General features: G+C 37.8%; 3 protein-coding genes across 6 annotated transcripts in view; 2 read left to right on the forward strand and 1 right to left on the reverse strand.

Annotated features, from left to right (window-relative positions):
- The first annotated feature begins 8715 nt into the window (after positions 1-8715).
- LOC134854634 (uncharacterized) lies at positions 8716-41106 on the forward strand. 4 transcript variants are annotated; one of them, XM_063870983.1, is made up of 4 exons: positions 8716-9282; positions 38228-38362; positions 38454-38533; positions 40407-41106. In XM_063870983.1, exons 2-4 carry the CDS (start codon positions 38242-38244, stop codon positions 41013-41015), a joined length of 810 nt encoding a protein of 269 aa, XP_063727053.1. In that variant the 5' UTR covers positions 8716-9282; positions 38228-38241; the 3' UTR covers positions 41016-41106. The 4 variants fall into 4 exon arrangements, with proteins under 4 accessions (XP_063727053.1, XP_063727051.1, XP_063727054.1 ...); XM_063870981.1 differs by lacking the exon at positions 8716-9282 and adding an exon at positions 9824-9837 and having other exon boundaries at positions 38226-38362; XM_063870984.1 differs by lacking the exon at positions 8716-9282 and adding an exon at positions 19944-20422.
- Positions 10109-14625, forward strand: LOC134854633 (uncharacterized). Its single transcript, XM_063870980.1, has 2 exons — positions 10109-14264; positions 14368-14625. Exon 1 carries the CDS (start codon positions 10427-10429, stop codon positions 11345-11347), a length of 921 nt encoding a protein of 306 aa, XP_063727050.1. The 5' UTR covers positions 10109-10426; the 3' UTR covers positions 11348-14264; positions 14368-14625.
- Positions 41107-53068: 11962 nt separating the features above from the next.
- LOC134854233 (uncharacterized) overlaps positions 53069-72089 on the reverse strand; it is a 22345-nt gene continuing 3324 nt past the window's right edge. The window contains exons 2-6 of the mRNA XM_063870409.1: positions 71837-72025; positions 70052-70217; positions 59560-59694; positions 53728-55271; positions 53069-53562 (exon numbers count right to left, since the gene is read on the reverse strand). Coding sequence (XP_063726479.1) covers positions 53252-53562; positions 53728-55271; positions 59560-59694; positions 70052-70217; positions 71837-72025 — 2345 coding nt within the window. The 3' untranslated portion in view covers positions 53069-53251. The remainder of the gene's footprint in view (positions 53563-53727; positions 55272-59559; positions 59695-70051; positions 70218-71836; positions 72026-72089) is intronic.

Raw genomic sequence — 72089 nt, forward strand, 5'->3', positions numbered from 1 at the left:
GCTTATCGTCACGTCTGACGGATGGGTCGATCCCGAGTAACGAGGTTATAGGGGAGGCGATAATGACACTGCTCTCGGCGATGGCCGAGGTAGAGGCAGCAGCAAGACAACGCTTCACCATGAATGTGGTGAAGGTGATCTTTGTATTGTCACCAGGCTACGCTGCGTTGCCAGAACCCCTTCAATTTGTGTACACAATGGTCACAACGATAGCAGAGGGGATATTCAACGTGATAATTCCTGCCCCGAACAGAGTAGTAGACCCAGATAATTACTACCCATCCCGATCTGAGCTTCCCGCCGTTTGGGCTGACATTTCGAATGCCATACAGGGGCTCAGAGATTGTAGCACAACTCGGTTGGTGCTAGATGAAATTCTGGGGTTGGAGCTGTCCAACTTCGCCAGATTACTGAAGTTAAGACCAGGGGTAGATGACGATCATCTGTTAGTACAACAGGTGGCTGATGATCTCTGGTTCAGACAGATGGATCAGGCAGAGAATGAGCAGGGAAGGATGATCAGAAAGAACATGACGTCAGCGGAGGAGGACCTCATGGCAATGGCTCTGCGTACGAAGCCGCACATCAACGTATGGTTGTATTTGTCACCGAGGCTGTGCACCTTGGGCGAGGACGCGTTTGAGCATGCGCCGGCAATAATTAAAGAGATACACGCGTATCTAAAAAATCTATTTGATGCCCGGGAGTTAGCTGGAGGCAAGATGTTGAAACTGATGCAAGACGTAAACACGATGTCGCTGGACAAGTTCCAAGCTGACGTGCTGGCCACGAAGGCACAGTATGAACGATCAGATGCTATCTTGGGTGGAATGGGAGTGGGATGGACGCCATCTTTCCTATCGACGTGCTATCCGAAGGCATCTAGGAACTTGATCGCGAGTTTCGTCAAGGACATCAGGAAGTTGTCGATTGGCCTAGTGCTAGCCTTATACGTGACATTTGGTCACGAAAACTTTGTGAAAGGACCGGCAAACCTCTTTACCCAAGCGTTGGCAGATTTGAGATTGGACGGACTCCTGACTCTGATTGCCATGACCTACGGTCGACTGGGTGACTTGCTTGTGCTGTTGCGTTACCCTGAACAACTACAGGGACCCAGTCGTGAGTTCAATGCACAGTTGAAAACCGCCTCACTCAAGAAGATGAAAGACTGGAGGACTCTCCTGCTTCAATACCTCTTGCAACAGAACAGAAGCGTCACGGGAAGCGTCACAAGGTGGCGACGAACGCAGGCGAATGTAAGCAGTATTGTGGCTTGCCCTTACTGACGGACTTGGCTGTCATGATGCGGATTGATCCGTTGGCTCTGGTCCACGGGCTGAGGGAATTCGTCACAGTGGTGTATAAACCGGTGATGTCTTTTGCGTTCCCGGATGTGCAAGTTAAAGCGTACAGGAATTCGGTGTTGTACGTCAACCTGGTCTCAGTCGTGGATTGTTCCGTGCTGAATTGGGTAGAGCAGAGTGAACTGAGAAGGCTGGCTAGCGACGATAGGCTGTTCGGAAGAATAGCAGAGCCAGGCTGGGTGTTGATGGACTTCAACAACCACTTCAAGTGCCGAATGGGCCGTGAGGAACTTTCTCATATCCAGTTCAACCCAAAACTTTAGAATTTGAGACCAGTGGTGAAAGATACAGGAGAGGCTGTGGGAGTACCTCAATTACCAGGAGCCTACACCCACGCGAAAGAGAATCAGCAAACATGGCTTCCTGGGTCCAGGCCGCTGCCGGACCAATGCCCTCGATATCCACCGATAAGGAGGATGTTGTTGGGAGTCACATCTCCCATCATTGCCCCTCGCATCGGAGCAGCTCGTGACGCAGAGAAGAGAATGCTGAAGTGGAGTGGAGGGATGGAGCCGCGCTTCATCAGCTGGAACGCTGCCGCCGCGCACTCGTTTGACTTCTCATTCCCTGATGCTTGGAGCAGGAAAAAGATCAAGGCATACCCTCCAGGAGACCAGAGGTCTCGGCTGAAACGTGGAACGAAGTGTATTCTCCCACGGATGACTTATCGAGACTGAAGTGGTCAGGAGAAGCGAAGGTAGTGATGCTGGAGGTGGCAAGGGAGAGCAGAGGAGGCTCATATATAACGATAGAAGACCTGGCTCCACATGGCGAGGAGTTAGTAGAATTCCTGGTGGATGGTGAATTGTTTTATCACGCAGGAGACATGACCGTCCCAGCTCGGCCGGACTCGGACATAGACTCACGACAAGGACCTTCAGGACCCAGGCCGAAACTTGATGCAGGTGATGATGAATTGATGGATCAGGACGATAATGATGACGAGACCGGAAGTAAGACTGAAAAACCGGGAGATACCGATCTAGGAGCGTTGGAGAGGGACTTGCTAGAATACCGGTTCAGTGAAGACGACGATGGGGAAGTCGATGGGAGTTTATTGCTGATGGCACCATCGTCCTTCATGTCTCCTACAAAGGAGGCGTCGGCCGATCTATCTCCGATGGACCCAATAAGCCAGGCTAGAGAGTGCCGAAGCAGGGATCCGCAGAGACTGCTTCATGAATCACCGAGGAGGAGGAAAATAGAAGAGTCAATGAAGATATCATTCCTCAGTACGTTACCAGAAGAGGAATGCGAAAGATATCAAATGGAACTGGAAGGCAAGACAGGAGCAACCTGGAGCCGAGTGAACTTCATGGAAAAATCATGGGACGTGATACGACGATATGGGACACAATCCATAATGAAGGTGGGATTGAATCAACCCATCATGCGTGAGGTCCTGGAGAAAATAGTGAACTCCATGGAGTCGGATGTTCTGACCGAGTCAGTTACAGAAGACAGTGCCGATGATCAGCAGGGCACAAAGAAGTTACTTGTTAGACGAGCCAAAAAAAGGCTGAAGAGACTGAAAGGAAAGTCAGGGAGTCGAGTCGTGAACCAGAGGGTGGTGAAGTCAAAAGCTAAGGCAGTGGTGACCTCTCTGATTAGTGCGGGTCGTTCAGGCGAGAGCGGGCAAGGAGATGGTGCGACACCAGCCGGGGGAGAAAAAGAAAACCTGATACCCCCTATGCTCTTGGCAGCTCTGACCATAACCGCCACAAGGTCGAAGAAGACGGCGCGAACCCTGGCAGACACTAAGTTAGAAATGGAAATCCTCAGTCAATGTGGATCTGGAGGACTTGAAGATTATAGACCCTCGCGAATCAACATGGCCAAGTTGAAACTGGAAGGACAACTCGACGTGGTCGAGTACAGTCGAATAACTGTGCCAGAATCGGTCCACATGGGAGATCCGGCAGGGGGTTATGTGGAGATGTTGAAAGCGAGGAACTCCGCGAGAGGGCACCTGATGGCTTGGAGCGAGAAGCTAGTCATGCAGGAATATCTGAAAGAGCTCACGGAGAAATCGAACTTAAATCGAAAAGAATACGGAACGGTAATGTCCTCTGAAGCGAACGAAGTCGGATTGGAAAAATTGCTAGAAATCTCCTGGAGGACGGCCCTCCAGAGATACTTCGACGAGGCGATGCATGCACCTGCTACGGTGGCGGCATACCTGGCTCATCCTTGCGTGAGAACTGATCTGCAAGTACGGTTGGCTTGGTGCTTGATGGGCATCAAGAGAGCGGAGTATGAAGCCAGTAATGATTCGAAATCACGGGAACAGGAACTGGAGTTGATGGAGGCTCTGCGAGCGTTGATCTCGAAAGACGATTCTGCGATAGCATAGGCTAAGCGTAAGGATGCCCTTTGCTTTGTCAGGTTCGTGGTGGATCGTAACCCCACTCCTGTTTTGGGAGAATGCATAAAGATCATTCGGCAGGAGGGAGTTGATTGTGAAAGGAACTTCCTTAGGGCACTCCTGGAACTATATCAGGACATGCCATTGACTGTGCCAAGCAAGGAGTCGAGTGATATGGAAAGCTATCGCAAGTTGGAAGAGGTGAGAAGATATTCCAACAAAGAATTGAAAGTGAGCCGAGAGTTGATTGAAGCGGTCAGAGGACAAAAAGAGTTTGCAACACTAGGGAAACTGAAGACGTTCCAATATGTGTCTGGCATACCGGGGATGGCGTATAATCCCTTCGTGAATGAAGAAGCCAGGGAAGCGTACTTCGACTATGAGCAAGTCATGGTACTCAATTTCTGGGTCGAACGTATTAAAGAAACTGGGATGCTGATGGTGGAACAACCCAAGCTGGGAATTATTTTGGAAGAACGAGTGGTCGAACCTTCGGTTCCCGAGCTAAAGGGGCAAGTGAGTTTTGATTGTGGTTCTTGGGACGGTCCCTTGAAAACCAGTCTAGTGACGATGTGGGAACTCATGAAGCCTTCTTGGTGCCCTCATCCTAATACCGGTTTAATCTGGGACATGACGGCGGATATTACGTTAGACCTAGATGATGATGCGAGTTTACATGATCTGGCCATGATACACCATCTGCTGGCCATGAAGTCGACGAAGCGGAAGAGCAATCCATCCACGGAGCTGCCTGAGGAAAGTCCATCGAGCGATTGGTTGAAGCAAGGCACATGCTTGGCTCAACAAAGTAGGATGGAAGGGCATGTTTGCAACTTGGGACACTGCCTGATTACGCTGAGCGAGCAGCATCGACAACTGGCACGATTGTACGGAAGATTGAGCATGTCAGATAAGAGTGCCATGGAGTTGGTTGCAGACTGCCATGGGGTGACGGACGTAAACCTGATCACAGCCTTGGGATTTTGTAGCATGACGAGTTCGATAGAATCAATCGAGCGCCTGGAGCGTGCCCATGAGCTAGTGACGTCCCTCAGCGTGGAAATATTCTCTGGAGCATTACAGACAGAGCAGAAGATTGGGGGCTGGCGAGAAGCTCTAGAAAATGAAATGAATCTGAAGGATAGTGAAGCCTATCACAGACCTACTGGTTCAAAATATATGGTGGGTTCAAGCTCCGCGCCATACTGTAATAGCAAGTATCCTACGCACATGGTGGTAATGGATGCGAGGACGCAACAAGTATTGGTTGACCAACTTTTCTCTGTGCCAAAGTGCGTGAGGTTGGCCAGAATGTCGGAAAGGTCATATGACTTGTTGGCAAAGATCTTTCGGGCAGTCCCGAAGAGATCCGAAGGCGAGTTGCAAGATGTTGTGGGTGAAGAGTTCATGAGACTGAACGAAGGCAATGTGAGTGAGTTCGAGAAACAGAAAGCGAGTGGAGCCTTACCCACTGAACTCCCCACCATAGAAGAGAAAGGCGATTTACATAGAATCCTGATGGAAGTAGAACCGTTGCTGGGAGCCTCAGGGTATCGGACCCGAAGGAACATAGTGAGGACCCATGGGGAGTATCCTTGCCACTGCTTGGCGCAGACGTTGTGGTACCCCAAACGCGGGAATCTGATCCTAGTATGGGACGTGGAGGAGTTGTACTCCACGGGGTTGCCCGATCAGAATCAACAAGTGTCAATCGTGGTGGTTAGCGCCATGCTAGCAGTGAGATGGTTGGAGGCTAACGCGGACACAAGTCAGCAGGAGACGGCCGTGCCGACTCCTGAGCAGCTGAGCAACGTGAAGATGAGTCGTGAATTGGATCTTTTCAGAACCACCTGCAAGGTTCTGAGGATACCTAAAGCCATTGAAAGAATATGGTCAAGGCAAAGATTGATGCCTTGGTTCCGTGCAGTGATGACATCATGGATGTATGAACGCGCGAAGCGTCACATGTCAAGGAACACGGAAGCCTATCAATCATTTCAGCTAGATATAGGACCAGGAGCCTATAAGAGAGCATTCTTGACGCACAGAAACGCAGTCACCACAGCGGTGAAGCGGGTAGCTGGAACGCCTTGTGTTACTGAAGATGAGAAGAAAGAGGTCTTAAGAGCTGACCTAGAACGAAACGTGAGCCTATGTCTTCACAACAGCTTTTGCAGGAACCGGGAGCAGAAGGTGAATGTGGACTTGCTACCTTGCTGCAAACCGAGGCTGTTGGAGCAGGAGAGTTGGGGCACGGCCCGCAACTCAATGGAAATGCTGGAGAAAGTGTTGGAAGACAGCGAAGATCAGGATGGAGAAGTGATGGAGTGAAAACTTGATTGTATTTGTGCGCTAAAACTTAAACCAATCAACCAAGTTTTGATTATTGAACTTGTGAAACTTTCTGTTTTGATCTAGTTTGGTCAGACCAAACTTTGAAAATTGTTGCAATTGTTAAAATTGCTGAAATTGTTGATTTTAGTTATGGCTATTTATGTATGTATATAAGGAACATAGGTGAGTATATTTACCTATTTATTCACGACTGAAGTTTTTAACCTGTGTAAGACACAAATTCACTGTGTGGCGACATAGTAAGTTTGAGTAAACTCGCTCGAGAAGGGTGGGTAACTCAATAACTTTCCTAGCCACGGAGTTTCTTAGTTTTAATATTGAAAGGACCGCATAAATGACTGATTATACTTGGTGAGTGAAGTTAAGTTAATTTTAACGGGTGCGTGGCCGTGCCACGTCCCACTTTTTAATCAGAAGCGAAAAGAAGTTTTATGGCAAAACGACGTAAGTAGTCAGAAAAGAAATTTTATCTAGGACACTCCTCATGGTGCAAATTTTGTGAAAATGTTGAAAGGCAGTGAGATGTAGTACGATGCCATTTGTGAACACGTAATGAGTTGAGGTGGAGTAGATAAATTTCATTTTCTTATGCAATTTGTAAGATTGATTACAGAAAACTGGATAACTACTTGACGATAACCCGGTGTTATGCGATCAATAGGGACATTGATGGAGACTTGTCCGGGGAGTATGTGCCATTCGCACAACCTTCCGGCGACGTAAAAAGGACGGCTAAAGGCCTTATGAACGAAAAAGTGTTGCGAAGGAGGGTCAGAATGTTCTAGAATTTTTAATTTTAAAATTTCGATTGAAGGGTGAACATTTCTGAGAAATAGAAAAAAGACGGCCATTTTGAATAAAAAAGACGAAAAAGAGAACGACGCCAAAAATTGTGAAGAACAGTCGTACCAGAGACAAGAAAATTACGAAGCCTCTTATCGTGGCAATAACTCACGATAAGAACCTTAGCGACGGATATTTGTGGAGAAGGAGGCTTCAGTGGGGGAAGAAATATACCACGGAACCCTCCCGGGACACGAAATATAAGAGATAAGAGTGTTATCTGAAGAATATTACGGGAGCGGAGGCTTGGTCCCCCAGAGACTGTCTATGTGAAGGGACTATATAGACTGACTGTATAGCTGCTATAATGTCATAGATCTTAATTAACACCGTTATTATTTAATATTTCAGAGCATGAGTAGCTAGAAAAGGGAAAGGGTCAATCCATCTCCAATGGATTTAATATAAAACTGTCACACAAAAACATATTAAAATAGGTTGTTTGAGCCGTGTTTTTAATGACAATCACGTAGTCTGAGGATCCGAGACTCAGCTATGTGGTTGTGTTCGCATGTAAACGAAAGCTGATCAAAAGTCGTTTGACTGATGGCCTAAAAATGGTAACTTTTACTTTGCCCTAGACAGACCAGAAAATCAACTGGCAAGGTCGAGACGGTGAAAAACGAGTAGAATTAAGGTAACTGACGCCTGCCAGTCGTTGATAGGTACTTTTTTCTACGCTCCGTCGCTGTGTGATATTTGGGCGAATGTTACAGACTTCAATACAATATCAATATATTGAGCTCAATATCAATATCTTCCATTCAATATCAATATCAATATCAATATCAAATAGGATGAAATTTCAATATCAATATCAATATCAATATCTAAAAGCTCAATATCTCAATATTATCACTATTTTAAGATACCAGAGACCAAATTCAATATTGAAAATTCGAAATATATAATTAAATTTGTTTAGTTTTTTTTGCAATGTAATTGTTTTTTGTTTAATTTGTTTAATTTTAATGCTTGAGTGAGTTGAGTTGACTGTTTGACTTAGTCAGTCCATTGAGTTATCTTGAATTTTTATCACCATTTGTTTTATGTGTATGTGTTAAAACGTCACGTTTCAAGCAATGATACAAAATCCGTTTTTCTCAATATCTACAAAAAATTCAATATCAATATCAATATCTAGCCTTCAATATCTCAATATTAAAAATTCAATATTGACATCGTCTCAATATTCAATATCTGATCATTCAATATATTGCAATCCCTGTCCGGCACCCATTTTTCGTTACTAAGGCCTTTATTCGTTTTTTTCTGTCCCGCCGGAAGGTCACGCTGTGCCAATCCGTCCGAATGGCACACATTGATACGTTTTGTTCAATCAGTGCATCTGGCTAAGTTAATTTGTCTGTGTAAATCAGTATTACTTGCACATTTTTTTCTTTACTCGTTCCAAAATTTGAATTTGAAGAAAAACAAACATAAGCATGGAACTGGATTGATAAAGTTTTTGGGTACATTTACCGATAAGCAGGGGCGGATTTAGGGAGGGGGCGGACGCGCCTTCTTCTTCTTAGGGACTCGACGCCCTGCCGACCCATAGGGTCCCTCCTGTGGTACTTTTTAAGAAATCTACTTTTGTCCGATGGACCCTAAAAATTTTCTAAAGGTGCATTTGGCGCCAATGTATACAACTTTGAGGGGGAGCACGCGCCAAAAAAACGTGGTTTTCTTGTCAAAATTTTTCAAAAAATGTCAAAAAACGGCTTTTTTGACCTGTTTCGGCCAAAACAGCGTCTTTTTTGTGCTTTTTTGACTTTCAGATCTTCTTGTGATTGGGTTTTGGTAATGGTTTTTCTGGAAAGCTAGTCATCATCATTATTCATTTGTGCCAGTCGGTCATATTCGGAAGTTTGACCTTGAGAGAAGCAAAAAACACTTGATTTTGGAGTGAAATTTAGTTTTTCAAAATTTCGAATGGAACCTGTCATGCACGATTTTCGCGCGATAACTGAAAATCAGAAAAGAGAAGTCAGAACGATCGAGTGACAATCGCGGGAAAGTTGCTAGAAAAATCAGTGGGAAATTGCTATTCGCAATTTCAGTAGCAATAATAATCGAGAGTAGAGCTGTCCCATCTGAAACAGAGACGAGCGCATTCCCACGAACTGGATTGTTGTGACTGGAGTACTATTATTAACTGGACCAGAGTGAACCTTCGGTGGAAAGGTGGACAGCTGGAGTGTCCCAATGGTTCACGAGAACTCACAGTCTAGAGTACAAACTTGTTCTTGTTATTAAAACTGACTAACATTAAACTCATTTTAGTTACTTTATTGATTCTTGAGTTGCTTACCGACTTATTTACTTCCTGGTTCTTGAGCGTGCTACAATGTGAGTACTAATTTAAATTTCTAGAGTGTGTTTTATAATTGTTATGTTGAGGTAAGGCGAGTTTTAGGTTGATCCATCTGAAATGGATCAAAGTTCCACTGTCTAATAAAAAGTAACATAACGGATTGTTCCAACCCGGTTTTTAACGGCGTTCATGTATTTTGGGTATCTAGAGACCTAAGTATGGGGACGTTTCTAATTCTAGAGTGGGGGGATATTTTAGTAGTAGCCTTTAAGCTGTAATGGGTCGTAGTCTCATGTCGCAAGCGAACCGAATTGGCTCCGACTGATTTGAGGTACAAAAACACAAGAGATAGTGTCCCTGACTCTTGAGCCAATGGTTATAGGGCCTATTTTTCTTAAGCCTCATGTGTGACTGCAGTAGACGAATGTTACAATTTCTTTATAAAACGTGCTTACGCAAAACTGCTGAACTACCTCGTTAATTGTGATTAATTTCTTTGAAAAGATGGTATTTTAGTTGCTTTAGAAAAGAAGTCAGTTTATCAGTGCTTTTTTTATGTATATATAATTATTGTTTTAAACTTATTAAATAGTTTTCTGTCGTAATAAAAAAAACTAAATTTCAAAAGGGGCCCTTCCGTTTAGTTACGGTAAGTGCACAAGCTGGATAGGGCCATACCAGCGATATAAAAATGCATATATATCAGCAATGAAGTCATAAATCAGCATTAAATGCATCGTCGTAATGTTAATTTATCTTAGCCGTCCTTCCTCTACAATAGCGCTTATGGAGTTGTCGATAAATTGAATTTTGCGTAGCGATCTGCACCCCTTTATACAAACTATAGAGCTCCTCAGGAGCGCGAAGCTTATTTTAGTTCTTATGTAGTTTATAGATTCTGGATAGCTTTCTTGTCACGCTTTTCTGTCGTAATGGTGGAAGTCCGGGCATGAAGACGATCCATTCTTTTTTGGGGATTTTAGAAGCCCGGTGAAGCTCATGCACCTTATCGGCGCTAGTTCACTCTTCAGATCGATTCAGCAGCTGTACCGGGGACAGACGGTGTTCCGGTATAGCGACAACCTTTCCGCCCTCTTGAAGACCAAGAGAGGGAAGAAGAAAAAGGCCCAGGAATAAGAACCTTTAGTGGTTCGTCGACACCGAGGAGTACTGGGCGCTATGGGTGACTCTCGTCAAAGGCTCGACTCGGTCGGAGAATTGGATAAAATTTTCTCAGACAAAGGATACTGTCCCTCTATGGAGGAACTTGTCACGAAATCTACAACTGCAACGGACGCATCGATCAACACGGCTGCTGGTAGCACGAAAGCAAATCTAGCTTACCTGTTAAAACTTGCAGTGTCAGAGGTGAAAAAGCATCGCACTATTACGGAGCAGCTGAATGTCATCCGTGATGAATTGACGGCTCTCAAGGAAACAACTGCTGACAGTCAAAACTCACACGCTCAAGTCCGGCTTACCCTCGACGTTTTCCGAGCAGAAATGATGGACACCGTGCAGAGGCAGATTCAGAAAGCCATTCAGATCCCATCTACCCAGCCATTCTCCTTTGCTACAATCTCAAACAAACGGAAAGATCAGGAAGTCATCCAAGCAATGAAAGGAGTACGGATTGCGCAACAAGCTCAAGAAATTCTGGCAAAAGAAGACTCAGAACGGAAAAAGAGACAACTCAACCTGTGCATACGCGGCATGGATGTTCCATTTGGCGACAGTGTTGATGCTGTCATGAAGATGCTGGAAGACATTAACATAAATACTAACGTCGAATCTGTCAAAATGGTCGAACCACGTGAAAGGAACTCCCGGCCTCCTCGCCTCATCATTGCCCTAAAAGACCAGAAAAATCGCCTCTCAGTTCTCAGATCTGTCCGCAAACTGAAATCAGCTGGCGATACCTACAGGGATGTCTTCATAGGACCTGGCTACACTCCAATACAGGACAAAGAACAGTACGAGCTGCGTGAAGAGAGAAGACGGAGGAATGCCATGGAGACTGACGAAAACAAAATGTGGATCGTGCATCGTGGGGCCCTGAAGCAGCGCTGCAACCTCACGATGAGACAAGAGTCATCCTGATTATGGGATCACGAAGACCGTGGAATCTCGCAGAACCAATGCACGCCTCAGCTACGATGCTTGACCCTAAACTGCAGAAGTCTCATTAACCTCGACCGCAGAACATCCCTCGCTAGCCTTGTGGCCGTACGCTCCCCAGACGTTTTTATTTCCGACTGAAACATGGCTGACCGATAACTTTGTGGACTCTGAGCTTTTTCTCAACGGGTACACGCTTTACAGGTCGGATCGCTCTGAGAAATCCTCCGGAGTTTCCTCCCATGGCGGTGTTCTTGTTGCTGTCAGCAACTCATGTGGAACCTCAACTGCTGCCAACCTCGATCTGGACCTTCCGGGGGCGGCTATCGACTGCCTCCTGCACATCGGCAGCCACCGCATCTTGCTCGGCTGCATTTACAATCCGCCAGTGGGCAGTCTACCGCCTCCCCATCGAGAATCTTCATTCCACCATCGTCTCCATGGTCGCTGAACCTGCATCTGCAAGGCTCATTGCAGGTGATTTCAACCTACCGGGTATCTATTCGGCTTCCCAGTTCTCCGAGGATGACTATGAGACACACTTCCTGAACACCCTCGTGGACGGCGACCTTGCTCAGTGGGCTGATAGCGACACTCGGGGGTCTCGTATCCTCGATTTAGTTTGTACCGGTGGCCAGATCGATCACCTCCACACAGAGACGGTGACCACACGCTGTCCAACCACCTCCCGATTCTTTCTGCGTTCGAATTGACAGTTGGCAGTGCTATCCGTATCGACTGTATCCCGCACGCGAACTTGAGCTTCTGCAGAGCCGACTACGACTCCCTTCGAGAGTTGATTGCCAGGCAACCCTACACTGGCAATTGCTGGTCAAATCCAAATGTTCTGCTTAACTAATGGTATCACTGGATTTGCCAGAAGGTTCACAGAACAGTACCCCGTCGCACATTGCGACTACCTCCTTGGATCTCACCTCAGACTTCTAACCTGCTGAACAGACTAGAAATTAAGCGGAGATACAAAGGTGAACTCCACAGTTCCACCGTGCGACTGCAAATCGAGGTGGACCTCGCAGTGGAAGAAGACCGCAAGGACTACCAGGAGAGACTTGCAGACTCGCGGTCACAACCACGCTGGTACCACTTCTCTCGAAAAACCAAGCAGCGCGAATATCTCTCCATTCTTTCTCTCGGTGATCGAAGGCTACCAACAATCCTGACAAGGTTCTCTCTTCGCCGAATACTTCGCCGCAACGTGTTCATCAAGTCATCCGGATGCTACTCGTGCGACCTCGAGAGGACCAAGAGGGGTCAGACTAGTATCAGAGACTTTGACACCAGCTGCGAAAGGATAAGCCATATTCTTAAAGACCTAGACATCTCCAAAAGCGGCGGCATTGACGTGATTCCTGCTTGCTTACTAAAGAATATCCCGGAACAGCTTTCGAAGTCCCTGAGCCAAGTCTTGTATTAGAACAAGCAAACTGGTATTTTTCCGGATGTGTGGAAAACTGGTATGGTTTGTGCTATTTACAAAAAGGGGCGATCGTGGAGTTCATTACTCAGCATTCCGTCGAAGGTACTGGAACGCTGTGTGTTCATAGACCTCTACCTCTTTTTGAAGCCTTGGTTGAACAACGCGCAGTACAACTTCCGCAGAGGGCGTTCCAGCGTGATACAGATGTTGGTTTACCTGAATCAGGCTTACAATTCTACGGCAAGAGATGATGAATTCGAAGTTGTGTATGCAATCGACAAGGTCGACCACGGGATCCTCCTCGAGAAACTTTGGAACGTCGGCGTCAGAGGCAAACTTGGGCGACTTATTCGATCGTATATGTCTAACAGAGTGATGACTGTGAGGGTTAGTGACTCTGTTTCGTGTTGTATGTGTGACTAGTGGCGTGCCTCAGGGATCCCTCCTCGGTCCCCTCCTCTTCTTGGTCCAGATCAACGACCTTCTGGACTCCTCACATAACCCTGTGTTGCTGTGTGCTGACGATAGCAAAATTCTCTCACATGACCCTACAAGGTTACAGGATGATGTTTCAGCCTTCGACGACTGGTGCAACTCCAACCACATGCACGTGAATGCCAGTAAATGCGCAGTGATTTCTTTCGGCGACTCAAACAGCAGTACGCGTCCCAGTATCGCTCTGGATTACAGTATGCTTAAGACCGTGAATCAACAATCGGACCTCGACTTGCTCGTAAGTTCCTCCCTGAAATGGGATTCCCACATCGTGCACAAAATGTCTAAAGCGAACAAGGTGTTCCATATGATTCGCAGGAACAGCAATGACCTGAACGCCTCCGCTAAGATTAAAATCTACAAGACCATGGTCCTTCCTGTGATGACCATCGCGTTGCAGTGTTGGTTCGCGAACACGATTTCTCTGAGGAAGCTGGAAGGCTTCCAAAAGAAGATTTTCCGCTAGGCAATAGGCGACAAGGCGCACGATAAATCCCTGCGCGAGGCGAACCTGCTACCATTATCATTATATCTACAACTGGTTGACCTTCTTTTCCTCTCTAACATCCTCGAAGGCCGTCACGATATTGATATGACACGTTTCCTTCAGATTAGCGTAAACAAAAGGCATACACATGCTACAGACAGTCCGCGCTTTCAGCTCGACATACCTGAAGCCTTGCACATGAACATGAAGCCTTGCTGGAGGACAAGGAAGTCGAGAGAAGGGTGGCAATTTACGATGGGCTAGTAGAGAAAGGGGTAAACTTAACGCCTATGGAGTTTATGATTTTTATGGACCGGAGCTATGTTTTTAAGTATCCGGTACTGAATGCCGAGGAATTATTCGAGCTGGGCTCAATTCAGAGTAAGTTCCTTGGCAAGAAACTATGGAGCCCATGGAGTGGAGACAATGTGGTTTCAAAAGAAACAATGGACTTTTTGTCCTTATTCTTTGGAGAGGATGTAAGTTTGTTTTACAATACACCCAATTTTAAAAATAAAAAATAAAATTTTTTTTAATTCAAGTGGCATGACAACATAGAAATAGTATATAAATTTGTTTTAGTTTCAAGAAGAATTCTTCAGAAAACCAACAACAGAAGAAGATTTTAGGAAAAAGATAGAGCTGCACATCATGTTAGAAGAAATCTATCAAGCTTGGTGGCGGCCTTATTCAGCGCTGCAGTTTGCAGTGAGGAGCCTGAGTAGGGCCGCTGAAAATTCTCTGGAAAAGATGGCGGCTGTTAAACTAATCAAATCCTACACGGATAAAAAGTCTAACCTGTATAAAATTTATTTTTAAATCTATTTGTAAATATGTTTATTCTTGGTGTTTTTGTGGTTTTTTTACAAACAAAACATTTATAAAAGAGAAAAAGAAAAAAAGAAAAGGCCAATAGAAAGAATTTAAAAGATATTGAGTTTGGCCAAATAAATAGTTAGTGGTTATTATTTCTTTTTAAATTTGCCAATTAAACTAGATGGAATTGTAGTTCCATAAAAGTTTGTAGGACGATTTGTCCGTTTAGGCATATAGGTATCAGCCATATTAGATTTAGCTTAAAACTTAAAAAGAAAGATACAAAAAAAAGTTTGTAAATTTACTTAGAAAACTTAAATTTCCGATTTGGAAATTTATTACTTTTCTCTATTTGTAAGAGAAATTTCAACAATTCTTCAGTTTGAGAATTGGATTCTTTGCTTTTTATCTCTTTTTGAGACTTTAGCAATTTTTGCGAATTTTTAGAAGGTGAGCCTCACTGGTCGCACCAATTTATTCTGAGCTAGCAACACTATGTGCGCCGGACAAAACGCTTGCTAGGAATAAAGGGTCCTTTCTACTTTCTATCTTAGAAAGTAAATCTAAAATTCGCTGAGAAATATTTTATTAGAAAAGAAGTTAGTATGAATTTACAGCAAGTTACCTTTTGACTCAATATTTATTTTAACGGTGAGATTAGAGATATTTTTACTGCTGAGACTGGCTATTATTTTAGAGAATGTTTGGGGTGGTTGAAGAGAGAGTATTGGTATTTGGTGAGATTTTGTTGGAGTATTAGAGAGAGAGGTTGTGGTGTTAGAAGAGAAATTGTTGGGAATGAATTTCCGTAGTTTTGAGCTTCTATTTATACTCAGATGGGAAATCGTACCACTTTTTTGTATCAAATCAGAGGTTACTTCTTAATTTCGTATTCTCTTTTCGTACATTCGTATTTTACGAGAAGAGTGTTTCGTATGCTCGTATTTTACGAGAGGAATCGTTATTATTCGCATTGAACGAGAATAGTCGTTTCAATTCTCAATGCTTAAAACGTTATACGAATTATTCCAATAGCATTTCCCTTCCTTTTTCTAGGGAATAAAAACATAATTCTTTTGTGGTAGTGGCGGCGTCACATTTTGTGAACGCAATAAAATAATTCATGTTTCTGTTTCTATTTGAAATCAGAACATATCCATCCTCCTGTTTGGAGAGGAAAAAAACTAAAAGTTTCATTCTTTTACTTTCTCTTGAATAATGGGGTAATTGTTGATCGATCGAAGCTTTTTCTTTCAATCTCATAAAGTTGGTTCAATAGTTTGTTGGTATTACAGGTAGCAGATGTTATTGAACAACTGATACTTTGAGTCAGGCTTGAATGAATATAAATACATCAGTTACATTTATAATTCAAAATAGAGTTTACACAACCAAGAGATTTAACTATAAAATTAAATGCATCAAAATTATTTGTTTCTCAAAAGTTTGCAGGTCAGTTTAATATTATCATTCCTTGAACATTTTTTTTCCGATGTCTCCTTTTTGTCCTGAAGTATGTGAAGTGGATGTCCATATGCGTAATAAGGGGAGGACTGCTTCATACAAAGGGGGTATTTTTTGTTTTTTATAAAAGTCAAAATTGTTGAGAAAGGCAAAATTAATAGCTATACTACATAGCTATATAAAGCGAAAGAATAAATGTTTAAATGAAAGGATAAATTTTTACAATTTTCCTTCCAACCGGGCTATAAGATGGTGATTTTTTGTTTTCAAATTGTGGATTTGCTTTTTCAGCTCCCGGATTTGATGCGTTTCATGTATATGACTGCGCTGAATTTGCTCAGTATAGTCATCTAACTGGGGGGTTTGTAATTTTGCTGTCAGATATTTTGCTGGGACATAGATTTTTGATATCCAAGAAGGGAATTAGTTATGGAGTACATTTTTTTATGGGGTGATAGGCTTCTAATTTAAAACGGTTGATTAATGGTTTTAAAGCATAATTGAGATCCATATCGAAGCCGGGATTACTGTTAGAATTAATGTATCGTTCCCTTTCTAACTGAATATGTAATTTAGTGTTTAATTCAGTGGGGTGCAAGGGCTGTCGCTTAATGGTCATTGGATATTGAGAAGTTGATACCGGCGTATTTGCCGTTAGTATCTTATATGGTCTCACAATCTGGGTTCGCTTTATAGTTCGAGAATTCGAAGGAACCAGGGGTATTTTGAAATCAGGGGGTGAAACTTTTAGGGTTGGTGGCTTTGATGCTGTAGTTATTGGGACAGCTGAATTGGTTTGAAGTAGTGGCTCAACGAAGGATCGTGTTGAGGTCGGCTTTGCAGTGGGGGTTGTAGTAGTAGAAACAGTTGGTTGTTTAGTGAGTGCTGAAATCTGCGAGTCCAGTGGATCGGTTGGTGGCAGAAGTGAGAGAAGGTCCTCAAAATCTCTCAAGTCGTCATCAAGCGTTGCGTCCATAGTTGAATCAGTTGGTATATCCTAGAACAGTAGAATTTTTTTTTATTAGAATGGGTTTGTTGGGTGATCCAAGTTTTGAGTTCTTCTCTCGAAACTTGTTAATTGGATGTGAGGATACATGCGATCCTGGTTTATTTTATCACTTTCCTCTAAAAGAGGGGCTTGTATTTTTTGATCACAATCTTGTTCAATTTTTTCAGTTTGCTCATCTTGAGTGAAAATTGAGTTCACTATGGAAGTGAAAAGTATATTATATGAAGCGGCAAGCAATACTTTGCCAAAGCGTAGTGAGCGGCCGCTGATTTTGTGAATATGCATAGCCTTTATTTTGAGTACTAGGCAATCTAGTATGAATTTCACAAATAGAAAAGAGGCGAAAACTATTCCGCATTTTTCTAAATAGTATTGTACTTTTCCGAATATACGGGTGTTTTCGTTTTTCCAAAAGTTTGGAGAGATGAGATAGTCCAAATATATTGTTTGGGAAGAGCCTAGTGGGCTATATGAGTCCGTGAAAAGAAATTTTTTAGCATTTAGAAAGGACCTGGATACTTTTTGTAGTATTCCTTTCATCTCTGAATTATCGGAAATCATATTCCAGAATTTTTGCATTTGAGCATAAGTGTAGATTGAAGCGCCTTGGCTAGAGGCTAAAGAATACTTAATCTGTTGAACTATCTCTTTTGGTTTAAAGAGATATGGTCCTGCAACCCTTGTAATTTGAGGGGTTAATTCAATCCAGGACTTATCATCATCAACATCTAGTTGAAAGAGATTTGAATGTTTGTCGGAGCAGTCTTGTAGATCTGCCGACTGAAAAATTTGTCGCCTAATTGGATCGACAGATCGAACATTTTCCTCATACACAATGGGAATGCGATAATAGCATTCATCAATTAATTGCAAAGGTGAATAAAATTTCGGACAATGGTAGAGCCAGGCAACATTGCCATTGGTCTCTAAGAACATAGAGCGGTTCTGAGTTAAAATATAGCCAGCCAAACGTGGGCTTTCAAGTGAAAGCATTAAAGTATATAATATTGAGGAGCGTTCTAGCTCACATTGATTTTGCAGAAGGGCTAACTCGGCCGTTCTGAGCATGTAGAAGCTATAAAAAAGAATATAGTCCAATTTGGTTCCTATATGAGCTTCGTAGTCAATTTAATGAGTTGAAAATTTGAATGGCGGCAAATCATCACTTGTTGCAAGAAAAGTAGAATTTGGTTGGCCGGCATTATGAATAGTTCCCGTTTCTGGGGTTGGTTTAACTTGGATTCCAGTATCCATATTGAAGCCTTCAGTGTATGCAATAAAAAGTGAATCATATGAAGTTGGATACACTATTCTGGGATGACCACAAAGAGATCGCGGTTTATTCATCACCTGTAGCATGAATTTTTGAGAATCCCTTGTTTGGGTAGAATGAATAGACGGGCTAGAATTGCCTTTATTTATATAGTATGAGTTTTCGTTTTGAATCTCTTTAGCCGGAAATCTGTTTAAAACAGTGAAAATGCAATTTTTGGGTTCTCCCCAAGTATAAGCAAAAGCGTCTTACATCCATTTGTAGACACTGGACAGGGCAAAGGAATGTTTTGCCAATTATTGACTGTTCCATCTTTGAGGTTAACAGCCAGAGTTACATTTTGCATGTAAGTTTCAAAAGTGTCCAATTTAATCCAAGAACGGCCATCACATTCGTTATGATGTTTGCCGTCATTTTTGCCAGCATGGGCATTAGTTACTGTTTTAACATTAAATTTGAAAGGAATATTTCCAATACTAGCATAGCCTAGGTTAAGATAGCCTCTGTCGGCGGCCGATTTACATTGATCGGCAGATAAATGGAGATCAGTAGTGATCATATTGTGTCGAGCGTCGATACCACTCGAATCAAAAGAATCGCAGAACCAACGCATTGATTGGTGTTTGATTCGACACATTGTCGCATTTACTTTTGTGCGATAATGTCTCTGATATAGAGTAACATAAGCATGGGTTACTTTAATATTTTCTGGTTGGACTTTGCAAGGTGCTACTTTATTTAGAGAGAACATTTTGTTAGAAGTCATTAGTTGACAATCATAATGAGCAACCCGAAGATTATTTGCACTATTTGCATACAATTGTTCTTTCGGATCAAATGCTGAGGTTTGATTCGAAAGTATTATTAGAGTTAAAAGGCCAACCAAATAAATTTTTTGCAAATTTATTTTTTGGTGGTGAATGATAGCAAAATTTTTTAATAAGTACTCACTTTAAGCATTTCCTCGAGAGTGGTTAGAACAGGATCTTGGTCCATTAGTTCACCTTCCTCTAGTTCACTGTTTGGATTTGTCATTTTGCTGGGAAATCTGAGTTAGATTTTTTTTTGAGGAATTCAGCAGATTTATTTTTTTTTGGAGAGAGGAGGTTTTGAATGCAAGATGTGAAATTGAGCAAGAATGAAAACAACTGTATATCAGTTAGTGTTTAAAGGCTGTTTTTGCTTTTTGCAAATCTAAGCTCTGATTGGCCGTTGTTATTCGGCGTCTTTCGGAAGTGACTCTTTTTAAGTCGTAATTCCTTCGCCATTCATTTTTTAATGTTGTGGTTTTTTTCCACTCTGGTTTAATGTCGTGGTTTTTCCACTTAGTTTTGATTTGTTGAGATCTAGCAGTGAAATGATTTTTATTCGTTAATGCTGATGTTAATTTTTAACAACTGCATTCCCCTTCCCTATTGGAGGAGGAAAATGAAAAAATATCTCTTCATAAAAGAGGACTAAAAGCAACATCATTTGTTTGCTTTCCGTTCAGTTTTAACTATTTTTATTTTATTCTCAAAAACTTTTTCTTCGTCCAAAATGAATTTTATTGATCCTGAAGATAATCTGGTGGACTTCCCGGAGAACAAGGCGTACGATAAATCCCTGCGCGAGGCGAACCTGTTACCAGTATCATTATATCTACAACTGGTTGACCTTCTTTTCCTCTCTAACATCCTCGAAGGCCGTCACGATATTGATATGACACGTTTCCTTCAGATTAGCGTAAACAAAAGGCATACACATGCTACAGACAGTCCGCGCTTTCAGCTCGACATACCTGAAGCCTTGCACATAAACATGAAGCCTTGCTGGAGGACAAGGAAGTCGAGAGAAGGGTGGCAATTTACGATGGGCTAGTAGAGAAAGGGGTAAACTTAACGCCTATGGAGTTTATGATTTTTATGGACCGGAGCTATGTTTTTAAGTATCCGGTACTGAATGCCGAGGAATTATTCGAGCTGGGCTCAATTCAGAGTAAGTTCCTTGGCAAGAAACTATGGAGCCCATGGAGTGGAGACAATGTGGTTTCAAAAGAAACAATGGACTTTTTGTCCTTATTCTTTGGAGAGGATGTAAGTTTGTTTTACAATACACCCAATTTTAAAAATAAAAAATAAAAAAAAATTATTCAAGTGGCATGGCAACATAGAAATAGTATATAAATTTGTTTTAGTTTCAAGAAGAATTCTTCAGAAAACCAGCAACAGAAGAAGATTTTAGGAAAAAAATAGAGCTGGGTATCATATTAGAAGAAATCTATCAAGCTTGGTGGCGGCCTTATTCAGCGCTGCAGTTTGCAGTGAGGAGCCTGAGTAGGGCCGCTGAAAATTCTCTGGAAAAGATGGCGGCTGTTAAACTAATCAAATCCTACACGGATATAAAGTCTAACCTTTATAGAATTTATTTTCAAATCTATTTGTAAATCTGTTTATTTTTGGTGTTTTTGTGGTTTTTTTACAAACAAAACATTTATAAAAGAGAAAAAGAAAAAAAGAAAAGGCCAATGGAAATAATTTAAAAAATATTGAGTTTGGCCAAATAAATAGTTAGTGGTTATTATTTCTTTTTAAATTTGCCAATTAAACTAGATGGAATTGTAATTCCATAAAAGTTTGTAGGACGATTTGTCCGTTTAGGCATATAGGTATCAGCCATATTAGATTTAGCTTAAAACTTAAAAATAAAGATAGAAAAGTTTATAAGTTTACTTAGAAAACTTAAATTTCCGATTTTGGAAATTTATTACTTTTCTCTGTTTGTAAGAGAAATTTCAATAATTCTTCAGTTTGAGAATTGGATTCTTTGCTTTTTATCTCTTTTTGAGACTTAAACAATTTTTGCGATTTTTTAGAAGGTGAGCCTCACTGGTCGCACCAATTTATTCTGAGCTAGCAACTCTATGTGCGCCGGACAAAACGCTTGCTAGGAATAAAGGGTCCTTTCTACTTTCTATCTTAGAAAGTAAATCTAAAATTCGCTGAGAAATATTTTATTAGAAAAGGAGTTAGTATGAATTTACAGCAAGTTGACTTTTGACTCAATATTTATTTTAACGGTGAGATTAGAGATATTTTTACTGCTGAGACTGGCTATTATTTTAGAGAATGGTTGGGGTGGTTGAAGAGAGTATTGGTATTTGGTGAGTTTTTGTTGGAGTATTAGAGAGGGAGGTTGTGGTGTTAGAAGACAAATTGTTGGGAATGAATTCCCGTAGTTTTGAGCTTCTATTTATACTCAGATGGGAAATCGTACCACTTTTTTGTATCAAATCAGAAGTTACTTCTTAATTTCGTATTCTCTATTCGTACATTCGTATTTTACGAGAAGAGTGTTTCGTATGCTCGTATTTTACGAGAGGAATCGTTATTATTCGCATTGAACGAGAATAGTCGTTTCAATTCTCAATGCTTAAAACGTTATACGAATTATTCCAATAGCATTTCCCTTCCTTTTGCAAGGGAATAAAAACATATTTCTTTTGTGGTGGCGGCGGCGTCACATTTTGTGAACGCAATAAAATAATTCATGTTTCTGTTTCTATTTGAAATGAGAACGCTTTCAGCCTTCGACGACTGGTGCAACTTCAACCACATGCACGTGAATGCCAGTAAATGCGCAGTGATTTCTTTCGGCGACTCAAACAGCAGTACGCGTCCCAGTATCGCTCTGGATTACAGTATGCTTAAGACCGTGAATCAACAATCGGACCTCGACTTGCTCGTAAGTTCCTCCCTGAAATGGGATTCCCACATCGTGCACAAAATGTCTAAAGCGAACAAGGTGTTCCATATGATTCGCAGGAACAGCATTGACCTGAACGCCTCCGCTAAGATTAAAATCTACAAGACCATGGTCCTTCCTGTGATGACCATCGCGTCGCAGTGTTGGTTCGCGAACACGATTTCTCTGAGGAAGCTGGAAGGCTTCCAAAAGAAGATTCTCCGCTAGGCAATAGGCGACAAGGCGTACGATAAATCCCTGCGCGAGACGAACCTGCTACCAGTATCATTATATCTACAACTGGTTGACCTTCGTTTCCTCTCTAACATCCTCGAAGGCCGTCACGATATTGATATGACACGTTTCCTTCAGATGAGCGTAAACACACGGCATACACATGCTACAGACAGTCCGCGCTTTCAGCTCGACATACCCAGGAGGAAGCTTTTAGAGCATAACTTTTGGTTTAGGGCGCCCTCCCTGGCCAACCGCCTTCCTCAGCGCGTACAGTTCTTCAAGCCGGTTGGACTCAAGTCTCGGCTGCTGAAGTACTTCTGGTCATACTTCCAATCCGACTACCTATGGATGAACTCAACTACCTAGAGACTATAGGAGGAAACTCATTTATGTTTTATAACGTATAATTTCTTAATAATAATAAAAAATATATATATTTTTAGCCCCCGTCCTGCGCAATGCAGGGCCAACCTTGGTGGAGGGGAGATGTCATCCATTTTGCCGCAGCCAGTCCCACCTTGAGGAGGCGGATGAAACTGGGACCCCTCCAGCCGTGATCGAAGCGGGATTCGAACGCATTACCCTCGTGTTGAGAGAGATGTGCCTAACCCACTCGACCACGGCTGCTCCTTATCAGTGCTTCGAAGGTCATCTGGGAGCTAGTTCCGTGAATACGGAACAAATCAATCTAGAGCTCTCTTTCCTAGGAGGCCCAAGTTTTTTTTTCGGTTGACACATTGTTTCTGGTACATGGCAACTCCGAAATAAGCGCAAGGGCCAAGGGTTAGTTTTTTGTCATTAATTGTCTACCTCATACTTGCCTAGAGGTAACGCTGTTGCTTTCTTTGAGTCCCGGGCAATTATCGTTTTTCATTATGCATGAAATTAATATTTTTATTAGGGAAAAAATGAAATTTCGTTTTTCTGCTTATGTTTTATCGGCTAAGCTGCCTCATTGTGGAATTTTCTTAGGATGTCAGTAATATTCATCGTAGATACAAAAGTTTTTGATTTACTTTGGTAAATTTTAAAACTAATAGTCCTCACTGTGTATTTTTGCTTTGTTTCCCTTTTTTGTTTTTATTTTAACATATTCTGCATCGCTGCAAAGGCCAAAAATCTTTTATTGTAAAAAAAAATCAGATATATTTGTAAATAAAACCTAATTGCCCGAAAAATTTTTATGATCACAAGTTTTAATGTCATTTTTAGGGCATTGGCATCTACTCATTAAAGACTAAAGTTTGTTTTTTACTGCTGATTGATTGTGTCAAACAGCATGAAAGGGGTTGCTAGTTTTTTTGTTTCAATTATAACGATTTTTGTGTGTTAGCTCAAGATATTTTTCCGTCACAGTTCTTTCGGCTCGTTTAAAAAGAAGTCTGTAGCTTTTGCTTAAGCAGTCGCAACAAAATTCATACTTACCTGTGTTTCAAGTTGTGCGGTTTCAGGTGTTCCGCTAGAAGGTGAGAAGTCTGTGCTTCAGCTGGTCAAAATTGAGTAGGTCTATTTCAGAGGGCATGGCGACAATTTACGCAAGCGAAAATTCGTAGCATTAGTATTTAAAAAATGACTATTCGCAGCATGCGACGTTTCGTAGCAATTGACAATTAGTAGCGGTAAAAGCTTTGATCAGATCAAATAAAAATTAGATGAAAGGGTTTGCACGAATTCCGTGTCCTCTTTTTGATCTTTAGCCAGATTTTCGTCACTGAACTTGCAGCGCGTGCACTATGAGTACTGCTGAAACAGTTCTTTTGCTACATTTAAAACTAAATAAGCGTTTGGTTTTTAGCATTACACAGTTTGTGTAGATTTGTCATTGAGTGGGTTGTTTTCTGCCATCAACATTTACTAGAACCTCTTCTTAAAACAGTTGGGTATTACAAGTTTTCAAGCTGCTGGCTGGCACACCTTAGCAGATCACGACTTTTCTGAAGATGCATTTTTTAATTCAATTGTCATAGCTTAAGGCAGGTAGAAAGAATTTCTCTTTGTGGTCATCACATTCCCGCATTTTTACCCAAATCAATTTTGTATTTCACACACTTGAAACCTAGCCATGGTAAGCCTGAGTTTGGTAAAATTAACGGTAAATTTTCTCAGATGATGAACATTCTCCAACTTTGCATTCACTCGCAATGTTTCGAAAATTTCTCTGAATTTCTTGTTTGCGTGAGAAACGTTCTCATTTTTCAAAACATCCATGTTTTCAGGAATTCCCGGACATTTCGATACCTTGTGATAGTTAATTTTTCTTAGTCATCAAATTCATCATTTTTTTTCAGCGAACTTTCTAATTGTTACAATGGGTTCACTTGCAGACAATTCTCCAAGTGCATCTGCTTAAATAACTCAGATCGCTGACAAAGTAATCCCAGTTAGTCGGCTAATCGATTTTTGGTCAAGTTGGTTTCCTTATTTTTCCCAGTTTTGATTGCAATGTTGTATAATATTCTTGTTTTATGGATATATGTTCATCGGGTTTTGGTAAATAAACAACAAAAAATAAGAATAGTAATTACGCTTGCCATTAGCCATCATTATCAAACCGAAATATAGACTTTTTTCTAGTCAAAATTATTTTAACAGAGTCACTTGAATCACATCTGTCCTGGCTCATAATAAATTCAAGCTTCCATGCGTTCCCGGTCAACTTATCTTGGAGGTAACGAATGTGCCTAGGATGTCAAAGGTCCTGGGTTCCAATCTGACCAGGGCCGGTTTTTTTTTCAAATAAAATTATCGGCCAATTATTTGTCCGCTCACCTGTTTTTGGCTTGGTTGTCACATCTTGGAATCGTCTTTTTGCTGCCTACTCCCCTGAGTGCCTGCATACAACCCCAGAGCCTCTTTTCAGTTGACATCTCCGTCTAAAGCCTTCAAAAATGTCTGTGAGGGGATGTTTGACCCAGATTTTTGATTTTTTTCAGCTTTGTCGAAAACTATCCTTTTCAAATCAGAGTTGTAGTTTCGATGAGTATATCGCTTATGAAAAACTCTGCTTTAGTGGCTACGTTCAATTTTTTTACTCAAAGGTATGGCCCTCGGAATAGTCGAATTTTCGATGTTTGACTGTTTTGCAAAAACTTTTGTTATTTCTCGAAAACTAACTCCTCAAATCTGATTTTGTCGGTTCAATGGACAAAACGGGTAGTGGGATGATCCCGTACATTAGGGGCCACCCACAAAGTTTTTTACCCAAAAAGTAATCGCCCTCGGAAAAGTTGACAATTTTTAATATATATTTTTTATTTTTCTCTAAAAGTACCCTGCCATATTCGAGATTTTGGGTTCGTTTGAGGGTTGTTAGAAGCTAGTTTGCTCTGCGTCTGAGCCAATTTTTACTGATACTAAAAGTTTTGGCCGTCGGAAAGTCAGGATTTTGATTTTGTGAGTCTTTGTGTTTGAAAGTTTTTGACATTTCTGGAGAACTACCCTAACAAATCAGAGTTTTTGGATTCAATCGTTTTATCAGATTGCGTGCATCCCTTCTGCATAAATGGCTACAACTTATTTTTCACACAATAGTTTATGATTATCGGGCGGAATGTCAATTTTTTGATTTGTTGACCGTTTTTGGACTTTTCTCGCTAACTATCCTGCCAAATCTGATATATTAATTCAATCGAAACAACAAGTTGTTGAAAGCCTTTTTTTGTAACTGGTTATGCAGTTTCGTTCAAAAAAAGTTATAGACATCTAACAAGTCGAATTTTCGAAACTGACAGTTTATTGCAAACTTTTTGACTTGCGCAAAAACTAGCTGCCAATTCTCAGATTGTGTTCAATCGAGAAACCCGGTTTTGGGACTTTCTCTGCTTGAGCAACCAGAAAAGTCAAAGTCACCACAAAAGTCTCTTTGCTGGAAAAAGTCAAAGATTTTGGAAATCATTTTGACCGTTTTTTAGAACTTTTGACTTATTTTCAGAAAATTTTTGGTTTTTCTTTACGTTTATACAATCAAATCTGAGATGAAAAGTTTAACTGAAAGAACCGGTTGCAATAATGGTTCACCGAGACGCGGCGGCTCCTTAGTTTTTTTTCAAGAAAAATGCTTTCTTTGGGAAAATTGATTTCTCTAAATTTCTTACTCACTTAATTTAGAAGAGAAACAAATAAGGTTTTGGCGAAATCCAATTTTTGAAATCACATTTTTCGGGCCACATCATTATCGCAACTTTATTCAATTTTAAACAAATACCTCCAGCTTTTGCTGGGCCCCTGGGTGTTTTTTATCGAGACATACGAATTTTTTGGTTCACCTAGTTTTTTTCAACATTTAAAACTTTTTGTCATGTTTTTATAAATTTCTGTTGTATCGCAAGTGGTGCGAAGATCTGCTTCGCCTCTGTGTTTAAAAAATCATCATCATTAAGAAAACCCGTGCGCCGATTAATAAGTTAATTGCAAATTGCATAATAGAGCACAGACTCTGCTCACGTTTTTTTTTTTCAATACCCAAGTGACCCCAGTCTTAATATATTCCTAATTAAACGTGTTTTTTTCCTCATATTTTATGATAACGTACACTTGTTCCATCGACAAACAATTTCGCAAGTACACAAGTTGATGCAACAATTTTGAAAAGTGATGTTTGACTTTTCAGTGACTTCACTTTTTAATCGTATGAAGTCCTAAATGAACATACAGAAATATCAATTAGAATTTGCAAAGTTGCTGCGCAAACACATGACGCTGAAATACAATAAATGCTTAAATTGTTCCAGAAAAAGTCAACAAGCATTATGTATGTTCTAACTCTTCTAAGTCAGCTCCGCTTGTTGAAACTTGGAGATGATTGTGTGTTCGTTTTGAGAGCTGAATGACGAACTCCACGCCACATGGAGACCCATACTGGGCACCTACAAATTTTTCCGACTGGAATATGTATAGAATCGGTGGATTTGTCTCCTTCATGCGTTGGTTTATAGCAATCATTCTCTGGGCGGCGATTGGGTGGGTCGCTTTATCGAAAGCGAAGAGGAAATTGATTCTAGCCGAAGAAGAAAAGGTTCGTTTAGAAGCTGAATCATTTGTTTTAGTTGTACAGTATTTTTTTTGTCATATTTGAAGCAAAATCGGAAGCAAATATATTGAAAATGATCACTGAACTGCGTTAATTTTTCGTTTGGTCTTCACATGAAATGATCGATAAATCTTTTTGAGGTTTTGGAATCACAACATAAGCTCCGATTGGGGCAAGTTAGTTATCAAATCTAGGTCATTTTAGCTGGTATTTTGCTTAAAATAAGATACTACCTGAAAAAAGCGCCTTTCTTTGTCGGTGTCGAAAAAATCTGTAAAATTTTTGGGGCTCATTGTTATTTTTTAAATTAATGTTTAGGGTTTTTTGGTATTAAGTGCGTCCACTGATTGCTTGTTTGGATTTCTACCCATTGGTTGTCATCTTGTATCCAGAGGTCAGAAGGTCAGGGGCACGAATATAATCAAGGTCACAAAGTTCAGATGTGGGGGCTGTCCCCCTCGAAAAGAAACTGAATTGAGACTAGCAGATTGCCATTTGACTGTTCAGAATCGTATTTGTCACGTGTATACATTATTCACTATCTTTATGGCCCTACTGTTTGGTCTAGCGTTCTCTTTCTTCGCCCATTTTATTCCGTGTATTTGGTGGACTTGTGATTTGGGCTATTATGACGGAGAACAAATAAGAGGCTACATTTGGTTCATAGGGTGGCCCTGTTTCTTCTTCTTATTCATGCTTCTTAGTTTAATGTACCAGCATTTAAGGATAGATATCAGACCCAATCAGTCTAATTTAGGGTCTAAGACCCTCTGGGTGTCTATTGGTAACAATCACATCATAGTTGCCAACAATTTCAGTTTGTCAAGCTTAACTGAGCCTCAAAGTGACTATTTTGCAAGTCCCTCGGACATGACGAGCCCTATGTTCGAAACAACACTCAGTCAAATATCGGACTGAATCACATCTAGTGCTCAATTTCTCTTATTAATTCGCTGTAAAATGTTCATATGTAAATAATTGGTCATCCAAATAATTGTAAAGGTTTAAGTGTTGAAATATTATTGAATCGTTAGGAATTAAGCTGAACAGTGTTACGTTGTTTTCTTTTGAAATAATGAAAGGAGTTTTTTTTAGTGCATACCTTGAAGCCATGTAAAACTTTATTAAACAAGAATAGTCGGTTGCTGAGCAAGTTGCACAGCAATTTTTGCCTTGTATTCGCGACGAGTTAAATAAAAGCAAATAGGATATGTTGTGTTTTTGGTAGGTAGATTTGTCTCATTCATGCTTTGGTTTATAGCCATCATTCTCTGGGCGGCGATTGGGTGGGTCGCTTTATCCTGGCAAAAGCGAAATCTAACACTGGCAAAAGCGTTAGATTTCTGTCCTTAAAGGTAATAGCCTAAATATTTTAAATCAAGTCCTCAATTCTCGGACTCAACTATGTAAAACTTCGAAGTTGCTTGGGTGTCGAGAAGGCTGGAAAGATGGTTTTTCTCTTTGAACAACTCACTGAGTGATTTAAAAACTCAATTTTGTTTTTAACGTGTTTTTTTTTTCATATAATTAACATGTTAGCATGTTGAAAGCGTTTTAGTTAATAATATGACAGCCCTGCCTGAAATAAATTGTAAATCTGTTATATATTTAAATGCGGGCTTCACTATCTCGCCAAGCTTTTTCAACGTATTGTTTTTGCATGTTTAAGCTATATCGTATATTGCAATGGTTAAGCTTTTTTTCGATTTCCAGTTTGATTTTAGTGGTTTTTCACCGAGTTTAAAGTAAACAGCCCAATATTGGGATGCTTTCCGGATGCACCAAGGGGTTGCGAATTTGGCCTCCATTTTTGAATGGCCAAATTTGTTTTAGTTAACGAGCTAAGACGATATTGTGATTTTTTCAAAAATTTTCAGAAAACTCAAATTAAAAAATGATTTTAAAAACTTGAAGTTCCCAACCCTGTAGTTGGGTGCTGTCAGAGTACTATTAATGATTGCGAATCTTGCCTTCATTTTTGACTGCTCAAAGCTTTGTAGTTTTCGAGATATGACGTTTTTCGTGATTTTTTCAAAAACATTTTCAGAAAACTTACATAATTTTTTTTGCAAAAGCTGAAATTCCCAACCCTGTACTTGGGTTCTGCCAAAGTACTCTCAAAGAATCTGAATCTCGCCTCCAAAGATGACTGCTCAATTTTTTGTAGTTTTCGAGATGTGACGTTTTTTGTCGTTTTTCAAATTTTTCAGAAAACCTAATTTTATTTTTTTTTTCGAAATTTGAAATTCCCAACCCTGTAGTTGGGTACTGTCAGAGTACTATTAAGGATTGCGAACCTTGCCTCCAAATATGACTGCTCAAATCCTTGTAGTTTTCGAGATGTGACGTTTTTTGTTACTCCAAGGCGTTGCAAGTCTTGCCTCCAAATATGACTGTTCAAGTCTCTGTAGTTTTCGAGATATGACATTTTCTGTGATTTAAAAAAAAAAAATTCAGAAAAGTTATATAAATTTTTTTCGCAAAAGCTGAAATTCCCAACCCTGTAGTTGGATTCTGCCAAAGTACTCTCAAAGAATCTGAATCTCGCCTCCAAATATGACTGCTCAATTCTTTGTAGTTTTCGAGATATGACATTTTCTGTGATTTAAAAAAAAAATTTCAGAAAAGTTATATAAATTTTTTTCGCAAAAGCTGAAATTCCCAACCCTGTAGTTGGATTCTGCCAAAGTACTCTCAAAGAATCTGAATCTCGCCTCCAAATATGACTGCTCAATTCTTTGTAGTTTTCGAGATGTGACGTTTTTTGTCGTTTTTTCAAATTTTTCAGAAAACCTAAATTTATTATTTTTCAAAATTTGAAATTCCCAACCCTGTAGTTGGGTACTGTCAGAGTACTATTAAGGATTGCGAACCTTGCCTCCAAATATGACTGCTCAAATCCTTGTAGTTTTCGAGATGTGACGTTTTTTGTGATGTTTCAAATTTTTCAGAAAACCTAACTTTATTATTTTTCAAAATTGAAATTCGCAACCCTGTGGTTGGGTGCTTTTAGAGTGCTCCAGAGTGTTGCAAGTCTTGCCTCCATATATGACTGTTCAATTCTCTGTAGTTTTCGATATATGACTTTTTTTGTGATTTTCTCAGAAAATTTTCAGAAAAGTTATATTAATTTTTTTTTTCGCAATAGCTGAAATTCCCAACCCTGTAGTTGGGCTCTGCCAGAGTACTCTGAAGGATTCCGAATCTCGCCTCCAAATATGACTGCTCAATTCTTTGTAGTTTTCGAGATGTGACGTTTTTTGTGATTTTTTCAAATTTTTCAGAAAACCTAAATTTATTGTTTTTCAAAATCTGAAATTCCCAACCCAGTCGTTGGGTACTTTCAGTGTACTATTAAGGTGTTGCAAATCTTGCCTCCAAATATAACTGTTCAAATGGTTGTAGTTATCGAGATATGACGTTTTTTGTGATTTATCTTTAAAAAATTTAACTATTTTTTTCATAATTTGAAATTTCTAACTTTGTAGTTGAGTGCTCCCAGGGCCTTCTCAGGAGTCATAAGTCTTGCCACATGCGACTGCTCAAAAGCTTTTAGTTTCCGATATGTGAAGTTTTTTTGTTTTTTTTTTTTTCAAAATTTCTCAGAGAAATTATCTCTAAAGAAATTCGCAAAATTTGAAACTACCATCTTGATGAAGACAAAATCTTATTGTTAGCGTATACACAAGCGTCTCAAATCTTGCCTCAAAATATGAATGCTCTAATCCTTTTAGTTTCCGAGATAAGATGTTTTTTTAATGATTTATTCAATTTCTGTCGGGAATCTTGAGTTTGAAAAAATTCACAAAATTTCCAACCGTATAGTAGGGTGCTATCAGGGGCTCTCAGTGGTTGCAAATCTGGCCTCCAGGTTTCTCCAGAAGCCAATTAAGTTTTCAAGATGACGCTTTTATGGTTTTTCAACATGGGAATTAAAAAGTTTGAAATTACCAACCCTGTAATTGGGTGCAGTCAGAGTACACTAAAAGTTTGCAGATTTTGTTTCCAATATATGCGGTTTTTCACGAGCTGTATAAAAAATTCGAAGCACCGGAGGTGCGTTAAACGCTAGTATGATTTAAATAATCATTTTCATCCTGGCTCTTTTTGCTTAAAGTGAAAGTTTCAATCCAATTTTTTCTAATCCAGCGTAAATTACGGCAGTTAGTGCTTGAATGAGATATCAGGGCCCAATCTTACAATTTTTTGCGATATGTGATTATGCATCCGGTACAAATTTATTCTGCTACGTGGTATGAACAAAGACGGACGGTTATTGGACGAAATTGGACAATAGGCAGTTAGTTGCACGCCGGTCGTGCAACGATCTCCCAAAATCCAATTTTTCTCTTGCCAAGGGTCCAAAATCTGCTCATGAGTTAAATGAGAAGAAAAGATTAGTCCAATTTTTCCAACCAAAAATCACGTTTTAGTGTAAAGTTTTTGTGTTGTGTAAAGCTTGTGTATTTAAAGAACATGCTGTACCGTATCAGCTTCATTAAAGCGGTTTTTTGTGCTGCACGGTAAATAAGAAACATGTGTGAAAGTAGCAAGTTAAGAAGCAATGCATATTTCTAAAGTGGTTAAAGTTGAGCGGGAAATCGCACAATGTGTTTGTTGTCAAAGAGCTATTTTCGTGGAATTTGATTGTACGGCTTACTTTTACCGTTATTCGACTTACGGAAAGCCTGTGAAGTTTGCGGAACGTCAATTACCCAGTCAGAATTGAGTATTCAATCAAGTGTAGACATTTTCTCCCGCTCATTTTACATTGCGATTTTCATTGATCGTGTAATTTTTTTGTTCAACTTCCATGCTTATCAATATTTTTTCTGACAATTTCTTCTGGCATTTTGTGTTTTTGTAAATATGCTCACGCTTGTTTTTTACATTTGCGAGAGCAAGAGTTTTGTAATCGGGAACTGATCTTTTTCCCGTAACTAACTTTTCTTGCAAATCTGTAACTTGCTTTTTTTGCACCTTAACAAATTTAAAAAAGATTTGTTGGGTAGCCCTGAATAGGTAAATTTTCCTATTTTTCGCATAAAAGCTTTATTCAACTTGCAGAGCTTTGAATAAAGTTATTATCGAATCATTCGAATTGTTTTGTGTTGCTTGTTGGGCAAAAGTTAATTGGTTTTTAAAAGGTAATTCAGGTCGGTAATTTTGTAAAAGTTCAAAAATTTAAAATTCAATCAGCGAAAAAAAATATGCTCACGCTCGTTTTTTACATCTGCGAGAGCAAGAGTTTTGTAATCGGGAACTGATCTTTTTCCCGTAACTAACTTTTCTTGCAAATCTGTAACTTGCTTTTTTTGCACCTTACAAAATTTAAAAAAGATTTGTTGGGTAGCCCTGAATAGGTAAATTTTCCTATTTTTCGCATAAAAGCTTTATTCAACTTGCAAAGCTTTGAATAAAGTTATTATCGAATCATTCGAATTGTTTTGTGTTGCTTGTTGGGCAAAAGTTAATTGGTTTTTAAAAGGTAATTCAGGTCGGTAATTTTGTAAAAGTTCAAAAATTTAAAATTTAATCAGCGAAAAAAAAATGAAAAATTATTAACTAGGTCAAAAAAATGATTGAGTTTCAATGTGGAAAATTGGACAATTTCAGGAAAACAACGGATAAGCATAACCATCGTAGTTTTAAAGAAACGTCTAGCATGCACTGAGCTGCCGTTAAGGCGATAATGCGTCAGTAGAGGTCTTTAGAGACGAAGATTAAAAACGCCACATGAAATCGTTGTCATACATTTTTTACCGATTAAGTTTTGACAACACTATCATGTGGCAGTTTTGATTTTTGTCTCAATGGGCGTCTTCCCAAGTATGTCGCCTTAATGGCAACTCAATGAATACTCAAAGTTATTAAAATACTGGTGGTTGTGGTTTTCGGCTGTTTTTCATTCAGCTAATTTTTTGTCTTATAACTCTCATTTTCTTTTCGCTGGCTTGCAGGAAGTTGAAATAACCCGCTTCATCTCTGTCGAGGAATATTTGAAATGTTTCCGGCCTTAAGTCCTTAAATTTACAATTAGTTTTATTAAAAAAATCGCGATTTTTTTTCCAAGTAAGGTTATTTTTGTTTTATTGCCGTCTTTCATTGACAAGTATGTTGAAGTATGTTTTGATGATTTGCCATTTAACTTGTTTTGAAGTTCTATTCCAAGTCATTGGCTGAAAGAAAAGCAAATATTGCTCTGCAGTTGAAAAATTTAAATTTTTTCACAAATGAAAAAATGTGAATCACTGAAATTTCTTGAAACCTTAAGCTTATATAGATTTTTTTCTTTGCCTTGAGCTCATTACGCGTGTATACGCTTTTGTTGTCTTAGAAGTTCATTTTTTTCAACTAAACTAGCAGAAATGTGGTCGGAACGTTTAGGAGGTTCCACGCAAGCAACACAAATAAATAAATCGGTTGTTTAGGTTTACACAAGGAAAGCTTGTGTGATAGCATGAACTCTCTTTTTTTTCGAACCTAAGTCACAAATATTAGTATTAATTTTGAAAGTGTTCTTTTTTTGCAGTAGGTGCATAAGATTAATAACCAGCTATTAAGTACAACCAATGCTAAGGATATTAGGACACTATTATATTACAAACAGCTCTTTAGCTTCAAGGTATCATGAATCTGTAGCGTATAGGCAGTGAAGGAGACCCGCAGCAAAATAAAAGGATTCGAACCTGGGCAGTTTCGGATGTTTTTAATTAGCTTTTCGTATACTAGTTAGAATGCGTGCGCTGTATAAATTGAGGCATATTAGTTGGTAAGTTACTTTTTTTTCTAATTGAATGGGGCTGCTAATGCGTCATAATTGGCTTGCGTCGCTTAGCATTTATATAGGCTCATAATTGGCGTGAGTCACTTATTATATAGACTGAAAGTTTTACTCATTCAGTTTTTCCCAGTGGCGTTATTGGTCACATTTTTGCTTGTGTATGCGAAGTGCAAGTTTGCCTCTGTTATAAATCTTGTTAAAACCTTTTCAGACGTGGCTTAAAACACACTAAATTTCATTTTTTGTTTTATTTATTTTCTTCACTGCAAGAGAATCTAACTAATTAGAATCAGGTTTGCAATTTGTCTGAAGCATGAGTGTCAAGTTACAATTTTTTGAAAAAAATTTCGATGTTTCAACTTGGGCAAACGTATCATTTGTGAAACAACAGAAAGTAGGGGCAGATTTTGAGGGGGGTGTGGTGTCGATTCAGGGATGCGACCCCTCGCCAACCAATGAATACTCAAAGTTATTAAAATACTGGTGGTTGTGGTTTTCGGCTGTTTTTCATTCAGCTAATTTTTTGTCTTATAACTCTCATTTTCTTTTCGCTGGCTTGCAGGAAGTTGAAATAACCCGCTTCATCTCTGTCGAGGAATATTTGAAATGTTTCCGGCCTTAAGTCCTTAAATTTACAATTAGTTTTATAAAAAAATCGCGATTTTTTTTCTAAGTAAGGTTATTTTTGTTTTATTGCCGTCTTTCATTGACAAGTATGTTGAAGTATGTTTTGATGATTTGCCATTTAACTTGTTTTGAAGTTCTATTCCAAGTCATTGGCTGAAAGAAAAGCAAATATTGCTCTGCAGTTGAAAAATTTAAATTTTTTCACAAATGAAAAAATGTGAATCACTGAAATTTCTTGAAACCTTAAGCTTATATAGATTTTTTTCTTTGCCTTGAGCTCATTACGCGTGTATACGCTTTTGTTGTCTTAGAAGTTCATTTTTTTCAACTAAACTAGCAGAAATGTGGTCGGAACGTTTAGGAGGTTCCACGCAAGCAACACAAATAAATAAATCGGTTGTTTAGGTTTACACAAGGAAAGCTTGTGTGATAGCATGAACTCTCTTTTTTTCGAACCTAAGTCACAAATATTAGTATTAATTTTGAAAGTGTTCTTTTTTTGCAGTAGGTGCATAAGATTAATAACCAGCTATTAAGTACAACCAATGCTAAGGATAATAGGACACTATTATATTACAAACAGCTCTTTAGCTTCAAGGTATCATGAATCTGTAGCGTATAGGCAGTGAAGGAGACCCGCAGCAAAATAAAAGGATTCGAACCTGGGCAGTTTCGGATGTTTTTAATTAGCTTTTCGTATACTAGTTAGAATGCGTGCGCTGTATAAATTGAGGCATATTAGTTGGTAAGTTACTTTTTTTTCTAATTGAATGGGGCTGCTAATGCGTCATAATTGGCTCGCGTCGCTTAGCAATTATATAGGCTCATAATTGGCGTGAGTCACTTATTATATAGACTGAAAGTTTTACTCATTCAGTTTTTCCCAGTGGCGTTATTGGTCACATTTTTGCTTGTGTATGCGAAGTGCAAGTTTGCCTCTGTTATAAATCTTGTTAAAGCCTTTTCAGACGTGGCTTAAAACACACTAAATTTCATTTTTTGTTTTATTTATTTTCTTCACTGCAAGAGAATCTAACTAATTAGAATCAGGTTTGCAATTTGTCTGAAGCATGAGTGTCAAGTTACAATTTTTTGAAAAAAATTTCGATGTTTCAACTTGGGCAAACGTATCATTTGTGAAAAACAGAAAGTAGGGGCAGATTTTGAGGGGGGTGTGGTGTCGATTCAGGGATGCGACCCCTCGCCAACCAAAGGGTCCCTCCTTTGGTATCATTTTATGACATCCAATTTAGGTTGACGAACCCGATTTTTTTTCTGAAAGGACGTTCGGCGCCAATATACTCTCGAAGGGCGCGCGTGCCGAAAAAGCAAACTTATTATCAAATTTTTTCAAAGAGTGCCTAAAAATGGTTGGCGTGTTTTTTCCAAAAATGACTTGCGGCGATCAATTTTTGTTCAAAATAGGATCTTTGTAGGGAAGGGCTTGGAAAATCGGCTCTTTTCCAGTCCCCCTTTCAAATTCGATTTCGAAAAGTCTATTTAACGTTGTCATAATGCAATGAAATTTGGCGTGGTGAACAAATCGACAACTTTGAACAGATTTGTTCTTCATACTTTACAGCGTCACATCACGCGTTTAGCCGTAATAACATGTAAAACGAACATAAAACTCGGTATTCTGAAAGGGGGACTGGAAAAGAGCCGGAAAATCAATTTGAAAAAAGGTCGACCAATTTTTCCAAAATTTTCCGTCCCCGAGAAAACTTTAGATCCGCCCCTGATTGAAAATAATTTGGATCTTGTTAACTGTCCCCCCGTTTTTGAACGTTGTTCACTATCCCCCTATGTGCGTATTTTTGACAACTATTTCTGTATAAAATATGCATTTCAAAAATGTCAACAATTAATAGGGTTTTCATTTTCGCGCGTTCGTATTTAAATTACTCAGTATTTATATAATCCATACATACATCCAAAAATTTAATTAAATGTGATATCTGAATTTTTTTCAAACTAGTGATAACTTGGCAGCTAAAATTGAATTTCTGAAAAATCGAAATGGGGAGATAGTTAACAAAGTCCAGTAATTTTTACGAGTTGCAGAGATTGTGCTGTCATTTTTGAAATGAGTATTTCAAGAAAATTTTCATTTTTTAGTCAAACAGCCCGGAGGTTAATTATTTAGGTTGAAATAAGAGCATATATTCAGCGCCCTTTAAGCTATGACTTACTTGCATGAGCTCGCCTTACAAATTGCAGCGCATGAGCGATTTGAACCAGCAATCATATGATTGCTGGACACCATCACTACCGGAGCGCCACAATGCCATTTATAATTTTTTTCTTTTAGTTTTTTCACTTTAGAAGTTGTTCACTTTTCTCGGACAGACTCAGGATGAAGTTTCCAATGAGGGTTGATTTTGACGTTGGTTTGACGTTGAGGTTACACTGCATCCATCGCTGTTGTTCATAGGTTTCTGTCAACCGCGCCCAACTTTAAATCTCAAATACATAGGGTAACTTCCCAAATGGCATAATTCCCAAATGGCATAAAAATGGAAACTTTTCCCAAATGGCATAAATTTCAAGTTTTCATTGTAATTTAAACGTTTTCTATCAATTTCTAACTCTAACATTTTGTCAGGAACGAAAGCATGTGAACAAGATTTGGAATTAATTGCTTCCAAACAAATTTAAACCACAGGTTTGCCGAAAAAATTTGACCACAAGAAGCTTATTAATAACCGCAAGCTTATGCTTCTTGCTTTTGATAAAAAGTTATACAAGTTTTTCACGATAAAATGTCAATCAACATTTGAATTGACAATTTGACTAATTTTCTCACATTGTTCACGAAAAAATTGTTCTCGATTTTTCCAAAGCAACTGTTGCATGAAATTTATGCCATTTGGGAAATATTTCATTTTTATGCCATTTGGGAATTATGCCATTTGAGACGTAATCAATACATAGGATAATGATTTGAGAAGCAATTCTATCAGGTTTCAAGAACTCGATTGGGATTGCTTGTTTCGTGGTAGCTACAAAACAGTAATCAGCTTGCAAACTGCTGCAACTAAGAGTTGATTAAAACGTAAGAGTATTTTTAAAAAGAAACTTGGTATTCAAAATTTGCCGAGTATTAGAAGTCGCATATTAGAAGCTACCGCTGGCATTTTCAAAGTTTCGGCAAATCCGGCCAAAAGATACATATTTTTCCAAATTTGAAAATAAATATTTTTGACAGCTTTGTGGAGTGGGTTGCCTTTCTCTACCTGTACTCCACTTTGGAGGTGAAATTTTTATTATTTATTAAAGAAGTGTTGTCCTGATACTTGCTGCATATGGCATTAGAAGTTGCCCTGAAATTGATTGCAAAAAGTGTTGTCTTGAACAGATACTGACAGCATTGTTAGAATACGTTGATTGCAGCTCCAAATCTTCAACCACCAATTTTTATCAAGTTCATCTAAATGCGATTTCATAGGTCTTCATTAGAAGAACGAGATTTCATTTCAGGTTGATGGTTGGCAATGACTGCCAATGCCAGTGCAACTACGACTGACGGCAATCCCTACTGGGCGCCCGTCAATTTCTCAGACTGGAATGAGACCAAAGCGGGAGGGGTGACATGCTTTGTGCTGTGGTTTTCAGGTTAGAAAATGTCTGTGCCTTCTTGCATTCTCTGGCCAAAGAATCACATTCAGCTTTCGGATCACGGATTAGTGTATAATTTTTCACGCAGGTATAATCATCTGGGTGGTCGCTGGTTGGTGTGTTCTGGCAAAAAGGAAACAGAAATTCATAGAAGAAGAGTTCAAACAGGTCACTTGCTCTTCCTTATTTTCTTCCCGCTTTTATCAATTTATCAGCAGCGAAAGAAGTTATTTTTCAAATCTTATAACCCTTGCGATTAGCATGGATGTTAACAATTCATCAAAAGAAGTTATTTTTCAAATTTTATAACTCTTGCGGTAACCATGGATGTTAACGATTGATCAAAACAAGTTATTTTTCAAATCTTAAAACCCTTGCGATAAGCACGGATGTTAACAATTGATCAAAAGAAATTATTTTTCAAATCTTATAACCTTGCGATAAGCATGGATGTTAACAATTGATCAAAATAAGTTATTTTGCAAATCTCATAACTCTTTCGATAAGCATGGATGTTAACAATTCATCAAAAGAAGTTATTTTTCGAATCTTATAACCCTTTCGATAAGCATGGATGTTAACAATTCATCAAAAGCAGTTATTTTTCAAATCTTATAACCCTTGCGATAAGCATGGATGTTAACAATTGATTGAAAGAAGTTATTATTCAAATATTATAACCCTTGCGATAAGCATGGATGTTAACATGTTAACAATTGATCAAAAGAATTTATTTTTCAAATCTTTTAACCCTTGCGATGAGCATGGATGTTAACAATTGATCAAAATAAGTTATTTTGCAAATCTTATAACCCTTGCGGTAAGCATGGATGTTAACAATTGATCAAAAGAAGTTATTTTGCAAATCGTATAACCCTTGCGATAAGCTTGGATGTTAACGATTGATCAAAACAAGTTGTTTTTCAAATCTTATAAGCCTTGCGATAAGCATGGATGTTAACAATTGATCAAAAAAAGTTATTTTTCAAATCTTATAACCCTTGCGATAAGCATGGATGTTAACAATTGATCAAAATAAGTTATTTTGCAAATCTATCACCCTTGCGATAAGCATGGATGTTAACAATTGATCAAAAGAAGTTATTTTTCAAATCTTATAACCCTTTCGATAAGCATGGATGATAACAATTGATCAAAAGAAGTTATTTTTCAAATCTTTTAACCCTTGCGATAAGCATGGATGTTAACAATTGATCAAAATAAGTTATTTTGCAAATCTTATAACCCTTGCGATAAGCATGGATGTTAACAATTGATTAAAAGAAGTTATTATTCAAATATTATAACCCTTGCGATAGGCATTGATATTAACCATTCATCAAAAGAAGTTATTTTTCAAATCTTATAACCATTGCGATAAGCATGGATTTTAACAATTGATCAAAAGAAGTTATTTTTCAAAGCTTACAACCCTTTCGATAAGCATGGATATTAACCATTCATCAAAAGAAGTTATTTTTCAAATCTTATAACCATTGCGATAAGTATGGATTTTAACAATTGATCAAAGAAGTTTTTTTTTCAAATCTTATAACCTTTGCGATAAGCATGGATGTTAACAATTGATCAAAAGTTATTTTTTAATAATAATCTGTGTTCGAATCTGTCTATAGCCAAAAAGCATATGCAATGCATGCGAATAGGCTACTTTTATAGTTAATACCAAATTTTTGGCAAAATCGGTGACTTTAGCAGGTTAATCGGTCAAAAACGGTAGCATTTTGGGATCAAACTAAAAGGTTAGGTTCAAACTAGTCAGGATACGGGGCTGAACTTTTGACATACTGTTTGAAACCTGTCCTCGAAAACAGCACGAATTGGGCTTAATGTACTGGCATGTGTTCTTTGGGAAACGAATTAACCTAATCTCCACATGCATTGAAAAAACCACAGACAAAGCAGTTGAAAAAGTAACTGGCTCACTATGAGTCTGTGATTCTTGAAATTTTTCACGTTCAAATTTGTTTTTCGCTGTTTATTTTTCGATTTTTTAATTTCGGTTCAACCTTGGCGATTTTAGGGCTACGAAGTGGTCAGTGCCTCAACCGACAACATGTTCGGCTTTTTGCCCATCGGGACGCATTTCGTCTCCAGGAACCAGAGTGTGAGATCACATGTCAAAGTCACTCGCATCAGGTGTTGCAGGTGTCCACACAGACGCCAAGTCATGTTCGATTTGGGAGACGCAAACATGAACGTCCAGTCACGAGTTTGCTCAGTGTTCAATATTGTAATGGCATTGATAATGGGATTCGCATTCGCCTTCTTCGCCCATTTTGTTCCGTGTGTTTGGTGGACGTGTGATTGGGGCTATTATGACGGAGAACAAATTAGAGGCTACATCTGGTTCATAGGGTGGCCCTCTTTCTCTACTTTCTTTTTCATCCTTGGAGCAGTTTGTCAGTACTTGAAAATAGACGTCAGACCAAGTCAAGGCAACCTTGCAACGGAAACAATTTGGGTCTCGATTGGCAATAATCATGTTATTGTTGCGAACAACTATAATTTGAGCAAAATTGACAGCGATGAAAGTTTAAGAATTGTAAATAGTAATGAGAGTAACATTGCGAATGATGCTAAATTAGGAGAAACAGCGAAATCGGAATCACAAACTGTTAATTCCGGATGAATTGAAACTTAATTACCAAAACGAAGCTTGACTTGCTTGTTATATGTATTAATTATGTAATTATCTCATGCTTCTTGTAAATATGTCCAAATGGAACAAAGTTTTTATTTAATTATATAGATTAATCTTGAATTTAGTTGTAAAAATTTTTTTTTCAAGTTGGGATGCAGGTTAAGTATAAAGGAAAGCAGTTTTAATAAACCAGACGAAGTATAATCCAACCAAAAATGCGAGTATATAAACCAGCCGAAAAGTTACATCATAAGAAGGAAATTTGCAAAACTTTCGTATCTGTTACATAATTGTTACATAACTATTATAACTATTATATAGCGCTTACGTATTTTCGGCTGGTTGGTACTTCGGCTGGCTTATACTTCGACTGGTTTATATACCATCAAAGAAAGGGTTTTAACTAGTGATGTTAAAAAGGTAACAGCATTTTTGGTGCGCATTTCAGAAGCTCGAAGTTCATTCAATAACTAATGCACGCGGTCAGGGCCATGGCTGGGCGAACAAAAGCTTGTCAGGGGCGTGAAAGCGTTGAGGCATTTCAGTCTTTATTTTAAAGTCTAACTTCAATTGTTTATTAAGCGTTAACCTGTAATTTTTTCATGGGTATGAGTCGCAAACGTTCAGTCAAGGGAAGATGTAGTTTAATGAAGACTGGCTTCAAGATGGTGAATTTAAATTGTGGATTGCTAAATCAACAACTGAACAGGAGTTCAGATGTGTTCTTTGTAAGAAATCATAGACGCTTTTCTTGCAATTTTGAGACTAAATGTCAAGGCCTGAGCTTCAAAGTTGTCGGGGCAGAGCTAACAGGGTGACAGTTAAATTATACCGCGTGACAAACCTGTGATGTAAAGCGCTTATTTAACTTGGCCTGACTAAGCTAACATAATTGCAAACAAAAATGCGTATTTTTGCAAATTTGATCACTTGAAAACCAAAATTATGGGAACTGCAATCATTCAAAATTTAATAAAAATTGACATGGACTTTTGTTTCCTTTAGTAAATTTTTGGGTCCCTTAAGTAAATCAAAAACTACGCCAAATGTACCGCCTCAACTGATAAGCAATTTAAGTCAAAATGGGCGTCCGATTGCAGTTCAACAATGTTTAAGGGAACTGTTGTCTCCAAAATTTTCCGCAGAACGTGTTCAATTTGTTTTTAATTCAAAATTTCGCTTTTAATGTAATAAAAATGACGTTTTACTATCCAAAAGTATATATATTCACGTATAAATTTCTTAGAGAAACTATATCCATCATTACATACGCATAGCTTGTGTTATAGTATGAACTTTCTTTTTTTTTCCAACCTGAGTCGCAAATATTGTTGCGATACAATTGTTGCGACAAAATGCTGCGCTAGTTCATAAGTTTCTTTTTTTTTCAAATTGACTGGTACTGCTAATGAGTCAAAACTATTTTGCGTCACTTAGCAATTATGCAGACTCATAATTGGCGTGCGTCGCCTATAAAATTTTGTAGACTCGAAGTTTTACGCATTCAGTTTTTCCCAGCAGCGTTATTGGTCATATTTTTGCTTGTGTATGCGAAGTGCAACTTCGCTTCTTTGTAAATTTTGTTGGTCTACATGAAAAGTGTTTTTGATATTCTTTGCTCATCAGTCGCAGGGTACTTTTAGCGTAATTTTTGATTGACTAAAGCGAGCCAATATCTGCCCTTTTTAGTGCAAAGGTTTAGGTCGGAATTGCGCAATATATATTTCGACATTTGAGTTTTGTTTAATTTTTCAATGAATTCAGTTCTCATCATGTTTTTTACAGTTGCGAAGGTAATTGTCTTGTAATTGAAACAATACTTTTTCTCCGTAAACAATTTTTCTTACATCTGAAATTGAAATTGAAGTATATTTATTTGTTAACCTTAGCAGCTTCGTGACTGCTTCGCACTTCGACTGGAGTTCACGCGGTTGCCTCTGTACCGTAAGGTCTAAGGTTCAACTCCCGGCCGTACCTTGTTTGCAATGCTGTGCTTACTTTGTATTGCAAGTATGGGAAGCCCCACTTAGCTCCTGTGTCTAGTATTGACCCAATTTGAGAAAAACACGGTTAAAACTTCCAAATTCCTTTGCAATGAGCGGATAATTTAAAGTAGCTTACTGTGAAAATCAACAAAAAAGTAAGGGAAGTTAGGGTCATTGACATAGGTTAAGAACTGCAAATGAAAGTTATTTAGAAATAGACAGCGTAAAAATTGCAGTAGAAATAAGTAAGACGATTCATCAAATTTGAATTCAGTGTCTTAAAATATCATGAAGTTCTGAATCGCAGAAATATGAAGGCCAATTTTCCCAATGCTGCCACAACTTTTTGGCTTTTCTCTTTGAATCACAATCACGACCATTTGGGGTTGAACCAATATGATACCTTTTTTTGATCACTTGAGATTTCTTTTGGATTGGCTTGCTTCTTTATTTCAAAGAAATCTCAAGTGATCAAAAAAAGGTATCATATTGGTTCAAGCAAGCCAATCCAAAATTTCTTCCCACCACTGAGGATAATTCAATAACTTGAATAACTGAGATAGTTGTTGTTCAATGAAGTTTTTTTAAAATGTACTTCGTTTCTTTGAACAGCGTTAATCCAGCTAAAACCAGGGAAAATAACAAAACAATCAGTTAGTATTTTTTAGAAACTATGATAGAAAAGTCAAAGATTGTCGAAACTTATAGCGAATTCTAAGCGTTAACAAATCTCAATCTGGAATTTTTGGTATATACTTGTCTAAAAAAATCACTGATTTTTTTTGGAGGTAACATTACTGAATGAAGGTGACATTACAAAAAAATCACCGCTTGGAGGTAACTTCCATGCATGATTGCATGATTCGACAAAGGTTTAAAGCTGGAGACTTCTGTTTGCAAATTGGACTTCTTTTGCCTGAACAATAGTAGTGCGCTCTTTTTTTTCAATTTAATTGCTCCATTTCAAAAAAAATTGAGATAATTGACAATCCTATTGAAATTTTTCTTCAATCGTACAGGTAATTTAGTGCCAAGGAATTCCATTTTAAACCTATTTGCTTTTAATTTCAAGTTTGATCTTTTCACCCTCCTTCTTAGCACAAGAAAACCTTTAAAAAATTATTGTTTTAATTTTTTAATTTTGCTATTTTCAAATTGTTTCAAATTATAATTTTTGTCTGAATGCAAAAGCTTGATAGGTTTGATAGAAGAATCCGTAAGATCATAGTCACACTTGCAGTATTTCAAAGTTTTCGATAATTTGAAATGTCGCAGTTTTTGACAAGCAATTTTTATGCGACTAAAAGTTGGCTCATATTTTTTTTGCCGCGTCAAACCTGTAGAAGTTTCAAATTATCCGTCTAGGATTTTGAGGTTAGCTTCCCGAATTACAACAGCTAAGAGTATCGAAAGTTATCTGTTGCTGTATTTTCAAAACTTAATGCATGGTTTTCTTAAACACAAAAAACTCGATAACTGCGGGAGTTTGATCAAAATGATCACTAAAAAAACTAGTTTTGGTTTCAAGTGTTTTTCATGAGATATGTTACATCGCTTGGACATTTTAAGAATGTTGTCAATTTAGTGTTGTGTGTGCGGCCAACCACTTATTTCGTTGAGCGCAAATTATGACTTATGGCAGTCACAGTATAAAAAGCAATGTTAGCAATGGTCTTCGTCGAAAATTGACTACAAAAAAAGTATAATTTTTTTTTCTTTTCTTATTGCAAAATTTTTTTTGAATTTATGCAATTTTTCAAAATAAGACTAAAACTCAAAATTGTGAGTTTTTGAAATTTATTTTGACTCTTTGAAAGCTTTATTGTGAATTATTACTGGACTCATTCCGATGTTTATTTGTGGTAGATTTTTGGTTGACATCAAAATAAGTCTGCCCTCTCATCTTATTTACTTGGAATTAGACAAAAAAAAATTCAAACCAATTTTATCGACCCAGAAAAACTTTAATGTTTTTCGAGCCACGACTGAAAGGGCTTTAATATAAAAGATTGCTCAACCCATTTCAATTATTATTTGTGGTACCTGATTTTCCGTGGAAAACAAAAAAGAAAGAACAAACTTAACATCCGAAAATCAAGTTTCTCCCCATGTTTCAAATGGTCGGAACATTTAACATTTAATTAATTTCAACCCTCAACCCTTATACGAAGTGCAAGAACTACTTTCAGTACTGTTTTCGTCAAGTGAATTCCGGGGCAATGTGCAGGGGCAGATCTAGGACTTTCTCGATGGGGCGGATTTTCAAAAAGTTTTCAAAAATTGTGTCGACCTTCTTTTTAGGTCGAACAAATTGATTTTTTGAGTTCTCCGGAAGCACTAAAAAGTCCTTTTTTCGGCCAATTTTTTTTGCGACGCAGGCAAATTTTTTTTGGAAAAAAGGCAAAAAAAAGCTATTTTTGGAAATTATTGACCAAAAAAACTGCGTTTTTTTTCGGCGCGCACTCACCCCTCAAAATTAGCATATATTGGTGTCAAAGGCGCCTTTATAAAATTTTTAGGGTTCGTCACCAAAAATAGATATTCCACCCCCTCCCCCCTAAATCTTCCCCTGGCAATATGTGAAGTATCTTAAGAGCTAAAAAAAATAACGTGTGCAAGAATACTTTTGAAAGTTTTATGGGAAAAACAGGGGATTAAGAGGGATTATTTGAGCTCTTAAGTGTATACTCTTAGCACATGTTTTTTTGCTTCATATTGCATTGCTCTAGCATTGACTATTTGATTCAGAAAGTTCTTTCGGTATGAAAAACAAATTTCTGCCGACAATTTTTTGAAGACCACGAAGCAAACGTTTTTGAACTCTTTAACACCTTTCGATTCACCAATACAAAAAAACTTTTTTGCGTCGCATTACTCAACTTTCGGCGCAATTTGTTTTGCACCTAGCTTTGTGTGAAAAACTGCAGATGAGTCTCTAATTACTTCCCCCTTTGAGGTCGGAAATTTTGATCTAAATCATGACCCACTACATTTCTGTTCTGGCCACTCCAAAAAAGTTGGAGAGTCCATGAAGAGTCAAATGAGTTATCATGTTGAAACTTTTAAAGTAGTTATTCGGATAACAAAAAATGGTTCATACGGTTGCGCTGTGTTGAGAAAACATAATCTGAGTGTGTTGCTATTCTTTAAACTACAAAAATGAATGTGACTGCCTGATAGTTTTCAATCTGATGTTTTATTTTGTTTTGTTCGGCTGGTTATATTTAAACGAAATGAAGGTTTTTATTTCAGAAGCACTATGGCGTATGGTTAGTTTTGCACCATATTTTAGGACATCAAAGAAAGTGGTTAATGGTCAAGCATGGTTTCCCAAGGAAATTTTTTGACCCGTGACTCAGATTGCCAAAAAAATCTCAGTATGTTTCTTAGTGACTAAGGTTTCAGCTTATGACAGATTTTACTTTTGCTCTTCATTTTTTTTTATTCATCATTCCGTAGAGTTGTTCACTGAAGCTCCTCAAGCCCAGAAAACTGCAATATTTTGAAAAATGAACGTAAAGGGGCACTTAGCATAGTGTTAAGGCGTTCACTTTCGAATCGTCTGATCGTGCAATCGATACCATGCCATGGCAATGTTTGTGTGTGGGGACGAGCTCTCACTTGACCTCTAGCTTCAGGTCTACCACAACCTGACCAAATTTGGCTGCAATAGTGGTACCACGTGAAAGTTCTAGACGCACAAAAACGGCCTTGAGTCGCAAAAAAGAGCTTCGCTAGCAAAATAACACTGCCTGGAATGTGGGGAGATAATACAAATGGACTATCCTCGACAGGATGTTAAGGCTACTGATAGCTCCTCTGCGATTCGCAGGAACTACAATTATTACTTTATTATTATTATTCTATACTCCTCCAAACATAGTTTCCTTGTTTCCAGAAACCGTTTTGCGGCATATTCTGAATTTGACACTGAATTGAAAACTGAAGCATGATTATTGCAACGTTTTTAAGGACTGAAAGTTCAGAAAAGGTAGAAGCAGAGAACTTTCTAAGATCTGCGTTGTTCAAGGCGCACAGGATTTATGTTTTGAAAGAAACCTCTTTGTTTCGAAAGTCATATTAAAAAGATATTAGTAAAAATAGAAAAGTCAGTTTCCAATATTTGGGTTGTTTCTGCATCAAAACAAACTCCCTTTTCTTCTTGTTTATAATCATAGTTCAATTGTTTATTAAGCGTTAACCTGTAATTTTTTTCATGGGTATGAGTCGCAAGCGTTCAGTCAAGGGAAGATGTAAGTTCAGACTGGCTTCAAGATGGTGAATTTAAATTGTGGATTGCTAAATGAACAACTGAACAGGAGTTCAGATGTGTTCTTTGTAAGAAATCATAGACGCTTATTTTTGCAATTTTGAGAGTAAATGTCAAGGCCTGAGCTTCAAAGTTGTCAGGGCAGAGCTGTCAGGGTGACAGTTAAATTATACCGCGTGGCAAACCTGTAACGTAAAGCGCTTATTTAACTTGGCCTGACTAAGCTAACAAAAATGCAAACAAAAATTTGATCACTTTAAAATCAAAATTATGGGAACTGCAATCATTCAAAATTTAATAAAAATTGACATGGACTTTTGTTTCCTTTAGTAAATTTTTGGCTCCCTTAAGTAAATCAAAAACTACGCCAAATGTACCGCCTCAACTGATAAGCAATTTCAGTCAAAATGGGAGTCCTATGCAGTTCAACAATGTTTAAGAAAACTGTTGTGTCAAAAATTTTCCGCAGAACGTGTTCATTTTGTTTTTAATTCAAAATTTCCTATTTAATGTAATAAAAATGACGTTTTGATATCCAAAAATGTATATTCACGTATAAATTTCGTAGAGAAACTATATCCATCATTACACACGCATAGCTTGTGTTATAGTATGAATTTTCTTTTTTTTCCAACCTGAGTCGCAAATATTGCTGCGATACAATTGTTGCGACAAAATGTGATCATTTTGAAAGTGTCCCTTTTGATCCAGCTATTAAGTACAGCCAGTGTTAAGGATATTGACACAGACTAATAAATTCAAATAGCACTTTAGCTTTAAGGCATCAAGGATCTGTAGCGTAGAGGTAGGAAAGGAGACCAGCAGCAAAATAAAAGGGTTCGAACCTTCGCAGGGTCGGATGTTTTTAATGAAATTTTTCGTATACTACTTAAAATGCGTCCGCTCTATAAAGTGAGGCATGTTAGTTCGTAAGTTTCTTTTTTTTTCAAATTGACTGTTACTGCTAATGAGTCAAAACTATTTTGCGTCACTTAGCAATTATGTTGACTCATAATTGGCGTGCGTCATTTATAAAATTTTGTAGGCTCGAAGTTTTACCCATTCAGTTTTTCCCAGCTGTGTTGTCGGTCATATTTTTGCTTGTGTATGCGAAGTGCAACTTCGCTTCTTTGTAAATTTTTTTGGTCTACATGAAAAATGTTTTTGATATTCTTTGCTCATCAGTCGCAGGGTACTTTTAGCGTAATTTTTGATTGACTAAAGCGAGCCAATATCTGCCCTTTTTAGTACAAAGGTTTAGGTCGGAATTGCGCAATATATATTTCGACATTTGAGTTTTGTTTAATTTTTCAATGAATTCAGTTCTCATCATGTTTTTTACAGTTGCGAAGGTAATTGTCTTGTAATTGAAACAATACTTTTTCTCCGTAAACAATTTTTCTTACATCTGAAATTGAAAATGAAGTATATTTATTTGTTAACCTTAGCAGCTTCGTGACTGCTTCGCACTTCGCCTGGAGTTCACGCGGTTGCCTCTGTACCGTAAGGTCTAAGGTTCAACTCCCGGCCGTACCTTGTTTGCAATTGTGTTCTTACTTTGTATTGCAAGTATGGGAAGCCCCGCTTAGCTCCTGTGTCTAGTATTGACCCAATTTGAGAAAAACACGGTTAAAAATTCCAAATTCCTTTGCATTGAGCGGATAATTTAAAGTAGCTTACTATTAAAATCAACAAAAAAGCAAGGGAAGTTTGGGTCATTGACATAGGTTAACAACTGCAAATGAAAGTTATTTAGAAATAGACAGCGTAAAATAAGTAAGACGATTCATCAAATTTGAATTCAGTGTCTTAAAATATCATGAAGTTTGTTCTGAATCGCAGAAATATGAAGACCAATTTTCCCAATGCTGCCACAACTTTTTGGCTTTTCTCTTTGAATCACAATCCCGACCATTTGGAGTTGAACCAATATGATACCTTTTTTGATCACTTGAGATTTCTTTGAAATAAAGAAGCAAGCCAATCCAAAATTTCTTCCCACCACTGAGGATAATTCAATAACTTGAATAACTGAGATAGTTGTTGTTCAATGAAGTTTTTTTAAAATGTACTTCGTTTCTTTGAACAGCGTTAATCCAGCTAAAACCAGGGAAAATAACAAAACAATCAGTTAGTATTTTTTAGAAACTATGATATAAAAGTCAAAGATTGTGGAAACTTATCGCGAATTCCAAGCGTTAACAAATCATAATCTGGAATTTTTTGGTATTTACTTGTCTAAAACAAATCACTGATTTTTTTGGAGGTAACATCACTGAATGAAGGTAACATTACAAAAAAATCACTGCTTGGATGTAACTTCCATGCATGATTCGACAAAGGTTTAAAACTGGAGACCGGCTATGTCGGTTCTGTTTGCAAATTGGACTTCTTCCGCCTGAACAATAGTAGTGCGCTCTTTTTTTTCAACTTAATTGCTCTATTTGAAAAAATTGAGATAATTGAGAACCCTATTCAAATTTTTCTTCAATCGTACAGGTGATTTAGTGCCAAGGAATTCTGCTAATTGTGTTATAAAAAAAAATAAAATTGTTGGTTCTCCATTTTAAACCTATTTGCTTTTAATTTCAAGTTTTATCCTTTCACCCTCCTTTTTAGCACAAGAAAACCTTTAAAAAATTATTGTTTTAACTTTTCAATTTTGCTTTTTTCAAATTGTTTCAAATTATAATTTTGTCTGAATGCAATAAATTGATAGGTTTGATAGAAGAATCCGTAAGATCATGGTCACACTTGCAGTATTTCAAAGTTTTCGATAATTTGAAATGTCGCAGTTTTTGACAAGCAACTTTTATGCGACTAAAAGTTGGCTCATATTTTTTGCGCCGCGTCAAACCTGTAGAAGTTTCAAATTATCCGTCTAGGATTTTGAGATTAGCTTCCGAATTAGAACATCTAAGAGTATCGAAAGTTATCTGTTGCTGTATTTTCAAAACTTAATGAATGAATGAATTCATTTTCAAGTTTTCTTAAACACAAAAAACTCGATAACTGCGGGAGTTTGATCAAAATGATCACTGAAAAAACTGGTCTTGGTTTCAAGTGTTTTTCATGAGATATGTTACATCGCTTGGACATTTTAAGAATGTTGTCAATTTGGTGCTGTGTGAGCGGACAACCACTTATTTCGTTGAGCGCAATTTATGACTTATGGCAGTCAAAGTAAGAAAAGCAATGTTAGCAACGGTCTTCGTCGAAAATTGACTACAAAAAAAATATATAAAATTTTTTTTATTTTCTCATTGCAAAAATTGGTTTGAATTTATGCAATTTTTCGAAAAAAGACTAAAACTCAAAATTGTGAGTTTTTGAAAATTATTTAGACTGTTTGAATTAGAATTGAGAAAGCTTTATTGTGAATTATCACTGGACTCATTCCGATGTTTAGTTGTGGTAGATTTTTGGTTGACATCAAAATAAGTCTGCTCGTTCATCTTATTTACTTGGAATTCGACCAAAAAATAAAAATCTCAAACCAATTTTATCGACACAGAAAAACTTAAATGTTTTTCGAACCACGATTGAAAGGGCTTTAATATAAAAAATTACTCAACCCATTTCGATGATTATTTGTGATACCTGATTTTCCGCGGAAAACAAAAAAGAAAAAGAACAAACTAAACATCCGAAAATTAAGTTTCTCCCAATGTTTCAAATGGTCGGAACATTTAACATTTTATTAATTTCAAGGCTTGCGCTGACCTTAACCCTTATACGAAGTGCAAGAACTACTTTCAGTACTGTTTTCGTCAAGTGGATTCCGGGGCAATGTGCAGGGGCAGATCTAGGATTTTCTCGAGGGGGGCGGATTTTCAAGAAGTTTTCGAAAATTGTGTCGACCTTCTTTTTAGATCGAACAAACAGATTTAATACAAATGGACTATCCTCAAATGGACTATAATACAAATGGACTATCCTCGACAGGACTGTTAAGGCCTACTGATAGCTCCTCTGCGATTCGCAGGAACTACAATTACTTTTTGAGTTCTCCGGAAGCACTAAAAAGTCCTTTTTTCGGCCAAATTTTTTTGCGCCGCAGGCAAAATTTTTTGAAAAAAAGGCCAAAAAAGCAATTTTTGGAAATTATTGACCAAAAAATTGCGTTTTTTTTCGGCGCGCACTCCCCCTCAAAATTAGTATATATTGGTGCCAAAGGCGCCTTTATACAATTTTAGAGTCCGTCACCAAAAATAGATATCCCACCCCTCCCCCCCTAAATCCGCCCCTGGCAATATGTGAAGTATCTTAAGAGCTAAAAAAGAATGCAAGAAAACTTTTGAAAGTTTTATGGGAAAAACAGGGGATTAAGAGGGATTATTTGAGCTCTTAAGTGTATACTCTTAGCACATGTTTTTTTTGCTTCATATTGCATTGTTCCAGCATTGACTAATTGATTCAGAAAGTTCTTTCGGTATGAAAAACAAATTTCTGCCGACAATTTTTTGAAGACCACGAAGCAAACGTTTTTGAACTCGTTAACACCTTTCGATTCACCAATACAAAAAAACTTTTTTGCGTCGCATTACTCAACTTTCGGCGCAGTTTGTTTTGCACCTAGCTTTGAGTGAAAAACTGCAGATGAGTCTCTAATTACTTCCCCCTTTGAGGTCGGAAATTTTGATCTAAATCATGACCCACTACATTTCTGTTCTGGCCACTCCAAAAAAGTTGGAGAGTCCATGAAGAGTCAAATGAGTTATATGTAAAAGTTTTTAAAGTCGTTATTCGGATAACAAAAAATGATTCATTAAGTTGCGCTGTGTTGAGAAAACATAATCTGAGTGTTTTGCTATTCTTTAAACTACAAAAAAGTGACTGCCTGATAATTTTCAATATGATGTTCTATTTTATTTTGTTCGGCTGGTTATATTTAAACCAAGTGAAGGTTTTTATTTCAGGGGCACTATGGCGTATGGTTAGTTTTTGCACCATATTTTAGGAACATCAATGGTCAAGCATGGTTTCCCAAGACAATTTTTTGACCCGTGACTCAGATTTCCAAAAAAAATGTCAGTATGTTTCTTAGTGTCTAGAAAAACTCTATTGAATGCTTTTTCTACAATTTATGAAATGGCATTCCTGCTAGTTGACTAAGGTTTGAGCTGATATACAGATTTTACTATTGCTCTTCGTTGTTTTTATTCATCTTTCCGTAAAGTTGTTCACTGAAGCTCCTCAAGCCCAGAAAGCTGCAATATTTTGAAAAATGAACGTTGGAATTTATTTGGAATTTTCATTTTTTTTTTCATTTTTTTCAAAATGTACTTGTTTTAAGTTGTTGGTGAAAAGTCTGACACTTTCATCCCCATTGGAAAACAGTGTTGAATCAGTTGCTGTGCAATTTGTGCAAAATTTCACGCCCTCAGTATTTGAGATTATACGCTTCTAAAGTATACGAAAAAAGAAATTTAAAATATTGTTTTGGTTCAAATTTTAGCACCAGACTTTGTAGTCCTAATACTATCTGTTGCTTACGCAGCAACCGGTTATATTTGTTGTCTTGTTTCGTTTCATTTTTGATCTGTTTTCAAAAAAGTTATGAAGAAGTATCGAAACGTATACTTTTTTAACAGAAATAATAAGGAAGCAACACATGTATGGTTGGTCCCTTCGCTTTTGTGGAAATTATGTCACTCTCAAGTATTTGGGATGGAATTTCTCTCCAGAGACACTTGAATATCACACATATTGGAAGCAGGAACCTAAAGCTCCTAATCTTCTTTTGAGAAAGGACTCGTACCAGGAATTATTAATTACCTGAACAATATTCGCAGACTCAAATTTGCGATTTTCGAAAGCGACTTAAGAAAAATAAGATCGATTGTGAGTTTGTGTGGTGTCATAGTTAACTTTATCTGCTGGTCATAAAAGCGTCTGTGAGTGATCTGAACTTCCGATATTTGATGTTTTAGTGCCATTTTGCGCATCAATATCTTGTCATAAATGCATCATCGTGGCTTTGGAATTGTCTTGTTGTACTCATTGTGACGCGCTGTCTTCGAGAGAAGATCATCTGGGTCGCCTTTTCTCGGGTATTTGTTGCTGGTTGTCAACAACAACTCATGCTGCTTTCTCAAATCCTTCGAGTACTGTTCTTTCCTTCTTTTTGCAACTCCTGCTTTTTCGATGTGGTCCCAGTCCGGGCCCAGAGTGGCTGGAAGCTTCACGTCCAGATTCAACTGTCTGTACTCTTCTAAAGTGTGCGGCTTATACTCTACTCTCCTCTTCTCAGAAAACAACGGAACCTCAATCTCATGTTCTAAACAAAACCCACGCTCGAATCTAAATTATTTCATTCCTCTTCCCGTCATTAATTAAGTCACAAGTATTTATATTTATTTTCATTAATTAAAAATTGATTAATTTGAAATATTCCCTGTACAATTAATTTTAACTTCTTGTACTTAATGTGTTCATAATTTACCATGTTTTTGCTTGGCAATTTGCTGTTTTTGGCTCTGGTTGATTGGCGGCACTACAGGGTATGGACTGAGTTTCTTGTTCTTGGCCGATTCTTCAATTTTTGCCGCTTTATCCTTCTTTCTATGAAGCGAAACTTCGTTCGGTTTCACTCTTTCACCGCGCTGCACCTCCTCCGAAGCACTTAGGTTGCTGTCTCGTCGACTTGTCGGAATCTCAGGCATAGTTCTTGCCGAGGGATGACCGAACATCGGTGGTGGCCCGAACATGGGCGGGTACATCCCCGGAGGCGGTGGCGGGTAGAACTGGTTCCGAGGTGAAAAACCGAGTTTGCTCTCGTCCAATCCGAGCAGATTTGCCAGTTGTCTACCGGAAATGTTCAAGTTGATATCAACTTTAACTCGATTGTCGTCTTTGACAGTCGTGTGAGTCTGAATCAAGTCATCTTCGTCTTCTTCTTTTGTGACGTCATCCCCGTGCTCCTCCGACTCGGCAAGTCGCTCACGCTTTTTTGCAACTATGTCTTTGTACATCGGTTTTTTATCTGACTCGTCTTTAAACGCATCTTTTTTGTTCTCTTTCAGGAAGTTCTTCCCTGGTTCCGACTTTTTTCCCTTTTCAACCTTTTTAGTTTTCGCAGCTTGTCCGTCAGTGATTGGCTGACTTCCTGTGTTGTTCGTTTGTTCGGTTTGATCCATTTGATAAGGATTATAGTTACCCCAAAACGGGAAAAAGTTTCCATATGGATTACCGTACGGTGGGTAAATAAATGCGGGTGGTGCGTACCCCGCATATGGGTTTCCGCTTTGAGTTTGACTTGGTTGCTGCGGCACATCAAATGGGTTAAAATAGTTCATGTGCGGCGCACCATTGTGACTCTGGGACCAGTCCATTGGGTTTCTTTCGCCCATTGGGGGCTTTTCGCGCCGCGGAGTCGGATCTTTCTCGGCTCTAATTCTGTCTTCTTCCGTTTCCTCATCTACAGGATTCAGATCCGAGTGGTGTCGACTCGAAGCGTAATGTTTGCTTCCATTTTTTGTCTCGTATTTAATTCGCGCGTTTTTCTCGTTCTCGCTTTCGGATTCATCGCCGCTGCCTTGACTTCGTACTTTCGAAACCGGAGTTTTCCTGTACTTCTTGTGTTCCTCGTTCGGTGTTTCTGAACTGGAGAAACTGACTTCAGTCGTCTTACGACTCACACTCACACGACTGTTTTGTCGGCTGAAATCAGTCTCCTGCACTTGGATCTCTTTGGATGTCCGAATGACGCCGAAGCCTCGACTCGGTTCCGCGCCCGAGACTGTCACGCTTCGCAGCATGAAGAGAGGTTTTCGGTTCTTCGGTTTTCGTCGGCTAATTGGAGTCGCGATTGAAGAAAGAGACGAGTAGTCTTTCGGCAAATCTGACGCTTGGCTGTCGTGCCTCGCAACCCAACTGGAATGCTCGATGAACTCTGTAAACTTGCGACCTCCGAGACTCGGTTTCTCCGGATCCGTCTGAGTCTCCTGGACGTTGCGGCTGCTCCGTGAGTGCCTCGAAGTTTTCGCTCTGAATAAAAATGGTTCAAATTATAGAAGTAAAAACAAGAGCTAATCTTTCTAAACTGATGCTTTTTATATTGTTTTAATTGTAGAAGTAATCGTTTTAGATATTTAATTGCTTATGATAGCTTTTTCAGTCCTTAAACCACACATGCTTTCAATGGAGTGGCAAAAATTTAATGGCCTTTGATCAAGTTAATCAATTGGTGTATCAGGTAGATGATAAGTTTTGATTGTTATAAACTGATATTTGATACAATAGTTTAAATCAATCAAAACTTATGAAAATGCTAATCCATTCAAACAGTTTTTATTAAAAACCAATAACAAGCTTCTTGACTTGCATGTTTTTTGATACTACAAGGCATAAAAATGTCGAATCTATTGACATCTAAACTTTTCTTGACTAAGCTTCGGCAATTGAGTTTATAATCCATCAGTGGACCTGGATTTGGATGAAGGCCACTGTGTTGCAAAAGGCACTTTTAAAAGAATGACTGGTAGTCTTCAGTGGTAAAAATTCAGCCTGGTTCGCAGCTAAAAACTCAAATAATAACAACAATTAGACCAGGAATAGCACGCTGCTATGCAAGCAGCATCGAATGTACCGATAACACACTGATGGGAAAAAAGGAACTCACAATAAATTTAAAAGTAGAATGAAGTGAAGTGAAAATTCAGAATCTATTTTTGGAATCCAAATCACGACCTCAAGGGACTCATCTGCGGCCGCACTTGACTGTAGCTGCTCGATTTTGTCGAAATAGTCAAAATCAGGCAAAACTAGGGTACAACCGTTGCGGGATTTAGAACAGTAGCGGATTTAGAAGGGCGGTGTTGCACCCCCCCCCCCCTCAGGGATTCGACCTAAAGAGTTCCCTTTTGTACTATTTTGTGATATCCATTTTTGGCTGATTGTCCCTACATTTTTCTAAACGAGATTTTTTGTTCGAAATTTTCCAAAAACTGCAAAAAAACGGCGTTTTGGCCTGTTTTTTTAAAAAAAAATTGTGGCCAAAATTGGGACCTTATAGCGCTTGGGAGAGCTCGCAAAATTAGTTTGGTCGGCCTAAAAAAAGACAACCATTTTTTTAAACTTTTCTGAAATAAAATCGGCGGCACCCTCTCAAGAAAATCCTAGATCCGCCCCTGCGTATTTATGAACACCCACCGTAATCGACAAAAATCGAAATAAATAACAGTAATCCAACAATTATGAGTTTTCGGCTCTTACCCATTGTATTGAAATTTCATTTTGCAATGAGGGGTTGGTAACAAAAATCATTACTCTTGAACTGGACGCAATCTACATTTATAACAAATTGAAACTAACACAATTTCAGACTATTTTTTGATCTTGTTAGAAGTTAGTTGTTCCGACTTTCGAAGAAAATGGAATATTTATGGCTTTTTGCTCCGACTTTTGTAACGAAAGTAACGGAAAATTTGTACTCGAGGTGGGTTTGTTTTTCTTCAGGCAAAATTCGACTTTTTAATTAGCCATTTTTGACAGCTTTTTAAAAATCATTCGAAAGGTATAGCTGTCGTGAGCTTAAATTTGATATGATATATTACCTGTGATAATTTTTTGTTAACTTATGGGGGTTCAAGATGGCCGTTTTGGCCAATTTCGGACAATTAAGGCGCGATATATTTAGCATTATTAACGCGTAAGGCAGATCAATTGTGCGTAGCATTATTAGGCAGATCAATTGTGCTGTGAGAACGAACGGTTGGTTCTCAGTTAGTTAGAGAACAATAATTGCTAAAGAGAGAGATAACTAGTAGTTAGATTAGTAGTTAGATTATTTGGGTTCTCGTTCCAAATTGGTTCAATGAAGCTTAGATGCAATCCTGGATTTGTCATTTCAATATGGCGTGTGGGTTTTTTAAGTCAATTTTTGCCGATCGAATTACATTTAAGCAAAAAAATTTTCAAACCCTATTAAAGATAATAACCTTCTGAGTTCAAATTTAAAAAGATAATCTACCTCTAATTTTTTTAAATAAAGTTCTGGGGGTTGAAAACTCCAAACTGGCCATGTTCTGACTAAATTATCCGCGCGTTGAAATGTTTATTCATAATGCTGAGAGCGTAACGCGAATAATTTATGCCTGGCGAATTTTCCCGCACAACAAAATCGTTCCAATGGAATTGAGGCTAGATAATTGGTCGTATTAATTTCGTACGACTCAAAATTTTACACTTTGTATTGTCAAAAACTTTTGAGGTTTTATGAATTAAAGGACAGTCGGAACATTCAGGTCTTTGCCCTGGTATACGAGCAGCCTTATTTTTGGTTCATTAGGAAAGTGGAATATATAAAGCGAAACTTTCTGGGCCACTTAGCAGATAGTAATTTTTATTTTTTTGAAAACAAAACATAAATGTTTTGATTTTGAGATAGTACTGCTGAGAGTTAGAAAAACCAAAAATCTAGCTCGATATCATTTTTTTTATATTACATTTACGCAATAGTGATTTTAATGGATGTTTGCCCTTCTGTGTACCCATCCACAAGGTCCACACAGATTCTATACAGGAACAGTAAGCACATTTCTGCTTAAGTCGAATCGGTCGATAAAAAGCCTGCTCATTTTGAGCACAGTCAGGCACTTTAAATGTCAGCCAGGCTGTCCAAAGCTCGGCTATCATGGCGTAGAGCTTTTCTAAACTACAAACAAACTCCTTGCGGCCGGCCAAAACAGCAAAACCCGCACTGAAGTTTCATGGATAATAATCGATTATATTGGAATTTTATTGTCAGTCTCTACAAAATAACAAAAATAATCGATTATAATCGATTGAAAATGGATTATGATGATAATATTCTTTAAAGCAATAAAATCCCAATATAATCGATTATAAGCGATTATAATCGATTATTTTCAAAAAAAAATTCAAAAGAAAAATAATCCATTTTAATCGATTATAATGGATTATAACCTATTTATTCAAATATTTTTGTGTGTTGTTTTCATTTTTTCATAATTTTGTTAAACTTAAGTTAGTTATTTTGTTTTAACTTCTTTTCGCTTAATTTCTTTTTTTCCTATTTTCAATCGAGTTTTTGAAAAATTATAAAAAGTTACCTATAGATCGCACACCAACCCTCTATAGAGTTGATGTCCCCCCTCACCTCTTACTAGAGTTGATGTCCCTTACTAGAGTTAGATGTCCCCTAACTAGAGAGAGAGGGGGCACCTCGTGGTTGGGGGTTTCGTGGGGGGATGGGTAAACGTGAGGGGGTTACGTCGTGGGTTGGGGGGTACGTTGAGGGGGGGTAGGTTGGGGGGGGGGGGTACGTTGGTGGGTGAGGGGTACGTTGGTTGGGGAGGGGTACGTTGGTGGGTGGGGGGCGGGGTTGGATGTTGGATACGTTGAGGGGTACGTTGAGGGGAGGGAGTACGTTGGCGGGGGGGGGGGGTAAGTTGGGGCCGGGGGGGGGTGTGGTTGTTGACGTGAAGAGCTGGTCAAAAATGCTGTTTTCGGGCACTTTTTGGAAAAATACTACATATTGGTCGCCCCTGGATGAACGTTTTCGTTCAAGTTTTGCAGAAAATTGCAGGAATTAGAGTAATTTTTTTACAAAATTTATTCAATTTTCATGGATTTTATGTACAAAAAATAATCCATACAAAAATGGATAATAATCGATTATAATGGATTATAATGGATTTAAATTTTTCCAAAATAATCGATTATAATCGATTAAAAATCCATTATGTGGTTTAAATTTGACATGATAATCGATTATATTGACAACATTTTAGTCAATAAAAATCCATTATAATCGATTATAATGGATTATAATGGATTTAAATTTTTCCAAAATAATCGATTATAATCGATTAAAAATCCATTATGTGGTCTAAATTTGACATGATAATCGATTATATTGACAACATTTTAGTCAACGAAAATCCATTATAATCGATTATTATCCATGAAACTTCGGTGCGGGAAACGTTCGGGAAAGTTTTCGAAACTCAGCCAAAATGTCATTTTTGGAAATTTTTCGTCTAATTTTGGATTTTTTCGAGCGCACTCCAATGCTAAATTGGCACATCCCCGCTGAATTCACTACCAAAGGGACTACTTTGCGGTGCCGTTAAGTTAGAGAGGGAGAACGGACCTAGAGGCGCAATCCCTGAAGTCTACATAGCATAGCAAAAAGTAACAACATCAGAAATCTTAGATCCCTGACAACCACCGTTGCATCGAAGCACCGTTCTGTGAATATATTTGGCATTTCACAATTGCTTGATGGCGAGGGAACTTATGCTTTGCTAACGTTGTTTCGTTTCGCTCGTAGGAGGATGCCTCTTCTGTCGCCGACCTCTCGTCGCTGTCTTCTGTAGGGAAGTCTGTTGCGAACACTCTGGCTGATGCCTGGATGATGCTGGCATTCTCATTGTCCTGCAGAAACCTAAACAAATAATTGCGTTCAACAAGGAAGAAAAAAGGCTCTTGATTTTGAATTATAAAAAATCTGCAGTAATCTAAACATCAAGAGGCACCCGGGTCGAAATCCCGCTCAATCTTGCGCGGTTTTTGAGCGTTTTTTTAGATAAACCGTTCAAAAACCCCTGAAACCGCTCATTTTGAAGCAAGATTTTGAGCGTAATTGTCTAAACAAACCGCTCAAACCATTCAAATCTTGCTTCAAATTAGGTGAAAAATCTCGACTCGGGCTATTTTTGCGCGAAACTTTTCAAAAACTGTACAAAAACAGCATTTTTGGTACATCATTTGTCTGGCTGCAGTTTGACGGCAGTTTTGCTTCAGTTTTCTTGAAGAAAGCTTCGGTTGAAGAAACGTTTGAAATCTAAATGAAACAAGACAGCCCTTATATATCGAGACAAAGCCCTGTGTGATGCTCTCTCGTATTCTGTAAGACTCCGGATAAAAAACCTGCTTCAACTTTAGTAAGTTGTCGGCAATTTTAAATAAATTAAAATTAAAAAACATATATCTGAAAAAACAAGGCTACCATTTTCCGGTTAACATTAATTCAAAACGTTCTCAACAATCTCAAGAATCTGTAAACAGTTTTGATACCAAACTGACCTTAATTGGACAAGCCAAAAATTTCAAGGCCCTTTGCGTTAAAAAATGTAACTTTAACTTATTAACTTTCGCGCCATTGATGACGTCATTAATTTAAGCGCGAACAACCTCTGCCCACAAAGGATCAAAACGGGTGCGGGTGCTGACTACGGTGGATCTGGCTACATTGTCTTTTCTGTAATTAAGAGTTTTAATACCAGCCAAAGGGTAGTGTCCCGTTGGGCTGCGTTCGTCAACAATCCACACTTAATCCCCTGTTTTTAAATTAACGTCACTAAATAACGTTTTTAAAATGGGCATCAAACATCAACCAACAAAACTCCAACATCAGGTCTAAAAAAAATAGTACGCGGTAAATCGTCCAGTTTAAATTACCGTTTCAGTCCTTAGCGCGTATAATTCAGTTCAGAGCATGACCATATTGACAAATTTCAAAAAGTTGGAACTTTTATATCACCTGTAAAGTTTTGACGTCCTGAGCTCAACTTAAAAAGAACTGTCCTCGATAAATCTTCTTAGAATTATGCGGGTTTGAAAATGCCAATTTGGTCATTTTATGGCAAATGACATGCATTATATCGTTTGCTATTAATGCATAAGCGACAACTGAATCCATGTATAAACTGAATAATACTTGCTATTTACTCACTTCAAAAAGTTTTCATTAAATTAAATATACTGATATATGATAGAACTTTATATATGCTCGCACAAATTACCTGTAAAATCTGGTTCTGACGTTCTGATCTGTTTTAGACGTTATTATTTCCTAGTTTTACCCTTAATCGCCAATTTATTGTTTTGTAAAATTTCCATTTTAATAGGGGTCGAAAATTTTTGAAAATTCCAAAAAAAAATCCATTACTTTTGTATAAATTTGGTTTTTTTATTATAGTCACATAAGTAACAAAGCATTTCCGTATATCAAACAAAGCTCTTCCAAGTACTGCTTGTATCAAGATGACGCCTTCAACGTTTCGACTGTCTTATAACATCTGTCCAGTAGTATTCAGTATAAAAATAATGATCAATTAAATTTTTTTTTGAAAACCATCAAACAACACGCATTTTAAAATACAAAGTGATATTTTTTGCATATAGCAAATTATTAAATAGACCAACAAGCACATCTCACAATTCATTTTGAAACGTTTTGTACAACGGATTAAGACTTCGCTTACGCGTAAGCACCGCGAAAAATATCGCGCGTTAATTATCTCAAATTGGCAATTTGTTAACCACAATAAAGTTACAAAAAATGATCGCATGAGAATTTTTTTTTTAATTTGAACCCAAAGCAGAAAATTTTTTGAATGATTAAGGCAAATCACGTCAAAAAGGTCTAGTTAAAATGTAGAAGCCTATCTGATGAAAAAAAACCCGAGCACAAATATTCCGTCAAGTTTTTTTTTAAGTTGCGAAAACAAACGAAAAGACAATTAATTACAACCTCTCAATTTTATAAGATACAATACCAAAGTAAGAAGATAAGCAAACAAAAAATTTGAAAACTCAATTTTTTTTGTCGGTTTTAATTTTATTAAACCTCAAGGGTGATTCAGCAATGGAGCAAGGTTATTGGGAAGTGTAACTTGACTTTGATTTTTCAGCGAAGTTGTCGGTAGCACCAAAGGAAAACACCCAAATTTTTTAAGCAATCAGTTTTCCGAATCTTAAAATTCACATATTTAAATATTTTCAACTCAATGATATCATTGCCGGGTACATTGTTAGGATATTCTCAACAATTACCCCATGTCCAGAAAGAGAGATGTGCAATTAATTGGTAGGTTGCTTCAGTCGAATTTCAGACCAATCAAAATGCAGCAAAAGTTGATTTATACAGAATACGCTCTAGAGCTGATTTACTGCTTTTACTTACAGGGGGGGGGGGGCATTTTTAGCAGATACAATAGAGCAGGCGATTGAAAAGTAGATCTAATTTTTATTGGCGTGCCATTAAATTGGTTGCATAATAGTGTATTTTTATGAACTTAAAACAGTTTGCTGGCTTCGAATGCTTTAAAAAAATTTCAAAAACATGAAATGTTTGTTGTTTTCCTTGTGCTTGATGCTATTCAACTCATCCTACTTAGCTAACCTCATATACTGAAGTAACAAAAAATTGTACAATTTTGTCTCTGAGATTATTTAGTGACTTGAAGATTCGGAGCGGCCAGACAAAATAAGTGAGCACTAAACGGCAAATAAGCAAAAAAAATATTTTGAATTCTTTTGAAACTTTATGAGTAATTGATTTTTTCTATTTTTCAATCATGACGGAAGTTTAGTGGAAATAACTTTACAAGCTTCTGTGCACTATTTATTTTGCTGTAACAAAAAAAAAGGCGGACGAAATTTCAAACTCGAGTGAATTCAGCCCACAACACAGCTCTTGATATGGTTGACCGATATATATCTCATTAGGTTTATTTCATTACTTGTAAGAATTACAATTTGAAAAAAATAAAGTTATTGAGATACCACTTGTATACCAGATGACTAACTAGAGCTGAAAGAAAAAAATGGAAGTAATTGAGTTGAAACGGTTTCTTTTCTATTCAACCAGAAAAGTGTCTCGAAGTCCAAAAGAAATTAAACAGACGCACACAAGACAGGTAATTATTTCAGAGATAAAAGTCAAATTAAACTAACCAGTAATACATTTCACAACATTTTTCAATGCAAAAAAAATGAATATGTGAAACGTTGAATTATAGCGAATATAACACTGATACTCCCTTCCCCTTCACCCCATTGGCAACAGAAATTTTGAAACAAAGGAATCAAAACTTTTTGTTATTGAAACGGAAATTTACACTACGAGATATAAACACTACGTACTCAAATTTCATTTTGTGTGCACAAAATTTACAGGTTAATGACTTTTGGTACAGATGTCTACAGGGAATATTCCCAAAACAGTATTGAACAATGGCGATTGAAAAAACCGTAAAAGGTGACTAAATCTTAGGCAAAAACTGAATGGTTTCCCGATATCTCAAAATTCAATGAGAAAAACAAAAATCTAGAAGCGCACCATTGGCAAGATTAAGAAGAAAGAATGTTTTGAGTTAGAATTTGATGCAAATTTAAGCTAATTTGAAACCGTTGGGAAAAATCTGCCACTGCCCTTGTTTTAACAATATAGAAAATACATCGCTGATCTGATCCTGTATTGATGCGTCTTTTTAAGCCGACAAATTTTTTGAAACTATAATGGCAGGAGGACTATGGTGAAGCCATTTCTTCGGTAATTTACGCACTCCAGACTTTGTGAACGAATAGGTCTCACAAAGGAGTAAGGAGAGCTGAGGCAGAGTTGGTAAAGACATTAATGGTAAAAGCGCTTTCTCTGGAGTCTTGTTTGGCTTGATTGGTTCGACCTACGGCGGCTTTGATTCTCTTTTTGTTAAGTTTTATGACCACAATACAAGTCAAGGCGGCTCTATCGACGAATCGTCTTTATTCAAAGATTTTTATAAATCCCACGTTATTTCTGCGTGGTTTTGAAGATCTACTCAATAGGTTGACTGGAGAAGTGATCGTCTGCATTTTTTTTCTCGAGAACTCTGATAACGACTGTACCGTTTAAACTTTTCAGCTGGCTGTCGATTGATCGTCCGCTAATGACTGTTTGGAAGTATCTGAATAACTTTCAGACATGAATGTATGGACGCCTGAGATATCGAACTAATACTTTCCGAAACAGTTGTATAGATTTTTATTAAACTGATCTAATTCAAGGACAGAGATAACTCGGAGAAAACACAAAGATAATATTTGAAAAACAAGCGAGGTTTCGTTGATGCTCTCCCTTTTTAGACAGCTAGTTTTCGGATTGTCTAGATTGTCGGATAGATGCCCGTACCGAACGGAAGCTGTTTTTCTAAACAGAAATTCTATGTAGATTATCTAGCCTAATTTTCTTGTATTTTCCGTGCAGAAGTGATCTACTTCTTTTCTGGTTTCGAAATAAACAGTTTCTAGAAAGAAATAACCAGAAATCAGTTAACTGCTCAACCGCAACGAGATAAATACGCTTCGAGTATTACACTTGTTATAACATTGTTATTCTCCTAAAACTTGGGAACTCTATCAAGGGCTGTTGTCTATTGGATAGAGCAAGTGTATAGCAATCAGAAGGGCGAGGGTAGCTAGAATTAGCCTAGAATTAGCTAATTTCTGATCAGAATTAGGATAAGAAATAAAGTATTTAAAGAAAATCCATGCTTTATTTAAACATTTCAAAGAGAATTTCTGACCAGAAATTGGATTTGATACAAAGTATTTCAGGTCAGAAAAAAAATTTTTCTCGATACGGGTGAGAGCTGCGCCAGCCCAGAGTCTTGCCTTTTCCTTTTCGTAGGGGAATTTCTTTTTTTCCTGTCTGCTAAATGAGAATTGTTAAGGCTTAAGTACACTTGCATTTTATGGGAGATGTTGAACTTTTTGTCCTGAAAGCTAATTTGTGCGGGAGTGTGGCTCCTCGTTTGTGATGTGCTTTGTCCTTTTCAAATGTTGCTCAACGTCTCATTTTTGACTGTAACCAACTTCACAGTTTTAGGCTATGCACAAATTTGCGGTTCCAACACACTTTAAACTTGGGCTCAATTTGCATAACCATTTTCATACTTTCTACATTTTTCTTTACAGGGGCCGCCATATGACCCAACTACATCGGAAACTGTTACAAATCAAATTAATTTTGATTAGAATAGAGTAATATATTTTTTTTCAGAATAACCTATCGTAGTATTTAAATACATTGAGTGTGATTATATATCTCAGAAATGCTTTTAGTAGAGTTGTTCAAAATAGACTGTGTTTTTTCTGAGAAAACTAAAAGCAGTAAGGAAGTGCATATGGGTGTGTATGAACTCATCTTTGATTCAAAACTGCATTTCTCAGATATACGACGTTTCATATATTCTCTGCCTTATAACTAAGACAAATATAAAGTTTCCTTATTTACTTTTTTTACTCTAACATGCGCTGAAAAACTAAACAAAAAATTGAAAAAAGTATTGACGTTGTTTCCGTTCCCTGCCGATTGCCTCCTTCCGCTAAAATAATTTTCTTCTATCTGGGAATTCTTTGGCCAGTCTTATGCATTTAAATTGAACGTTATTGCTTTCTTTTGTTTAATTTAATTGGCATCAGACAAAGTTTCCAAAAAAAGCGTTGGGCAATTTATTAAGTTTTTTTTAAACATTGAGCGTTGTTTTGTTGATCGTACGTTCGAATAGTTTTAAAGAAGTTTTGATTCGTTGAACAACATCGCCACACTATGTAAAATAGTCATCCTAGGACCCATTGCTTATATGATAACCCTTTGTAAAAAAAAACGAAATTGGTATGATTCTTCAAGCAGACATTTTGAAACTCGTTTAAGATGAAAACACAAACCATGGTCCACTCTAATGGATTTTGAAAACCCAAAAGGTTACAGTAATTAGATGAAAAAATTTAAAATGGGTTGTGCTCATTTTTTTGCCGAAGGAATCTTCGTGATTCGGTCAATACACAAAAGTATGTTTTTGGTTCCGCCATCGACTTAATCTGTGGTCCCGCAAAATCAATTATTTCATTCGCTTGTTTCAGCTCTGGTAATTTCTGGGTCTTTTCCGCGACCAAAGTTACTTTCAATTCTTTACTGAGCACCTACTCCCAGGGTATTCTCTGTACAAATGATGTCACTCGCTGTTTTCCGTTGAAGCCTTCATCCCATTTTGTCCTGGGTGTGTCTCGTGTATTAACTCCGGTACAATGGCTGCTGTTACCAGGAGCATGTTTGCATTAAAGAGCAGTCCATCTTTCTTGTGTGCGCTCGCTCGGAAAGTCTTGATGTAGGTCCTGTTGTCAATTTGTCCAGTTGTTTTCCTGTTTCTACTGCTTTTTTGAACTTTCAGCTTTTTGCATCGCTGTTCATTTACTTATTTAAATACTTGGAGCAGTGGTCGGTACACTAGATTGGGGATGATGGTAATCTTATGCCTGTTTAGATCTTATTGATTAATTTGTGGTACATTTGTGACAATTTATTGTCTAAAAATTTTTCAGTTCTTCATTTTCAGCAAAAACAACCAGGTTTTTTTTAGTTTAGATGTACATTGAAAATTAAACGTGTTTTTTGGTGATTGGCTTATCTCTGTTGGAACGAACTTCGGAGAGATAAGATAAGATAACCCTTATCAGATATGATGCACTGACTCAAATTGAATTTTGACAGATCCAAGGGAATGCAGCTGCTTGTACAAAAATCGGAGCGAGAGTGGTTTGATTTACTTATTCGAGTTGTGTCAATAGCGTTTTTAAAAATGATCGCAGAGAAGTAGCGTTGGGTGTGTTATAGCTTTTTTGCCCGGCGGTTTTTGTTCTCGAAGTGGTTGTTAATAGTTACACTATCAGCATCAAATGGATTTCCAATGTGCAGTTTTTTTACCCAAATCTCAAATTACTTCTTTTCGCACTGATATTTTACAATTGCTTATCTTGTTGGTATTTGTTTTTTTTTCGAAATCCTTATTGTGTTGTGAGGTGGGGAGTTTTATTGCCCATACGTTGAGTTGAGTTTAGTAAAAGTTTTTTTATCAAAGTGATTACAGTTTGAGTTTTTAAGTTTTCGAACGCTTTCGAATATGTTTAATGCCATTATATAAAATTTTTTGTTTGGTAGAGGGCGTTATAGTGAGCAGAGGGTCAACAAAATTGGTGTAATTTCAAATAGTGTTTTCTTGATCTAAAGATAAAGTTTGTTACTGTTTTTTATTTCGTATTTCTGAAGTTTTTTCATATTGGATGGGTTCTTGATTAAATCTGCTTCTGCAACCAATGGCAACCAAATACAATTTTTACTGAGATCCTAAAGTTCAACATTTTTTTGCCTTTTCAAAAGAAAAGGCATTTTTCCATTTCATAATCTCGATTTTGTTTTCAAGTAATTCTTGATTTCTCTAAAAAACTCTTTGTGCTCGTTTTACAATCCTTATGAATTAATCAAGATATCATCCATGTAACAATTTTTGAAAGTGAGCCTACGACTTGTTTGCTTGTTTTATTACGAAGTTTTAGCTGGCTATAAGCGTTTCGCAAACTGAGACTACTAAACCATACGTCTCCGAATTTGTTGTTTGACAGTTGGAGGGCAATTTTTTTTTGATTTTTTCGTGTAATTGTGTATTCGCTCATTCACTTGGAAAATTTTTTTTTGATTATTTATGGCATTTTAAAATTTTTTTCATCATTTGTTCGACCAAGAATTGTGAATTTTTTCCTAGGTCTATGGAATTTAGAATCAGACTCATGAAGCAGTTTTCGTCATATTTGTTTTTTTTTTGTTAATTTGTCTTTCTTTTTCCAATTTTTTCAACTTCAAATTTGTACATTTGAATAATTTTAACGGAATTCTACTACCTTTCATTTGGATTGGCTTACAAGACTTGTAGAAATGTGTGGTTATTCTATCCGATAAGAGTTTCCTGATCGGTTCCTGAAAGTTCTTTTTAGGTTTGAAGTAGCGTTCATTTCTTTGTTTGATTTACAAGATTTTGGAAAGTCACGTCATTGATGGGTTGAAGGTATCGTTTGCGCGCTAATTCAATTCTTAACTTCCGTAAGTTATCATCCCCGAGAGTTTTTTTCTCTTGAACAGAAAAGACAAAGAATGGAGTTTCCTCAGATGACCACCATTGGATTGAACTCTGACCACGAAGTATCCAATGATGATGTTGATGGTGACATTATTCAAGCCACAAGGTAAAGCACGAGTCTTTTTGTCGACTGAAAGTTTTTTAAAGGGGTGTTTGAGTTCATCAGTTCATATTTAAAAATGCATCGTCTCCTCGCGAAAGCTTACAAGTTCCTTCCTTACCGGGCCGTTTTGTGTCGTAGATGTTTGAATGTTCAAAACTGAAAAATCAATATTGTCATTCATTACTCCCTCTGACCAGATTTTGATTACACCGCAAAAGTTTCTTCATCGGCTGTCAGTGACCCCGATGTTTTTACAGGATTAAAGTTTTTGTACCATTCTTATTTGATCGTGAGTTGCTCGTGAGCTTGAAATAGTTGAAATATTCCATTTCGTTCATTAATGCTTTATTTAAGGCCTCCGTTGGTTTATCTTTTTTGATAATAGTCTCGGTTGGAGATCGCACTTTTTATGTCAATACCTAACTCATCACGTATCCTGTTTTGCTCGAATGGTTATCCTGTATCGCATGATCTTGCTAAGTGTGAAGACGCTCCCCAAAGTTCTTCGTAAGATTTGCCATCTTTTTGTTTACTATAGTATAGAACCTACTTTTTCGTCAGTGCGCAGCTTATCATGCCGCCGATTTTTTTCTTCCGTGGTTCTCTTTTCTTCTGGATCTCGTAAAAATTTCGTTTCTGGATCCTTTTTTTCTTTGTTTTTTGATCTTTTTAAATCTAAAATTCTTTCCAGTAATGGAATAATGGTTTCCACCACAATCTTAAGCTGTCAAGGTCTGCAGTATGATTTGGCCAAATAGCTGTGAACTTCCGCAGATTCTAATCAGATAGCCATATTTTAGAGTATTGAAACTGGTATACAAAATTACTAATTCGAGTTAAAACAATAAAATAAGAAGTGTTTGAATCAAAACGATTTCTTCTCTATTCAACTAGAAAGGTTTCTCGAAGCCCAATGGACTTCAAAGAGACACACAAATGACAGGTACTTAATTAAGAAGTGGTCAAATGAAACTAACTTAAGAAACAACTCACTTCAAAAAGTTATAAATAATACTTTCTAAGAATTACGAAGCCAAGCTGTGCACTGGATGGATAGGCGCACAGTTATGTGTCTGTATGTTCCTGGATTCCAGAGACAAGTCTTCAAACATATTAAAGTTTTGGCGGAACGATCAAAGAAAATGAAAGAACAAAAGAAGGACGAAAGGAGCATCCTTGTTGCCGAATCCGCTTACAATTCACAAAATGCACAGTTTGGCCTCGTAATGAGTGTCAAGAAATTTAGGTCTTGAAAATTTTGGCTTTCATGGGAGAAGATTTTTAGGTTACCCGTCCCTGAAAAAAAAACTAAAAAGAAAAATTTGGCTGTTTTTTTTACTTTTAAGGGACTTTTTTTTTTACTTTTTTTAAATTGGACAATGTTTAGTTTTCGAAAATATGTTATTTTTTTTAAAAAAACTGTATAATCTAGTTTTTGTTTTTAGAAAGTTTATATGTCCAGCCATCGTCACTGAAAATTTAGCGCCTAGAAAATTCTCGTCTCTGTTTCGGAGAAAAGTCTTTTGGTATATTTGAGATCCAAGCCAACTTTGTGTGAGATCCGTGACGACATTGGGGAATTCCTCAATTACAAACGATATTCTAATGGGGGAGCTCGGAAACTGATCAATTTTTATCCCCCGAGAAAACCTTAGATTCGCTTCTGGCACAGTTGATTGTAGAATTTTTCTGTGAGATCAATTAGCGACCTAAAGTTGTTGCTCTATTTCAGCTCGAAATCAAGAATGCGCATTTTTGATTTCTTTTGTGTGCTACTAAGTATTATGTGTAAAATGATGCCGCAAGCGGGTCGAGATTTTTTGCTTAACATTGTTTTATATCTTTAATCATATGAGAGGGACGCCCAAGCGGAACAGTTTAGGAGAAAAACTCAAATTAAGGAGGGAGTTAGGTTCCATTCTCGGAACAGTAGTCAATTGTAGTTGATTGGGATAACTAACTTTTTGCGGCGCTGGTATCCTCTGACAGATCCACTGATCACGTCCGCACTCTCCCCCTCCTTCCTCCTCCTCCTCGCCTTGTAGCCCCTGTAGCATGACTGCAGCACCACTGCACTCTTCTCATCCCCCCCTTGCTGAGTCCCGAGCTCCTTCCGGGTCAGGTAGCCTAAGGAATACATGTTGCCATGTTTGAGGTTTGAGGATCTCTACCACTTAAACAGACCTACCAACACCCCAGCCTCTCCCTCTGCCGACCTTGTTTCTATCAGTTCTTATCTTGTTTTTATATATACTCAATTCGGCTTTTTTACACTCGCAAGAGCACGTGTCTTGTAAGCGTAAGCTAGCTAGACTTTTTTTCCCGTTTAGACCTTTCACAAATCGTAACATGATTAATTAAATAACATGTATTAAATTAAATTTGTTTCAAATTGTTTCAATTTATTTTAGCCTTGAATCTTAACAATTTCCGGACTATTTTTCACGTTTTCTGGAGACAACGCGGTGGCATTTGCTACCTCCGTTCGAGCTTGAGTTCCAACCGTGCCTTTTTTCAGAATGTATGAAATTGAAATGTTTTTCCGGAAAAAAAACCGAATTGTCGGTCTATCGTTTGTCTGCTTGTGGATGGTCGGCTTATTTTCCGTATAACGGAAATTTACCTAAGCTGTAATCAATTTTTTTCCAAGTGTTGTTTATTTACTCCTGTAATTTGCAAGTTTACTTACCTTGACTTGGTCTATTTTAATTTTTTTGTATTTTTTCCGCTAAAAAATTTTGTTCTACTTGAAAAAATTCCGACTTTGTTTTCTCGACTTGATGAACATATTTTGTGTCGTTTTTGTCAACTTATTTTGGGCCGAACATAAACTGATTGCTGTTTTTTTTCAAAATCTAGGTCATTTGTGCTTTGAAAGTTCAAAGTTTTGAAAATTACTTGCTCAAAATTTTTTATGGCCACCGTTTTTCTGGCATATTTTTTTTATTGTTTTTGGCTCAATGGGCATCTGTCTACTTAGTGTCGGCTGAGTGACCGCTCGGTTAATGCTAAAACTTCAGTTAATTCTAGTAATTGACTTACTTGACATTTTTTCTGAAATTGATTTTTTTTAATTTTCCACTATGTTTTCTACTTAGCTATTTCCGCCTCTGCTTTTTGAATTCCCACCCGTTGCACATAGAGGCAATCGACAAGCTATTTCCACCTCTGCTTTTTGAATTCCCACCCGTTGCACATAGAGGCAATCGACAAAAAGATTTGTTTTTAAAAAATTTAATGAAAAAATTGAATTTTCCATGCGCGCTCGCCCACAAAATTGCCACCTAAGGTACCTTTGAGTTGATTGGCAAAAACTGATGTCGTAAAAAAGTGGACCTAAAAGTGGTAGAAATCCAAAAAGAGAGGGGCGGACGCCTTCCTTTTCCTCTTTTAATTGGTCCTTGGTGTTTCATGTTCTTATGGCTGAATGCGTATTTTACAACGTACATTATGGGGAACAAATGTTCCAGAAAAAAAAGTTTTTTTTTAACTATAATTTTGCGAGTAAACCGAAAATGTTCAGCAAAACATTCGAAATATTGATGGATTCCACCCCAAAGAAATATCAAAAAAGCTCTCTTCTTGAATGCGCAAAAAAGACTTGATATCTGTGTTTTAAATTCCAACTACAAAATTGCATTTTAAATCGTTTACCCTACCTGATAAAATGGAAGGAAAATAGAAACTGAGAACAGAACTGTTTCTATTGAAAAATATGGTAGGATGGTAAGCTGCGTAGGACTGACCTTTAACTCCCGCTTGGACATATGTGGCGTAAGTATTCTCAGCCCCCACATCCCAGTAGTCCTCTGATTGTCCCCTCTGCTGCTCCTTCATCCTCCTCCTTGCCTTGTAGCCCCTGTAGGAGGACTGGATCACCACTGCATTCTTTGCCCTCTCTTGCCCAGTCTCGAACTCCTTTCTGGCCATGTAGCCTAGTAAACAAACATTGCCACTCTAATTCGAAGAGTGAGAAGCTCTAGAAAATTAATTTACAAC

Source organism: Symsagittifera roscoffensis, chromosome 9 (assembly GCF_963678635.1).
Source record: "Symsagittifera roscoffensis chromosome 9, txSymRosc1.1, whole genome shotgun sequence".
Lineage (NCBI taxonomy): Eukaryota > Metazoa > Xenacoelomorpha > Acoela > Convolutidae > Symsagittifera > Symsagittifera roscoffensis.

Bases quoted from the DNA above. Each gene is read 5' to 3' on its own strand.
- LOC134854634 (XM_063870983.1), top strand. From the start codon at position 38,242: ATGACTGCCAATGCCAGTGCAACTACGACTGACGGCAATCCCTACTGG. The intron at 38,363-38,453 runs GTTAGAAAATGT...TTTTTCACGCAG, and splicing joins CTTTGTGCTGTGGTTTTCAG to GTATAATCATCTGGGTGGTC. The intron at 38,534-40,406 runs GTCACTTGCTCT...TGGCGATTTTAG, and splicing joins TAGAAGAAGAGTTCAAACAG to GGCTACGAAGTGGTCAGTGC.
- LOC134854633 (XM_063870980.1), top strand. From the start codon at position 10,427: ATGGGTGACTCTCGTCAAAGGCTCGACTCGGTCGGAGAATTGGATAAA.